This window comes from Geotrypetes seraphini, chromosome 7, assembly GCF_902459505.1.
Source record: "Geotrypetes seraphini chromosome 7, aGeoSer1.1, whole genome shotgun sequence".
Taxonomy (NCBI): Eukaryota; Metazoa; Chordata; class Amphibia; order Gymnophiona; family Dermophiidae; genus Geotrypetes; species Geotrypetes seraphini.
The window spans coordinates 3,451,792-3,523,880 of NC_047090.1; the positions used below are offsets into that span (position 1 = coordinate 3,451,792).

The window sequence follows — 72,089 nt, forward strand, 5'->3', positions numbered from 1 at the left end:
AAGTGACTCAGAATTATCTATAATAATAAAATGCTAGCCGCACATGCGCACTTTCTCCGCGTGTTCCCTGAGATCTGATCTGTCGCGCTAGGCGAGAGTGCGCATGCGCGGAGTACGTCACCAGCCGACGATCTCCTCCACAAGCCCGCTCCCAGCAAGCCGATGATCGCCTCCACAAGCCGGGACTGGGGCACAAAGAGCGCCTCCTGTCCCCTCTCCCCCCGGGGCGAACCGAAAAACGGAACCGAGAGGAGTCCAACAACTTTCCGAACCGGCTCTTGCGATGACCCTGCCGCCCGGGACCCGAGTCCTTTGCCGCCCCACCCTTCCCTTCCCGCGGACCCGACTACGAACCTGACGATTCCAGCGTGTGCAGCAGTCTTCACACACTGCTTCGGGCCCTTCTACTGCCCTGATTTGCTCTGCCGCGTCTCTGATGATGTCATCAAGGACATGCCAGAGTAAATCAGGGCAGTAGAAGGACCCGAAGCAGCGTGTGAAGGCTGCTGCACACGCTGGAATTGCCAGATTCGTAGTCGGGACCGCTGGAAGGGAAAAGGGGGTTAGAGGAAACGCTAATGCTGCTGCACAGGGAAGTGGTGTGGGGGGGAGGGAAATGGTGGGGAAGGGAATGCTGCTTTGGACAGACAGACAAATAGAGGGAGGAAGGGAGACAGAAAGAAAAGAAGAAAGACACAGGGGCAGGGAGATACACAGAAAGACAGACAGACAAAGGGGGCCAGGGACAGAGATAGACAGAAAGAAAGACAGCGGGAGGAAGAGAGAGACGGAAATAAAGACATACAGACAGACATATATTCTAGCACCCGTTAATGTAACGGGCTAAAATACTATACTGTATATAGGGTTATTCAACTTAGGGAGACAAGAGACACATGTCCTTATCAGCTAAGTATTTAGAGAATTTCACCCTGACCTAAGCTATGAATAATAATAACAACTTTATTTTTGTATACCGCAATACCATAACAATTCTAAGTAGTTCACGATAAAGTGACTCAGAATTATATACACTTCTCTCTCCATATTCACGGGTTCGGCACTCGCGGTTTCACTTATTTGTGATTTTTTTGCAGGCTGGCTCCGTCCCCCCAAATTACATCATGATTAAAGTTCCTTTCCTTTTACTGTACTGTAAAAAAGTTTAACGTTTACCAACATTCACTCTGCTTCCATGCTTTCTCCCACAAAATCGAAGCTTCAAATCTTTCACCCCTGAAAATCGCTGCTTCCCAGCATCCATAGAGAGAAATGCTGCATGGTTAGCGTTCGCTAGAAAGCATAGCGCACCTTAGTAAAAGGAGCCCTAAGGTTCCTTATCTACAGCTCTGTCAAATTGTTTTATTAGGCCCAATTTGATGTGCATTTGTGGCATCAGCATCTTCTAGGGGTCCACCAATGGTTCCCATTTGACGCTGTTTGTCCCTACAGAGAACTTGGTCTGCTGTGGCCAGTCCTGCCTTTGGTAGTGACCTTTGTGTCCCTGCTGTCCCAAAGGCATAGATAGCAGAAAACCTTGGTAAAACCACCTTGGAGACCCATTAGGAATGCCGATGACCTCCTAACCATACTTATCATAATTCAAGGTGCCTAGAAAGGTCTTGATGCTGTTGTAATCCTCTTTGAGCCAGTGGAAGAGACGGGTACTTGCTCCCCTTATGGAGCAGCACAGCTTTGATGCTCCTGGATAAGCTGTCAATGAAGAAATGCCAATTTTTAGGGTTGCCTCAAACAGTCTGGTCACATTGTGGCAGAAACAGAGCCCATCTTGATGGGTGAAGAAGGCGGAAAAAGCTTGGCGATGCCTCCTATGATCTGTGGCTTGTACACTTTCATCCAATAAGTTCTACTGCTTGAACTTAGATGTCTAAAGCTTGGCTTTGGACTTGGTTTTAATATCATGTTTTAATATCATGTTTTAATATCATGTTTATTTACAAACTGTAACTCGCTTAGAAATAATTTAATTAAGCGATTAATCAAATATAAATAAAACTTGAAACTTGAAACTTGGTGAGACCAAGATCTCTGATCAAGTCATTGAGGTCTTTTTGGTTTGGATAGTATGGGTTTCTCTTATCAGCTGCATCACTGGTATTGTAAACTGGATCTACAATATATCCCTCACTCTCTGACTTGCTGCTCTCTACCCTACTGTGCCTTAGTAAAAGGGCCGCTAAGTTTACTCAGCTTGGAATCATTCTGGAATGTTCTGCAAAAAACATAAATTTCATAATATCAATATCCTGGTCACAAAAGCAAAGTATCTTCCTCATGTCAATAGTAGAGAGCTGCACGGGAACGGGGACGATGGGAATCCCGCGGGACCCGCGGGCATCCCGCGGGTTCCCCCTTCAGGTCACGGGGATCCCATGGGGATGCCCCCTATGGTCACGGGAATCCCATGGGGACGCCCCCTAGGTTCGCGGGGATCCATTTGGGACGCCTCTGAGGTTCGCGGGGTTCCTGTGGGGCTGGATGTACTAAGTCGCGCGGTTTTTCTCCCTACCTGCTCTGCTTGCAGCATAGAGCCGAACGGAAGTCTTCCTGACGTCAGCGCTGATGTCGGGAAGACTTCCGTTCGGCTCTGTACTGCAGGCAGGGTAGGTAAGGAGGAGTAGCCTCACGGCTCGAGTGGCTACCAAGGGAGGGGGGCGGTCCACCCCGCCCTGGGTGCTGCACAGCCGGCCAGGTCCCCTTACTTTTATGGCACTTCCCTGACCGACCGACAACAGCCCTGGTCCGACAAACCTCCCTGCCCTTAACCGCGAATCTAAATTACCTTCTTACAGCAGCTGTAAGAAGGAAATTTAGATTCGCGGTTAAGGACAGGGAGGTTTGTCAGGCCGGAGCTGTTGTCAGTCGGTCGGTCGGTTGGGGAAGCGCCACAAAAGTAAGGGGACCTGGCCGGCTGTGCTGCACCCGGGGCGAGAGAGAAGGAGGGGGGAGAAGGACGCTGAAAGCACTGGGGAAGACAAAGGGGTGGAGAAGAACGCTGAAAGGTCATGGGGAAGATGGGGGGGAAGGACACTGAAAGCATTTGTGGAAGACAGAAGGGGAGAAGGACGCTGACAGGACATGGGGAAGATGGGGGGGGGAGAAGGACGCTGAAAGGACATGGGGAAGACGGGGGGTGGAGAAGGACGCTGAAAGGACATGGGGAAGACGGGGGGGTGGAGAAGGACGCTGAAAGGCCATGGGGAAGACAGAGAGGGAGAAGGACGCTGAAAGGACATGGAGAAGACAGAGGGGGGAGAAGGACGCTGACAGGACATGGGGAAGATGGGGGGGGAGAAGGATGCTGAAAGGAAATGGGGAAGAGAGAGTGGGGAGAAGACGCTGGCAGGGAAGAAGATAGAGATGCCAGACTATGGGGGGAGCGGAGGGAAGAAGATGGGTGCCAGACCAATTTGGAAGGGGGGAGAAAGGGAGAGGCACAGTAACAGAGCAAATGGAAGACGCAGAAGGAAGAGAGACAGTGGATGGAAGGAACTGAATGAGAGCATGAGGAAAGCAGAAACCAGGCAACAAAGATAGGAAAAGAATTCTATTTCTTTTTTTTTTTTTTGCTTCAGGATAAAGTAGTATATTAGTTGTGTTGATAAAAATTTATAAACATTAGAGGCTCTGGTAGAAACCCATTTACAAAGTATGTATTCTTCCCAATTAATATTTCCCAATTAATAAAGTCTTTTTGCTTATTTGTAAATGGGTTTCTACCAGATCCTTTAATTCAGTAGCATAATTAAATGGCAAATGAAGTAACAAGAGAAGAAAAAACAACAAGTAAAAGAAAATGTGTGAAGAAAAGATTTCAATATGCTTTTACAGAGATTTGTTTGCCACAACGTTTCCATGTGGGAATAATGAATATGTAAAATTCTCTGGGGAAATGTTTAATTTAGGGCTCCTTTTACGAAGCCGCGTTAGCGGTTTAACGTGTGTAATAGCGTCAGCCGTGCTAGCCGTTACCGCCTCCTTTTGAGCAGGTGGTAGTTTTTCGGCTAGCACGGTGGTTAGCATCCGATAAAGCCGCTAACGCGGCATCATTAAAGCAGCCCTTAATATCCCAATGTTACAAGAATACCATCTACTGGATTTCAATTGTCCCCTGAGGCAGGCTTTTTAAGCTGAAACACGGACCGTGTCAGGTCTGTTACACAGATTGGTGTTGACATTTAAATTTCCCACACAGAAAATAAACTGTTTTATTTGTTGGAATAAATTTTAATTGTTTTATTTCTGGTTGATATGTACAGTTCTGTCCCAAGTTTTATTCTTTATTATTTGAAGAAAAGATTGCCCGGTGAAGTTGGAATCACTTTGAATGCTTCTTAAATTTCAATACTCATCCAAGAAAGGATACTCTGGATGGTCACTCCACCTGAGAAGAGATTTGAAATCAAAAGTAAGTGACATCATGAAAACAGAAAATGAATCAGATCTGATGGTAGATAGTACCAGCTTCCGCTTTCAAACCTCGAATTTCTGTGAAGCTCTGAAACATCAAATGCTTCTTCTGAAGCGATCCCCTTCCAAATGTCTTGCCACTCCCCTTTTACCTTCCTTTTATATTAATTTTACTTTGATATATTTTAAACAACTTCTCCCTTCCCAACTTCTCTTTTGTCTCATGTACGTTAATGTGAATTTGCCTAGTATTTTAATACATGATAAAATATTGTTTTTTATGTACCCATTTTAACAGTTTTCTACAATCTTTTTATATTGTACACCGTTTAGACATTTATTTTGATAGACGGTATATCAAAAATAAACAAACTTGAAACTTAAAACAAAAGTAAATAAAACTTTAATTAGAGAATTATAAGGAGACTTAAGTTTGACCCCCAAACCCAGTTTTTACTAGGGATTGGCAGCCAGAAAATTTTCATGTCATGTTGTTTCTCATGTTGTTTATGGAAATGCTCATTTTGTTTGTTTGTTTTTTCATTTTATTTTCGTTATTGTTTTTCTTGAACGAAAGTCAAGATTGTCAGCTCAGAAGGAGATTTTTTTCGCTTCGGTTTCGAAAATTTTGATGACATAAGAACATAAGAAGTTGCCTCCGCTGAGTCAGACCAGAGGTCCATCCTGCCCAGCGGTCCGCTCCCGCGGCGGCCCATCAGGCCCAATTGCCTGAAAAGTGTCCATGACTAATTTTGTAACTGCCTCTAATCTTCTAATTCTATCCCTTTACCTACCTCTACTCCTATCTGTACCCCTCAATCCCTTTGTCCTCCAGGTACCTGTCCAGACCCTCTTTGAAGCCCTGTAGTGTGCTTCTGCTTATCACATCCTCCGGTAGTGCGTTCCATGTATCCACCACCCTCTGAGTGAAAAAGAACTTCCTGACCATATTACTACGTTGTTTTCTGCATCACTCTCTACATGTGATAGATTGAACATCTCAGACCCCTGAGAAAGGAGAGTTTCTCCGAAACACGGACCATGTGGGGCCACACTCCATGAATATGAGAGTCATTTTCAAAGGATTATAAATTGATATGGTTTATTAATAAAGACTCCTGGCCTTGTACATTTCCATCTGCAGTTTCCTTCTTGTTTTGGGGGTTCATTTTTTTCCTGAAGATTTGTTGGATTTTTCTTTGTACTGCTGCCAAAAATCCAGCTTGCAATGTTTGGAAGTGAACTAATCCACACAACTGCAGGTATTTTCAGAGTCTCATAAGAAAAGATTTTTTAAAATAACTTCAAGAACCCTGGTGTAATTACTTATAGACATATTCATATTTAACTTTTTATTGATGTGACTCACTAAGGGAGTAGTTTGACCCCCCCTCTCATGCAACAAACAATATATACTTTTTGATTAATATCCAAAATGATTGGGTCACGTACATTAACAGCTCCACATAACGGACATTTTTGTTGAGATTTTCAATGTCTTTCATTTCTGCATCAGTAAGTTTAAAATCAAAAATCTGGAGAAGACAAAAAAAAAGAACAAGCAATTATGTTAACTGTGCAGAACGCATAGAGCCGTATTTTCAGAGCACTTACCCTCTCTTCTATTAAACTGCGCTAGCAGTTTTTAGCGCGGAGAGCCGTGCTGAATGGCCCGCGCTGCTCCCGACGCTCATAGGAGCATCGTGAGCAGCCCAGACCATTCAGCTCGGCTCGCCGCGCTAGAAACGGCTAGCACAGTTTCGTAAAAGGAGGCCTTAGGCTTACAAAGTTCTTGTAGCAACCTAGAAAACATTTTAATTCTAAGTGCTTTGAAAATGAGCCCCTTAATCAAACAGCATAAAAGTTTTAAAATTGGAATATGCCCTTAAACTACATACACGATTACAGTTCTAGCAGAAGCCAAATAAATTACAATTCGGTGATAAGATTTTGTGATTTCAGGCATTTCAGTGGGTCACAAGGCTAAATCTGTCATAATAGAGCAAGTTCAGATGATGAACCTGGAAGTTTTCTTTGATTCTGTCTGGATTGAAGCTCTTGGGAATGACTACCACCCCTCGCTGGATATTGAATCGCAGGGCAATCTGTGCAGCTGTCTTCTGATATTTCTTCCCAATGGAATTCAGAAGAGAGTCTTCAAGAAGAGGTGGAGAAGATACATTTACCCTGGGATTAAAATTTCATAGCATGTAGTCAGGAAGATATGGACCTGTTAGTTGCTTACAGCATATATTCTTTTAAAGAACTAATAAATCAGTATCTCTAGACTCTAAAACCATTATAAAAATATTGTAAAAAAACAAAACAAAACCACCTTAAAGTAAATAGCCACTTTACAAATATCCAGTGATATTTAAGGGGATGATTTTATAACAAGGTATTAATAGTCACATACTTATCCTATATAATAAAACCCTAGCCGCGTATGCGCACTCTTATCTGCGTGCTTCCATGATCCGTATGTCTGTGGCCGCAGGAGTGCGCATGCGCACTTAGGGTCCCCCCCCTCTCCCGTAAGACAGTTCATCTTCGTCGTCGGCGCCTTCACCCCCCTCCCAGGCACACCCGAACCCCCGTTCAGCCTCCCATCCGACCCTCCCTTTCCGCGGTTTGGCCGGCTCCCTTAGTCCCTTGCCGCTGCCCCTCTTCCCTTCCCGGGGTTCCGACAAACATCCTGCTTCCAGCAGCGGCCACAGCACTCTAAACACGCTGCTTCGCGGCCTTCTACTGCCCTGATTTGCTCTGCCCGACAAGGCAGAGGAAATTAGGGCAGTAGAAGGCCACGAAGCAGCATGTATAGAGTGCTGCGGCCGCTGCTGGAGTCAGGACGTTTGTCGGGACCACGGGAAGGGAAGGGGGCGGCAAGGGACTAAAGGAGCCAGCCAGACCACAGGGACGGTGCACGGCAGCCTCAACAGCGTGTAGGCAGGTGGCGCGTGAAGGAGTTTGAACAGGTGGTGGCAGTTTCGTGGAGTTTGAGCGGTGGTGGCAGTTTCGCTCAGAGGAACGGCTGGAGGGTATGGTGCCGGTGCTGCAGGTGTCCCATGCAGGTAAAAATTCTCAAAGGAGGGTGAGAAGGAAAGGGGGCTGCTTTGGGGGAGGGGTGTGCTGGGAGGTAGACAGCTTTGCTTGGTGGGGGAAGACAGAAGGGGGGCCACGGAGAGACAGTCAGGGAGGAACTGGAGGGGGAGAGGGAAAGGAGGCTGCTTTCTAGCACCCGTTAATGTAACAGGCTTTACCCTAGTTAGATACATAACTGTTTAGAACAGGCTTGTCCAACCTATAGGCTACGGGCCAAAACCCATGGCATTATAATAATCTCAGTGTGAAAGGGTGGAGCTCCTGTCACTGCCCAAAGGATGGAGTTTGACCAGTAGGAAGAAGGAGCTAATCTACATAACATCCTGCAAAGGCTGCTAGGAGCTGTCCACTCACCCTGAGGGAACAGTGGTGCTGAAAAGGACAGGTCCAGTGTAGTGCTCCTTGATTCACTTTGGTGAATCGATTCAAATCAATTTGTTTGCTGGAAAAATCAGGCTTACCGATTCAGTGAGTCCTGACAATATCTCCAGGCCTCTTAAAATGGCAGCAGCAGTGGTGGTGTCCAGTGGGCAGAGGCAGCACTCTGAACGGGCTGCTTTTGGCTTGCCCTACTGGGGCCTTCCCTTTGCTGCATCTCTGATGATATCACTGATGATACAACAAAGGAAAGCCCTGGCAGACAGGCCACAAACAGCCTGATCACTGCTGCAACTGCTTTGGGAGGCCTGAAAGTTGAGGTCTCATGGTGGGGTGGGTGGTGATTTATCATTTTCAGTGCAATTTCAATTTCTTTCCAGTTTCCTACATTTACACTTATAAGAAGCCAATGCTGAAGTACACTATGAAAAGGAGAACATTCTCATTTTTAGCCACTTGAGTGGAACCATATGCTTTAGCAGCTGGAACACTTGCGCATTCCAGTCGGTGACCATGTGATTCATGTCAGTTTTTTTCAACTCTTTAAAAATCATATAGGTGAGTTTTAAAATTTTGTTTAGCAATTTTAGCTCTCACCCATTTATCTTCAACAGACTTGGATCCTTTCTTTATATCTTCGTTCAAATAAAGGGTGAATTCTAATTTAGAATGATCAGACCATATTATTGGAGAGGGGAGAGAATGGCGCAGTGGTTAAAGCTACAGCCTCAGCACCCTGTACAGGTTCAAATCCCTCACTGTTCCTTGTGACCCTCGACATATCACTTAATCCCCAGGTACACTAGGTAGAGTTTGAGGCCACCAGGACAGATAGGGAAATATGATAAAGTACCTGAATGTATAACCACTTAGGATATAAGTGGTATATAAATAAATAAATGCTCAGTAAATTATATTTTTTATTGGTCTTTTCATTCACAGTGGTCTGTGAAGACAAAGCAGAGGTAAGAGACTCTCTCCAAATATATGGTCTTAAGAATAAACTCCCCACCACCACCACCACCACCCTGACTAGTCCTTCAGCTTCAGAGCCCATCTCAAACCTCAGCCCTCATTCCACCTTAATTGAGAAAGGAAAATCTTTGGGATTCTGATTAGGAAGGAGCCCTAGGACTGAAAAGATGGAACCAAGTTCTAAGCCAAGATGCTTCCCCATTTAAAGCAAGTCAAATTCTTCAAAAGCTAGAGCAAATCATCTCAGGGAAAAATGAAATGATTTGGAAGTTCTGACGCATTGCTCATAACAAAACATTTCAAAGTCTGACTATGATTTAAGGGTGACTAGCAAAAGAAATGTTATATAACACTTACCATGTTTCATCTCGACATGTTCCCAATGGACTATATCCAACTATGACTATATCATGCTGTTTGCAAAATTCTAGAAGTTTGGGCTGAGTGAAGTATGGATGGCATTCAATCTGTTAATATTTTGAAAAGTTATTTAACATAATGTTGTATATGCACTAATACAAAAGCCAACACGTTCTATCCTTATAATTTCTCTATAATTGTTTTATGCCTGCACTGATTCACATCTTCGATTATTCATGCAAAGGCAATTTTCAAAAATCTGGGTAACTTTAAAAATTGCCCACACTCAGGGCTCCTTTTACGAAGCCATGTTAGCGGCTTTATCGCACAAACCTTTTTAGCGCGCGCTAACACCCCCCCCCCCCCCCGCTAGCTAAAAAACTACCGCCTGCTCAAGAGGAGGCGGTAGTGGCTAGCGCGGCTGGCAAATTAGCACGCGCTATTACGGTACAGGGATTCAAGCAGGGATTGGATGGATTCCTGAGGGATAGAGGGATCGTGGGATACTGAGGGAGGAGCTGGGATGTAACACGGGTGTAGGAAGTTAACCAGGAAATGAGTAAACCAACCTGGTCGTGCATGTGTAGACCGGAGGGCTAGGACTTCGATAGGAAGGCAGGACTTAAATGGGAAACCAAGGTGGCAGGGGAGCCCCTTCTGATGATTCAGACAGGTCTTGACCTGTTTTTGGGCCGCCGCGGGAGCGGACTGCTGGGCAGGATGGACCTGTGGTCTGACCCGACAGAGGCACTGCTTATGTTCTTATGTTCTTAAACCGCGAATGCGGCTTTGTAAAAGGAGCCCTCAGTGTAGATAATTTTATAAATCATTTTCAGAATGACAAGCATATTTTACACACAGAAAAGAGCTCTTATAAAATTATGCAAATTAGTGCACATAAGTATGCTCGCTGACAAGATGAAGGGTATTTATATGTATGTTGTGTATAAGTGTTCTTGAGAGCATGATTTGGGAGGAGCAGCTCTCAAATGGTTGAAATGCTCTTCAAATTCTGTAAATGCATTAATTTCAACCATATCCACTTGATATAGTAACTGCAAACAGTGTTGTAAAAATAGGAGTGTGTGTGTGTGGGGGGGGGGGGGCGCAGACTGCCCTGGGTTTAGGAGCTCACACGACGTCAGCCTCACATTTAAAAGCCCATTGTGGCCCATTGGTGCTGTTCTTGTCTGGAACACTAGGGGGAGCAGCTTTACTCCCTCACTTTGCACACCCACACACAGCACACTGCAGTATCTTTCCTGATTGGCAGGAGACACTGCAGGAATAGCCCGCACATGAAGCTTGGGGATGAGCAGGCATGCAGGAGGAGAGAGAGAAGTAGGAGCATTGACTGGAGATCAATTGGAGAAGGAAGGAACTTAATCAAGAGCTCAGGACCTTGGAGAAGGAAGCAACCCTGAGAAAGTCTATAGAACAGCAACCTCCAGAGCAGGGACTTATGTTGACTGTTAAAGGCAAGTGAAAAAGCTGTTCTTACTGTTGGAGTTTGAAAGGAAGATTTGCTATTGTTTTCTTATTTATGCTGGTAACCAGAGTGCATAGTGTCTGTCCTAAGAAGGTGACTATTTTTCCTGCCAAGTCTAAAGAACTAACACTACCAGGCTCAAATGTTTCAGACCTCCTTTATTATAAAGCAATAAGTGACTAGAAGGAGTCTTTCAACTTTAAACATTTAATAGTTGTTCAGGCTAACAGACCTCAGAAGTACCATACTGTATGTCTATAGGCTTTTAAGATCATACAGACTCAATTGGCACCCATGGCCGTCATAGGCCTCTATAATACTTTTTTTCGTTATTGATTTTTATATATACGAATATAAATACTTTAAATATATATCAAAATATGCTCATTGAATATACTCAATATATCAATATATATAAAAATATACTCAATGAGTATATTTTGATATATATTTAAAGTATTTATATTCGTATCTAGCGCACATCCTCCATCCAATTCTCTGGTCACCCAGTCAAAGAATTCGATTAGATTTGTCTGACAAGACCTACCTCTAGTGAATCCATTTTGCCTCTGGTCCTGTAATCCACAGGATTCCAGAAACTTGACCATTCTCTATTTTAAAAGCATTTCCGTTAATTTGCTTACCACAGAAGTCAGACTTACTGGCCTGTAATTCCCTACTTCTTCCTTACTTCCACTTTTGTGGAGAAGGACCACATCTGCCCTTCGCCAGTCCTCCGGTACCACTCCTGACTCTAGAGACTCATTGAAAAGGTCAGTCAGCGGAGCTACCAGAACTTCCCTAAGTTCCTTCAGCACCCTAGGATGTACACCATCCGGCCTCATTGCTTTGTCTACCTTAATTTTAGCTAGTTCCTCATGAACACAACCCTCTGAAAATCGATCAGGGTCTATTACTTCTCCATCCCTATTCACGTTTGTCTTCTGCATTCCCGCTCCCGGTGCTTCAGCCATGAATACAGAACAGAAATATCTGTTTAGCAATTTGGCATTTTCTTTATCAGCTTCTACATATTCCTCCCCTTCACCTTTGAGTCTCACAATGCCACTTTTGCGCTTCTTCCTATCACTAATATATTTTTTAAAATGTCTTGTGTCCCCGTTTTACTGTGTCAGCTATTTTTTTTTCCATTTGCATCTTTGCTTTCCTGACTACACGACCAGCCTCTCTTAACTTTTCCAGATATTTTAGAACATAAGCAGTGCCTCTGCTGGGTCAGACCAGAGGTCCATCATGCCCAGCAGCCCGCTCATGCGGCGGCCCATCAGGTCCAGGAACTGATATTAATTCTCTATCTATACCCTTCTATCCCCTTTTCCTTCAGGAAAACATCTAATCCTTTCTTGAAACCCAATACCGTACTCTGTCCTACCACACCCTTTGGAAGTGCATTCCAGATGTCCACAACTCTCTGGGTGAAGAAGAACTTCCTAGCATTGGTTCTGAATCTGTTCCTTCTTAATTTATCTGAATGCCCGCTCGTTCTTGTAGTCTTTGAAGGTTTGAAGAATCTGTCCCTCTCCACTTTCTCTATGCCCTTCATGATCTTGTAAGTCTCTATCATGTCCTCTCTAAGCCTCAGCTTTTCCAGGGAAAAGAGCCCCAGTTTCTCCAATCTTTCAGCATAGGTAAGGTTTTCCATACCTTTTATCAATCTCGTCACTCTTTTCTGAACCCTCTCGAGTATCGCCATGTCCTTCTTAAGGTACGGCGACCAGTATTGGACGCAGTACTCCAGGCTCACCATCACCCGATACAACGGCAAGATAACTTCCTTCGTTCTGGTTGTAATACCTTTCTTGATGATACCTAGCATTCTGTTCGCCTTCTTAGAGGCTGCTGCACACTGGGCCGACGGTTTCATTGTCTTGTCTACCAGTACCCCTAAGTCCTTTTCTAGGCTACTTTCACCCATTACCAGCTCTCCCATTGTGTAGTTGTACCTTGGGTTTCTGTTTCCTACGTGCAAGACTTTACATTTCTCTACATTGAACTTCATCTGCCATCTTGTTACCCACTGCCCTAGTTTGTTCAGGTCCCTTTGTAAATCTTCGCAGTCCTCTTTAGTCCTAGCCCCATTAAATAGTTTGGTGTCGTCTGCGAATTTTATTACTTTGCACTTCGTCCCTGTTTCTAGATCATTTATAAATACATTGAATAGCAGCGGTCCAAGCACCAACCCCTGCGGAACACCACTCGTGACCCTCCTCCAGTCCGAGTAGTGGCCCTTCACTCCTACCCTCTGCTTCCTACCCATCAACCAGTTCCTGATCCATCTGTGTACCTCTCCTTCCACCCCATGGTTCTTCAGTTTCCAAAGTAGGCGTTCATGGGGTACCTTGTCAAAGGCTTTTTGGAAGTCTAAGTATACAAAACACCCCCCAAACCTACTATACCCAGCTGTCTACAACCCCAATAGCCCTTATGACTGCAGGTGCCATCTATATGGCAGAACAATAGGGTTTGGGGAAGGGGGTTGGTGGACTCTCATTTTCCATCATGTATGCAGTGGTTAGAGTGGCTTATGGGCCTGGGTCTATGGTTCAGTAGCCCACTCCCTAGACTACTTAAGCTGCCTCTGTGCCACTCTACTAGGCTTTCCTATGCCAGGTACTGATGTTCTGGATGCAGGTATGTACGTTTTTATTCTAATTTTTATGGCAGTATGTGTGTGTGTGTGTGGGGGGGAGGATCAGTGATGACTTGGGGAGTGTGTGTGGGTCTGTACTTTGTGTCTGCAGTAGTTATCTGGTCACTTTGGATACCTTCTAGGCACTTAGCCCTGTTTTTAGATCACCTAAGTCACAACGTATAAGTTCTGCCTAAGCAGCCTCGTAAAACTTTTGATTATCCTTGCAGTACGACTAAGTCTAGGTCAGCCCACAACCCACCCATATCTTGCCCTCACCACTCTATCAAAAACCCTTTCAGCTCTGGGTGTACAGCAGGATTCAGAGGCCTAAAAGGTCTCTGGATACGTCTAAAACCTCATTTTGATTATGGTCACTTGAATGACCTGTCTTTTAGTTCGTCCAAGTGCCGATTTGGGCAGGTTTTTAGAAGTATTTCTGTTTTGGTTATGAGCCCCAATAGGATAGCAAACTGTATCTTCTTTGCTGACACCCAGGCAGGCTTGACTCTTGAGGGTCACATTGCAGCTCATAATGCCAAAAATATAGCAGTATTGGTAGCCCACTTTAGATCAACCTCTGTGGAAGAAATTTGCAGGACTGCATCCTGGATGTCTCTTTCTATATTTGCACTTCATTATTTAGAAAAAGACCTCTGATGCAACAATAGGTTTGGTCAGGTAGGCCTCCAGAATCTCTTTGGGGATTAGAATCCAAATCTGTCCCCCCCCCCTCCCCCCGTCTCATGTTTTTTCTGTTCCCGACTTCCTTCTAACAATATATAAATAACACTTGAAAAGGCTAGTTGCGGTGCTCTTGATGATCCAAGATGGCTGCACACACCTGATGCAGGGAAGGTGTCTTCAGAGCATTCTCTTGTGTTCTTTATTTTCCCCATTTTGAGGGGAAACTTTCTTTTTTCCATGCTGAAGCAACGTGGTAGAAGCGCCGATGGAGCCTTGCGGTGCCCCAAATCCACTTTGCTCGGCAGAATGGATGATTTCCTGAAGAGGCTTCAATGAAAGACGATGTCGGAGGGATGTCCGCAGGAGATACCGCTAATGAGCAGAGCCGCGGCGGATATCCAAGGGCTGGATGTTACACTAATCCCCAACCATAGAGCTCCTCCTCCTCAGCCGCTGAGTCTCACTTCACTGAAGTGGGTGGGAGATACATCGGATGCGGTTGTGAATCCTCTCCCGGAGGCTTTGGCATCAACTCCAATGGAGTTAGATTCTCCTCGTTGTGAGGAGGGTCTAGTGAAGGACTCTGCAATATTTCCAACTTCTGAACAGGAGCAGATCCCTAATAGAGGCCCTCAGTACGAGAAGCTGAATGATGAGCAATTTAAAACTGTGCAATTACAAATATGTCCCCTTGGTTAAACCTTCAGAAGTGACTTTAAATTCATTATGGGATTTGGTGGCGAATTTAGGGAAATCTTTATGCCCTCAAATTCAGTGTCTGGAGGGAAGAATAACTCAACAAGAAAAAGATTTGAATGAACTTAAAGTTGAAATACGTAGGTTCTACAAAGACTCAGATAGATACAATTGATAAAAACTTGAAAAAGATATGTCAAACTCAGGAAACTATCATTAAAGATAATATGAACCTGAAGAGAAAAATGGAAATATTAGAAAATAATTCTCAGAACAATAATTTGTGATTTTTGAATTTCCTGCAGGTATTCGCAGTGACGCCAAGGGAAATGTTGAAAAGGTATTTCTTGAAAGTTTTGTCAGTATCAGAGGACTCAATTCCTCCCTTTTCAAAGGTCTATTATCATCCAATTAAAAGACAACAAGATCAACAGATTTCTAATCAAAATCAAAATGAAGACAAATATTTCAACAATCTTGGAGACCTCTGATAAAGAGGTAGCCAAACCTTCAACACTAGTGGCTTCAGTGGTACTTTTGCCAGACAAGATGTGGATTTTGAAAATGTTCTTCAAGAACAGACATAAGGAACTTTTAGGGCTTAAGATTCAAATATTTCCAGATGTATCTCGTGATACACAAAAATGAAGATGTCAGTTCTTGCTCTTGAAATCTGGAGTCACTCTTATTGGAGGGATTTTTTATTTGCGATATCCATGTAAATGCATAATATAGTATTGTTCCATGAAGTATGTGTTTTTTGAACCTTCTCATTTAACTGCTTTTCTATCCATGAAATGTCTCGAGGAAAAAGGAAGTATGAGCTCTTAAAGAAGATTGAAGGATTCCAGAACCAGGCATCAGATATTTTGTTTATTTTTTTTTCTATACCATGCGTAATAATAACTTTTCAGTTACTGCTCCTTCGCTTTGGAACTCTGCCCCAACCCATCTAAGAGACAAAATAACCCTAAATCATTTCAAATGAAAACTGAAAACCTTTCTGGCCTTCAAGCTATAACCATCCTCTTAAGGATGTTTTCCACCTTTAATTCTTTCAGCTTGTAACTTTTCCTTTTCCTCTCCCTCTTGTATCTTCCCTTCTCCTTTCTGTACTTTAATACATTGCAGTTCTCCCCCCTCTCCCTATCGTTTTCTGTATGTTTTTCTTCCTTGTTGTTTGTCTCTGTATTAATTTGTATAGAATACTGTTCGGTTTTAAAGTTTTAAAGTTTTTTTTGTTATATTGTGAATTATGTTCTACTCTTTTGGGCAGTTTGCAGCGCGGTGAGCCATGCTGAATGGCCTGCACTGCTCCCGATGCTCATAGAGTTCCTATGAGCATTGGGAGCAGCGTGGGCCATTCAGCACAGCTCTCTGCACTAAAAATTGCTTGTGCAGTTTGATAGAAGAGGCCCTTTGTTATTTTAAATTTAATTATTAGATGTACACCGCCTAGAAGCCTGATTTGGCGGTATAACAAACTTGTAATAAACCTGAAACTTGATACATGCAGTTTGGTGCAAACCCTTAAACCAGCAGTACAGCCCTACCAGAATCACAAATCAAACTAGAAGCATTAGTCAATCAGTTACCCTCAGTTTTATTTTCTTCTTAAATGCATTTATGTACAGGACAGGAATAAGAAGTCAATCATTTTTCAAAATTAGCTCCATTACAGTGAAGGGTTTACCTGGTTACTGACAGGTTTATATTTCAGACCTGGTTTGCTCAGAATCATTTCCAGCTGTCTTCGATTGAAGTTGGACACTCCAATAGACTTCGTCAAACCTGCATCTTTACATCTCTCCAGAGCCTGTAGAAATGAAGCATTACCACAGATGTTTTTTATTTATTGATTTGGTTGGCTGATTACAGTGATGGTTGGCTTTGATATACTGTCTTTCTTGCAAACAAAACAAAGTGGTTTACATAAAATTTAAATAGAGAAGAAAAGAATGGCAATGTTTGAAACAGATAAGTCAAGAGCAGCTGTTTGTTTATATAGTTTGGGATAAGCAAATGGGACTTCTGCTTAATCAGGCTAGATTGAAAAAAAATGGCACCCAAAATAAGGCGAACAGAAACAGAAGACAAAACATCCTCCACAGATCACCGTCAACCAGTACCACAGCAAAGAAGATGAAAATGATGATATAAATAGGTCCAGCTGAAGATCCACAGTTGCATTGCGATTGTATAAGGTGGAAGTAGCAGTACTAATTGAGTTTAATGTAACCTGCTACTTCCTCAACAATGTAGTAGTTTTGGTCAAGGGTTCAATTATGGTTTCTTTCAGGAAGTAAAATATTAACATTTAAAATTTCTTTATCCCAAAATGTTAAGTACTGGGATAAAATAAATAAGTAAAAGAAAACTATTCACATACCTCATAAGTGCAATAATTTTAATGTAACATTGCACTAAATTTTGAAAATACTACTCCAATTAAACAGTCTCTAAGAGAGTTTATACTTGTTTTTACTTCTCTTAGAATTTCTCTGTCTGATGGATCCAGGTAAGTCAATTTCTTATTTTTCCTTGTTTTGGGTTTGACTCTCTTGCACTGGGTATCTTCTTCTTCTTTTGCTCTTGCTTGTAGAATCTCCTACTCCCTATCTATAAAAAAACAAAGGAAGAAAAACCCTATATCCCTATTTGGGGGAAAAAAAAAAACCAACCAAAAAACACTGTGACCACTAGCTACCCAAATAAATCAAAGAATAATTGAAATTTCCCTATTTCTAATCCCATCCACTTTCTATTGAACCAAAATCAATACAATTCCTTTACAGGATCTATAAATAGCCAATAAATATCCAATTTAGCTTTAAAGCCTGTTTTACAGATACAACATATAACAGACACCTGTCTCTGCCAACAAACCAACCCAACTCTCCTCAACTGCTCTCCTGGGTCTCATCTGGGGCAGCCTCCTTGGAGCGGCTGGGGCACGGGCAGTGTGTCGTGGGAAGGAATACATGGATAGGAGACCATCGCAGGGGAGGAGACATGGGCATCCTGGGACTGTCAGCCAAGTCTCTTCCCTGAAGAAGCCCTTTCTGGAAACATCAATCGCTCCTTCTAAACTTATTTGCTCCACTTCATCACTGACGCTGAAACCGTGGTTTGAAGACAACGTTTTCTTTTCCTTTTTCTTTCCACTTTATGAATTATTTTTAATCTTACTTATTGTTTTGCCACTTGTTTTGTTCTGTTCTATTTCTATCATTTAAATTTCTCCAGAATTCTATTGTTCAACGGTTCCCCCTTCTGCATCTATTCCTTTCTCTCCTCTCTTCTACCTTCCAAAGTATTTAGATCAATACTTTTCACTTCTCTATTACCCTCCAGGTACTTTAGTTAGATTGTGAGCCTTCGGGACAGTAAGGGAATTTTTTAAGTACCTTCTTATTTATAATCTTAATGTATATTTTCTGTAAACCGCTTAGAACCTTACGGATGTAGCGGTATATAAGAAATAAATTACATTACATTGGCAGTTCCATGTGTACGCCCACCTTTAACTTATGTGCCATTCCATTTATCCTATATAATAAAAGGTTAGCCACACATGCGCTTTTAAAAAAGCGTGATTACTGCCGCCGTGGTGTGTGATCCGTGGCCGTGTTCCATTTTAGAACCCGGCCAATGATCACTCTGGCCACTCCCCTCCTCCCGCCCTCACTCACCCTGGAAGCCAGGCAAGCTCTCTCCCTGCCTACGTCCTCGGCAGGGAACACACCTCGGCCCTCACTCGCCGCTGCCACTGCTGCTGATCCTCCTGTAACGAGCAGCCTGCGATGGTGGCCAGCTTTAGCGAACCTCGCAGGCCGCTCTCCAACTCGGTAGCACGTTCCCTCTGACGCGATCCCATGCGTCAGAGGGAACGTGCTACCGAGGCTGGAGAGCGGCCTGCGAGGTTCGCTAAAGCCGGCCACCATCGCAGGCTGCTCTTTACAGGAGGATCAGCAGCGTGAGAGGAGCCGCCGCCGGCACTTTTAAAACTTGAAACAAAAACCTTCGGCCGCAGCAGGCCAGCCCGCGGGAAGGGAAGGGTGAGGGGCCGCATGGAGCAGGCCAGATCGCATTAAGAGAAGGGAGGGGCCGAACGGAGCAGGACAGCTCACGGTAAGAGAAGGGAATTGCTTCACAGGGACCTGGAGGGGAAGGGAAATACCGCTGCTGCTTCTGCAAAGGAAAGTGGGGGAAGGGGAGAAGGAGGGAGAAGAGACAGAAAGAAATACAGACAGACAAAGGAGGCCAGGGAGAGAGACAGACAGAAATAAAGACAGACAGGGGACCAGAGAGACAGACAGACAAAGGGTGCCAGGGAGAGAGAGAGAAAAATAGCAGGAAGGAGAGAGACAGAAAGGAAGAAAGAGCCAGGAGCAGGGAGAGAGACATAAATAAAGAAAGACAGACAGGCATATTCTAGCACCCGTTAATGTAACGGGCTTAAACACTAGTGGACCATATTATAGAACAGCGCTTAGTTTGAATACTGGCATATATGTGCACATATATTTGTTAAACGCCAGTATTCTGATCATTTAAGCAAGTTCATGTTGGCACCTTCTGTACAGAATTGACCATCAATTTTGATGTGATAATTTGGATAATTAAGTTTCAAGTTTTTGTTGGACTTTGATGAATCACTTATTTAGCTTTACTAAGCGAGATACAAAAATAAAAAATTAATAAAATATAACCATATGTTTTTACACACAATTTTGGGCATACAGACCAACTAATATAAAAAGGGGAGAGGGGATTGAACTACAATTTAGTATTTTTAAAGTTCAGACATATCTGGAAAGAACAATAGGACGGGGAATCTAAAAAGAGAAAGAAGAGGAAAAAGGAAAAAAATAATAATAATAATTAAATTAAATTAAATTTTTTTAAAAAGGTGCAGTTAGAGAAGGAATTTTGTATAAAAACTGAACATATTAGTGTGTGGTAATGCAAAACTTTATTACTCTTTGTGCTATGTTAATTAGATTTTCTATTCCGCCTATACCTATTCAGTTCAAGGTTGGATCACATTACAAGAGGTTGGGTCAGTTACTCAGGAAGTTACAATGGACAGATTGTCGCGGCCATTCAATAGGGTTGCTAGTACAGGTAGATCGGTATAACTATTTATACAGTTAGGTCATAGCTACAAATACAGGTGGGTCATTGTTAGAAATGGGCTCTTACAATTACCATTTCAGTTACTTCAGGGTTGGCTCCCTGTCTTGCTACAGAAATGTTTTTAAAAGTTTTCTGAACCTGAGATAGTGGTCACAAAATTGTAGTGTAAGTGGTAGCTGGTTCCAGCATTTTGCTAATTGATATTGGATGGATAAGGTAATTTGCCTGGTAGACTTTATAGTGTTGCATGCTGGGAATTTTAAGTGGAAACGATTTCTGGTGAAATATCACTGACCCACAGATTTTACAAAGGTCCCTCAAATTTGGGTGTAGATCTCATATCTGTGTGCAAATTAATTAGTTAATGAGCCAGTAACAATCAGTTGTTGACATTAATTGGCACGAATTAGGACTTAGCCGCAGATATGCCTTTGCTCTTTTCTCTAACATTCCACGCCTAAATTATCTCATTTAGAGCTCAAAAGGGGGCATTGCCGGAGCAAGGGCCTGGGCAGATTAGGGCAGTCTCAAAATGTAGGTGCAGTGTTACAGAACAGGGTCATTTACACACCCAGCTGCGATTAGTAGAGGAGTAGCCTAATGTTTAGAGAAGTGGACCGAGACCCTGGGAAGCTGGATTCAAATCCTTCTGTGGTTCCTTGTGACCCTGACCAAGTCACCCATCCCTCCATTGCCCAGGAACAAAAACTTAGATTGTGAACCCACTAGGGAAAGAGAAAGACCTGCGTTTAATAAACATGAAACACTTTTCTTGTGGGGGGTAAATGGACAATACTCGGACTGGAAAAGCGTCACGAGTGGAGTGCCGCAGGGTTCGTTGCTCGGGCCTGTGCTCTTCAACATATTTATAAACGACCTAGAAATTGGCACGACGAGCAAGGTGATTAGATTTGCGGATGATACAAAGTCATTCAGAGTAGTGAGGACACAGAAGGATTACGAAGACCTACAACGAGACATAAACACACTCGAGGAATGGCAAATGAGGTTCAATGTGAATAAATGCAAGATGATGCATGTCGGTAACAAAAATCACATGCACCAAATAAAGGATGTCCGGTGCTATACTCGGAAAGAGCCCCCAGGAAAGATACTTGGGAGTATTTGTAGACAAGTCAATGAAACCGTCCGTGCAATGCATGGTGGTGGCGGTGAAAAGGGCAAATAGAATGGTAGGAATGATTAATAAGGGAATCACAAACAGATCTGAAAAGGTTATCATGCCATTGTACCGGGCCATGGTATGCCCCCACCTGGAATACTGCGTTCAACATTGGTCGCCGTACATGAAAAAGGATATAGTACTACTCGAAAGGGTCCAGAGAAGAGCAACAAAAATGGTTAAGGGGCTGGAGGAGTTGCCATACAGTGAGAGATTAGAGAAACTGGGCCTCTTCTCCCTTGAAAAGAGGAGACTGAGAGGGGACATGATCGAAACATTCAAGATATTGAAGGGAATAGACTTAGTAGATAAAGACAGGTTGTTCACCCTCTCTAAGGTAGGGAGAACGAGAGGGCACTCTCTAAAGTTGAAAGGGGATAGATTCCGTACAAACTGTGGTATTCAGCCTATGCCTGATAGGTGTGTCCCCAGAGCAGAGCACAGCTCAAGAGTAGACACTCCACAAACAGCTCAATTTAAACCTCAAACTGAACATTTTGATGACTTTCCTTCTTTGGACCCTAGGGGGAGCGGGAGAGCAGATTTGCAGGTTTCCCAACCCCCACACAGCTCTAGTTTAGCTCCCAGCAGTCACCTTCAGGCTGGAAGTAGAAACAGCCAGAATACCTTTTTACCTAAGGGTTTGGGGCGTGGCTGCAGGCCATTACACCAAAGAGCAGAACAGCTAGAGAAGCAGGAGGAGAAGCAGCAGCAACTGAGAAGGCAGGGTGACTCAGGGTTGAGAGCTCTGGATGGCAGTGAGCAGCTGGAAGGTATGGAGGTGATTGAGGCTGGTCTGGAATCACCCAACCTAATGCCTCAAGATTTCCAGGACATGGAACTGGAGCCTTATGCTGAACCCCAGAATGGAGTCCTGCCAATGGAGGTTTGCTGGACTGGAGGCAAGTAATTCAGATTGCCTAAATGCATAACTTGGACACTGCTTAACTAAGCTGACTGAATGTTTTTTGGGGGTAACCCTGAAGAAGGTGTGGTGCTTGGAGGCACCTCTAATAAATGTAAAAGACTTGTTTTGAGATTTGGGGGGGGGACTTTCTCTTCCCTCTTGTTTCCAGTTTGTCTAGTTATCGTCTGTGTCTAGTCAGTTTTTAATTGTTTTAAAATTCTTTTTATTCTGTAACTTTTATCTATGTGTAAATCGCCTTGAATACTGACAAGGCGATTAATCAAATAAATATTAAACTTGAAACTTGAAACTTGAAACTTGAAACTAAGAAGCAGAAAAATTTTTTTTAGATTGAATCAGGTTGGGCAGACTGGATGGATCATTTGGGTCTTTACCTGCCGTCATCTGCTATGTTACTATTTTCGATTACTGACTCACAGAGATATTTGGGCTATTTCATAGGTTTCAGATTGCCGGAATATCAGTTTGACCTTTCATCAATCAGTCCTATATCATTTACTCCTGATGCAGGCCTTTTGACCGAAACACTAATCGTGTTGAGTCATCTTGAATTACCATATAAATGTATCTCTGTTGGTCCCTTCCCCCCCCCCCCTTCCACCAGTTACAAATATAGAAACCCTGATACCTATGCGCTTTCTCTTACCTCCCAGGTTGCACATAAATCTGTATTATGGTAAATATATTTTCCGTTCTCATCCATGGGATGAACTTTATCACCAGGCTGAAATAAAGTAACAACATTCAAAATAGTCAGTGGGTGCTGGACACCCCTAATATTAAGAAAACTCCTTCATTGTGTCCTGGGAGGATTCACTTATATTGTGTTTGGAAACAATGAAGTATGTGACTTTGGCTTTCAACCAATAGAATATACCAATTGTGCCTACCTTTCAAGTCCCCCACCACCATTTATGATTTTATTATTATTTTATTCATTAACCACCCCCCCCCCTACAAAATCGCACAAGAGGTTTTTAGTGCCAGTCGGTATGCTCCTATGAGTTTTGGAGCAGCGCTCAGCATTCAGTACGCCCAGGGTTACCAGACGTTTGGATTTCCCCAGACATGTTCTCCTTTTTTAAGGACATGTCCAGGAGTCCAGAGGGCTTTTCAAAATCTGGCACTTTATTCAGGTTTTGAAAAGCTTCCTCGAAATTGCATCAGGCCGAAGGCTACCCGCACATGCGTGTAATGTCATCGCGTCGCATCCCTCCTGCTCGACGAGAGCAGGCAGTGGGGGTGTGGTACTAGGGTGGGATTGGGGGTGGGACTGGAGCATAACTGGGTGTGGGTGGATGGAACAGGGCGGGCCTGGGAGCGGATCTAGGGGTCTGGATTATGTTAAAGTAAAATCTGGAAACCCTAACCGCGCCGGCCAGTGCGAAAAACCTCTTGCACAGTTTTGTAAAAGGGGCAGGAAATGACATCAGAGGGAAATCCAACACCGGCATGAGAAGCAGGCTGGAGAAGCTGCTCATGCTAGTGAAGACTTAAAGAGGGCTAGTGAGAAACTTGGAAATAGGAGATTTAATTAGTGAAGATTATATGTAAATATTTTTACAATAAATAGGAAGAAATAATTTTTCACTCAAAGAATAGTTAAACTCTGGAACTCATTGGCAGAGGATATGGGAACAGCAATTAGAGAAGCTGGTTTTAAGAAAGGTTTGGACTAGTTCCTGGAGGAAAAGTCCATAGTCTGCTATTGAGACAGACATTGGAGAAGTCTCTGCATGCCCTGGGATCGATAGCATGGAATGTTGCTACTATTTGGGTTTCTGTCAGGTACTCGTAACCTGGATTGGCCACTGCTTGAAATAGGAAACTGGGCCACTGGTCTAACCCAGTATGGCTAATCTTATGTTCTTATGTTGAGAAAATGGAGAACTTACCCCATGGAGTCCCTAATGCTCCTTGCTTACACTATGGACTGTTTTGTACCCTGGTCAGTTCCCTCAACTGAATGTTTGACATGGGTTGAGTGTGACTCCTCTTCCACCTGAGTCCTAGGGAATGTCTCCCCATTCCTGTTTGAATGCTATCAGCTAACCTTGATTTGGTATCATCCCTAACAGAGTTGGGTGATTCTCAAGATGGAAAAGGGATGCAGACAGGACCAGACTAATGAATAGGCCCAAGAGGCATGTGCCTAGGGCCCGAAGTTGTCAGAGGGGCCCGCTGAAGAAACAAACAGGACTCCGATTTTTTTTTTCCTTTCGGCAGCGCCGGGCCTCCCCCTGGGAAAGATTGGCAGGGCCCCCTCCCCCCCGGAATGATTGGCAGCTTCGGGCCCCCTTCCTGGGAAAAATCGGCAGCGCCCCTTCCACCCGGCAGTGGCGGAAAGTTCCGGCAACCATTCCTGCAAGCAGTGCTCAGCCAATAGCTTCCCTTCTGACGCAGCTTTCTGTTTCCGTCTGGGCGGTTCGCATCAGAGGACAGCCTTGGAGCCGCAGCACTGTGGCGCATAACATCATCAAGTGTCTTCAAGAAGGTGGAGGACCTGGCGCTGGTCAACGGGGTAGGTGCTGCTAGGCTGGAGATCAAGTTCGAGATCTGCGTGGGCCAGCACTTGCCCGCCTCCATGCGCCGGGAGCCCAACGAGGGGCTGCAGCTGGCATGCAAGCCGCAGCCAACCCCACCTTGCTGAGTCTGCAAAGCGAAGAGCTCGAGCTCCCTGCCTGCGGCCCAGGGCAGCTGCAGGTGAAGCACGTGCCCTTCGAGCCCTTCTCCAGTGTGCATAAGGGCCGATCCTTGCTGCGCGTGGCCACATGAAACCTACAGTGCTGCTCCATGGACAAGGCTGACAACCCAGTGCTCTGCTTGATCCTGCTGGAGAACGGGTAAGGGATCAGCAGTATTAAGCAAATGCTTCACTTTGGCCAGGAGGGGTTATTTGGGGGTGAATGCTGCGCTGCCTACGGGTGGGGGGGGGAGAGAAATGCTGCTGCACCCAATTGAGGAGAGAGAGGAAAAGAGGGAGAAGGAAAAGGGAGAAGAATGAGAGATGCCAAGTTCATGGGAGGGAGATACAAGACCATGGAGGGGGAGGGAGAGATGCCAGGACATGGGGGGAGGGAAGGAGACAGATGCCAGGCCAGGGGAAAGGAATGAAGGAAGGAGAGGGGATGCCAGATAATGGAGGGGAAGGGGGAGTTGGAAGGAGAGGAGAGATGCCAGGGCATGGAGGAGGGAAGGGAAACTAAGGAGACAAATGCCAGACCAGAGGGAGAAGAGGTGGCAGAGAGGAAATGCCAGGGCATGGGGGGAGGGAAGGAGATAGAGATGCCAGACCATAGGGTGGAGTGGTTAGGAAGGAAGGAAAGGAGAAGAAAGAGATACCAGAGCATAGGGGAGGGGTGGAGACAGAAAAATGGAGAGGGAGTGAAGCTGAAATGAATCATGTACAAAGGAGAGAAGGGGCACAGGATAGACAGTTTATGGAAGGGGCATAGAAAGAGGGAAGATACCATATGGAACAGGGAGAGGGCAGACAGAGAAATGGAAGGGGCAGAGAGTGAGGGCAGACAGTGGATGGAAGGGGCTGATGCTGCATGGAAGACAGAGAGGGGACAGATGCTGTCTAGAAAGAAGAGAATAAGGACAAGATGATTAAAGCAAGAGGGATTTGTTCAGAGATGTTTGAGGGTTGCATAGAAGAAAACTGTGCACTGGTATGCTAATCATTGTTTTGAATTAAAAAAAGAAATACAAGTGGAAATAAAGAAGTAAATAAGAAAACAGATAAATGGGGTGGGGCATGGGTGGGGTGGGGCAGGGCCAGGGGGGCCCAGTGTACTTGTGTGCCTAGGGGCCCTTGAAGAATTAATCCTGCCCTGGATGCATAGCTGAAGGTGACTGTGGTAACCAAGAAACTGCAGAGGTTCATTACGCTGGAGCTTCTCTGTAAATTGTAGAGCAAATGTGTTCTGATTTGGAAATAGCTCTTGAAAAGCCTAAAGTCATTATCCGAGAAACATTGTAAGATACTACAATGTCTACAGAATATCTTACTGCAAAGCAAATCGAATTAGTTTTAATCCCAAAGAATAAGTGTGGGCTGTCCTTGAAATTGGATATCTAATTTTAAGGTACTGGTTTCAGGTCAGGTTGGTTGAGAAAAGAGCTGGTGCAAGGATATTAGGCCCCCCTAGGTGATCCTTCAAAGTTGCACAACCCCCTCCCCCAAATAACTTTCAGGTCCCAGTTGCCTCTCCCTCAAAATTTTGACAATTAAACTCAACAATGATCATTCCAATTCCACTCCTCCCAGAACAATCCTACAAAAATGCAGAACTAGACATCATATTTTTAAATATTAAACTTTATTTCATATATAGCGCTCAACAAATTGACGATTCATATGACCCTCCTCAAAGATTTAAGGCTTGCTTTGCTTTATCTTTAACTTACCCCCTCTTCTCCAAAACTGCACTAGCATTTTTTAGCGCAGAGAGAGCACAGAGAGCCGCACTGAATGGCCTGCACTGCTCATTGAGTTCCTATGAGTGTCGGGAGCAGTGCGGCTCCCCACATTAGAAACTGCTATCACAGTTTTGTAGGGAGTTAGTGTGGCCATCAGGACCTGTTGTTTTGCTGTGACTGCAGCTGGTCTTTGCTGCCTTCCCTGGAAGCTGCCAACCTAGGCAATTGCTTTGTTTTCCCAATGATTAAGCCAGCGCTGGTTGTGAAGTTAATAATGGTGGTTCTCTACCTCAGTTGGGTATATGGAGGTCAATATTTGGCTGTGTGGTGAATATATTTTTACTCCTCTCCTTCCTCTATCCTGGAATGTTTATAGATTTTCTTTTGCAAGAGGTGATCAGCAATTCAAATTATCTCTTCCTTCCAAAAATGGGATTAAGGGAGTTAAGTTTTTCAGTCACTCTTTGATTTTTAAGCTATCTCAACTATGGAATGACCTTCCACTTCTTTTAAGGAATTCCGGCTCACGTCAACCTTTTTGCAAATCCTTAAAAACTACTTTATTTGCTAAACACTTTGAAAATTAACTTTACCAAACTTAGTCTTATTCTTTTCTGTTTTTTTATTCGATAACTTAACTACTGTAAACCAAGTCGAGCTTTTCTTGAATGATGACTCGGTATATAAAGTCAACCATTAGATTAGATTAGATTTCTCAAATTACAAGTTATATTTATATTATGAGGTGCTATTCCTCTGTTCCAGAGTAAGCATACAGGCCCTTTCAGGACCATAAGGATCGTAGGCCAATTTTTGTGGTTTTGACGACATTTTTATGGTAAAAAGGGCTTGCAGATGCCAAAAAATTGATTTTTTTTGTGAAATATCATTATTTTTATTTAAAAAATCACACTTCTGGCTTATGGACAGTGTGGCAAGTGAATCTTCTCGTCAATCTAGCAACGACGCTAATGAATGAATGTCGGAACCAGTTTGTTTACATAAAGGCAGTATCATATGGAATCCGTACATATCAAATTTAGAACTGTAGACTATCCCAATCAAAATTTATAGGATTTTAAAGTTATGGGACAAATATGTTCCTTGGTCCTGAAAGGGCTAAACAGAGAATAGATGTTTAATTTTTCAAATACCAAAACAAGGGAATAATCCATGAAGTTTACAACCAGCAGACTGAAAATAATTAAGTTGTGAAACTTGTTAACAGAAGACATAGGTATGGTTCATGCATTTTGATATATATATAGGCAGTCCCCAAATTACAAACGTCTGTCTTACGTCGGACTCATAATTATGAACAGGAGTCCCGCTTGTCCCTTCTGTGTCCCAACATACCCCTCCTTCTCCCTTCCATGTCCCAACAGACCTCCCTTCCTCCCTCCAACTGACTTTCAGAAACTTTGCATTTTGAATTTTGGCCTGAAACTTAAAATTAATTCTATGTTCAAATCTGTTTCTATTGTTTAACAAAGACAAAATGCAAAGTAGGAACAACCAGTAAGAACAATATTCATAAACAACACAGTCCAAAGACCAAAATCCCCACCCTTAAAAAAAAGGGAGGGGGAAGGAAATATTCAGAACAAAATCAAAATCAGCACCGTGGGGTTGTGGGTTCAAACCCCGCACTGCTCCTTGTGACCCTGGGCAAGTCACTTAATTCTCCATAGCCCCAGGTACGTTAGATAGATTGTAAGCCCGGGACAGATAGGGAAAATGCTTGAGTACCTGATTGTAAAACCGCTTAGAAAACCTTGATAGGCGGTATATAAAAATCCTAATAAAACTTTTAAAAAAAAGTGACCAACCAGCCGTGAGCACTCCAAACTTAAAATTAATTCTAAAGTCTCCAAAATAAGATGAGCTGTAGCCCTGTCACCAAAACAAAAGGTTTGGCATACCTTAAAGGCCATTGGCAGTTCAATGATATACAAGTCTATATAGTCCAGCTGGAGAGTTTTCAGGCTTGTCTCTAAAGTTGGACGCACCAGTTCAGGAGGGTGGCAAGTATTCCACAGCTGATATGCAAGAGAAACAATTAATGGCATGTAACCTCTAGGCAGTACAAAAGAAAGAAGAATAAATATTTTGACAGCATGACAAGCTTTGATAAATGAGTGATGGTAGAAATCTATATATTCTTATATTGGATCTGAATTTGCCTTCCATGTCCCATGGTCAATGGAAAAAGTGACATCTTGTGACATCACACCAGGTACTGTATCCCCAGCTTGTAAAATCCCTGAAAGGAAGACCACACTTAGAAGCTAAGTATACATACATATGCTGAAATGGTGTTTAAACAGAAAAGAAATAACATTGAAATTAAAATTAGTCACAAGATCCGGTGAGGAAGTAGTACATAAAGCCTGGGACAATGAATATATGTGAGTCCTAAGTGGCACTTCTGAGGATCTGGGGATACAGTACCTGGTGTGAGGAGTGTATTGGAGGTGTTCTAATTAGCACACTCTACCCAAAGGATTGATTGATAATCCTCACAGAAGATCTTCACTTTAAGAGTGCTGTTTGGTGAAGTGATTATATTTCTAGTAAACATCATTCCTGCTCCTTGATTGGTCCAGAGACAGGCTTGGGTATTTCTACCCTGCCTCTGGGTTTATTCCCTGTTGGTTCATTGTTCTTGTACAGCTGTCTTGTTACTGAGGTCCTACATTTATTTCCTATTTTCTTTGCCTTGCTTCCTGATGAAGCAGGATCCCAACTTCTTGTAAGCATTATGCATCTTGTAATGCTTCTTTGCCCTTACATGTTGCACCATTTGGAGGTACAGTGACATTAAAATGCCTTGATCAATCCTAGTATACAAAACCTTAGGAGACCATGTCTAGTAGCCCACACTCCAGCTAGTGACTCTGAATAAATCAGTCAAAGTAAAGGTACCGGTAGACTGACACAGTCAACCAAAATAAAAAAGCTGATAGGACTCAGCTAAATTTGATTGCCTACAGGATCTTTAGGGGAATTTAAAAACCAGGATTGGCCACAAACTGGGTAACTTGGCATCTCAACAATAGTGTCCTTATGAAATTCTTCCAATAGTTCCTGGCATACCCACAGGAGTGTCTTAGAGAAGAGGTTCAGGTGGTCTTCAAAGGGAGGGGGACAGGAAAGCATCAAGGGGGTGGAAGCCTAAGAGAACATGAGGAGAGCATTGGGGAGTAGAGCTGGAGAACATGGGTGCTGAAGAGAAGAGCATCAGGGAGGGAGCTGGAGAGCATGAGGGGGAGTGAATTTAGAGAAGAGAAGAGTATCAGGGGGATGGAGAACATGGGGCTGTAGAGAAGAATGAACACAGAAATAACAAGGAACCAAATCCCCATGCTACAAACAAAAAACAAGCCAATGAAGAAACCAACACTGTGAGGTGGTCAACGCCAAAAAAGGCAGACTTCCTTCTTTATTCTCTGCCTCTGTCTAAATTAAATTCTTTCTTACTATGCAGTCCTCAGTTTCCCTCCTCACTGTGTCTACCCACAGCATGCCACCCCTTTCCTTCACCCCTCCACTATCTCACTAACTCTATCTTCTTCCCCCATCCAGCATATGTCCTTTTTTCTTTATTCCTCCTTCCTTCCAGTATGTGTTCTCTTTCTCTACTTCCTTTGAATGATTCACAACTTTGGGACACTTCATTTAGAATTCATCATTACCCAGCAGTATATTTGAGGTTTACAAGGATGCCATCCTGAAGACTTCCAGTGCTATAAAACCCACAAGCCAGCATCCAAGAGGTGATAAGAACTCCAGACATGGAGGCTTATGCGAAGGTGAAGAAAGTTCAAGAAGTGCCCCAATGTTACTGTCCTGGCCACCCCCGGGGAAGGGAGGTGATGGAGACATAGACTGAGGGTGGGATAGATAGGTAAGCATTTTGCACCAATAGGGAATAGGGTGGTACATGACCAGAGTTAGGGGATGTGCCTCTTGAAACAAAGAAACTCTGTATAAAACTCCATGCAGCACAGGTAGCATCAGAGAAAGAGACCCAGGTATGCCAGTAGGGACCTGCTAGCCCCATGCACGGCATAATTGGTGTAAGTTCTACTCTCCATTGCATATTCTGAACTGACAATATAATATTCTTTTCTGATATATCTTTGCTGCTGTAATTTTGTAAGTTTTATATACTAACAATAAAACATATTGTCTGTTTTGGAAAATACAATGCCGTCTCATAGTGAGGTAAACTAAGCAGCTTTACTTCATGAGTTAGAGATGGCTCCTAGAAAAAAATGTGCATGAGTCTGAGCATAAACTAATGATGGGGGAAAAAAACCCCTAAACAATGTAATCAAGGAATGAATATAAACTCACTTTTCCACAATAGAAGATATCTTCCCGTTTTACTTTTCCATCAGCGATCTTCTCCCTGATGGCCTCTCCAACCTCATGCTCATTTAAATATAAGAACGCTCCATCAATATGACGGTACCCAATATCAATGGCGAGTTTTACCGATTCTTTGCATGCGCCTTTGGGTGTCTGTAAAATTGTAAAAGAATCAAACAGTAAAATCATTACATTTCTCTTTTTTCATTATATCTTGGTGCTCGCAAAACAAATTATACGATGAATAAAACATTTATACTGTATTATTTCATGTTTAGCTATATTTCTCCAAAAAATTATAGCGCCTATTCTTGAGAGTCAACCCTATGTTTCTGTTTGTCCCTTGGTTCATGAATATTTATTTGTTTAGGCATCACTAACAGATGTGTAAGGACTAAGGAGAAACAAAATGGAAGGACTGTGGCATGGTAAGGAGCCTAGGCCTCGCCACCCAAAGATGAGCCAGGACTGCAACGATGAAAGACAAAAAGAGTAATAAGGACAAGAGGGGTACACTTAGGGCCAGACCAACCCACCATGACAAATACAAAAATACTGTGGGATACATGAGCATGACCAGCAGTAATAGTTTTAAACCTGGAAACCGCATATAATACAATTCAGTTATCACAATTTAATCAAAAACCATAACATATATACAGTATATTCATTCATACATGTATACCTAAAAGATGTTAAAACCAGTCGCTCTCAATATATTATTTTACCCATATACAACCTGTATGTATAAGCACCCACAGCTGACATACCTCTCAAATATTCTCCATAACTATAACAATTATCTTCTTTCAAACCTTATAATATATATATTATTATACAGTGGTGCCTCGCATAACGAACGCCTCGCACAACGAACGCTGCACACAACGAACTTCATGTCTTGATTCACACAACGAACTTCGTTTCACACAACGAACTTCACACAACGAACTTCGTTTCACACAACGAACTTCGTTTCACACAACGAACTTCGTTTCACACAACGAAGTCGCCCGAGCTGCCGATGTATTGCATCCTTCCGCGCAGGCACTGCAGGCAGTCGTTAGTCACTGCGCTTAACTGCCCTCTCTCACTGTATACAGTCGTCCTTTTAAGATAAACTCAATATTTTTTATATATCATGGCTTCTAAAAAAAGCAGGAAGGTGATTTCTGTTGAAATGAAACGGGAAATAATTAGAAGGAGTGAATGTGGGGTAAAACAGTGTGACCTCGTCAAAGAGTTTGGCCTCAGCAAGACCACCATTTTCACCATTTTGACAAATTTATCTTTTTTTATGTCATCTTAGCATATTTTATGCTGCAGAACGAATAATTTTTTTTAACATGTATTGTTATGGGAAAACGCGTTTCACATAACGAACTTTTCGCATAACAAACTTGCTCCTGGAACGAATTAAGTTCGTTGTGTGAGGCACCACTGTATATATTGTTGTTCCCTCAGGCAACAAAGTCCCCAGAGACTGATCGAATCACATTTCTTTTTTTATGAAAAACATCATATCAAGTTTGTTAAATCTTCTAAACCTCCAAATCTCTCTTGTGATGCCTTCCAAAACTACTCTATCCGTCCTGTAGCATCGCGCTGTGTTACTTCTCCCCAATCGTAGTGCAGAAATTAGTAGGTGCCCTTTCCTGACTCCTCACAGGCTCCGAAGGGGTTATATGGACTTTTAAGGAATCCTCCAGGACCCCTCTCCGTGATGCCAGCTAACTACTGCCCCCAAAATACAAGTTGTGCTGGAAGCGGCATTTGTGGCTTCCCTGCCACAGTTAGATGAACTTTTAAGGAGTCCTCCAGGACCATTCTCCATGAAGCTGGCCAGAGATGATGATCAGAGTGCAGAATTTCGAGTAAGTTCTTCCCCCCCCCCCCTTAAACCATCTCTAAATGTTGCCAGCTTGAAATTAGTAAATCCATTGTTCTTATCCCAAGTTTAAGCGGTAAACGCTGACTATAAAATTCTAAAACAGTTATCATTTCTTCCCAAAACAATTCCTTAAGGCTAAACTAAAAAGAAAAACTCAAAACAATATAATATAGTTAAAAGTAAAATGTAACCAGGCTAAACTGCGAAATTTATGACATATCTCCTGTGCCCTGATTAATCTATTTTTTTTTAAATTTTTATTTATAAAATTTTCATTCTTACAATAAATGAATAGCATAATATTTAGTTTATAATAATTATAGTTGTATGTACAATATCATATCATATATATTGAATCCCTTTCCCCTGTTATTTGTTTTTTCATTTTTCCTCATATTAATTTCTATATTTCCCTCCCTAACCCTATATTATTATTATCAATGTGTTAAGATATCTGATCTTTAGAATATTTTGTCAATGGATCCCATATTTTCTTAAAATTTTTTATATTTCCTTGTTGTAATGCCAATATTTTCTCCATTTTGTAAATGTGACACACCGAGTTCCACCAGAATGTATAATTTAGCTTGGTATAATCCTTCCAATTTTGTGTGATTTGCTGCATGGCAACTCCTGTCAATATTAAAAGCAATTTGTTATTGTTTGCTGATATTGGACTTTGTGTTCTCATTGCAGTACCAAATAATATGGTATCATATGAGAGACCAATATGATTTTCTAGTAATATGTTAATTTGGGGCCAAATTAAATTCCAAAAGGCTTTTATGCAAGGACAAAAAAAAATTAAATGATCTAATGTCCCTACTTCTATTTTACAATGCCAGCATCTATTAGATCTAGTATTATCTATTTTTTGCAAGCGCGTCTATTCTTGGAGCTTCTCAGGGTCCTCGTAATGAGTGGTCTTATTGCAGTGAGTAACCCTAATCTCTGCTGGATAAAAAAGCTCATAATTCACTCTCATCTGTTTTAATTGTGGCCTGAGCTTTGCTTTTCACTTCATTGATGCCATTTCATCACTCTCAGGTTTGTGGCTTATCAGACACAACTTGCAGCTAATATAAACAGTTATCTTTTTCATTTACTAAATCAAAATATTTGACATAAACAGAGAGCTTATAGATTGAAGGCATAATAGACATCTTTATCGCCTCAGGCTGCACGCTTGAACAAATTCACTCAAAAGGAAGGTTGTCAGAAACTGGAAACAATAATGGGCCTAGTGAAGCAAAGAAAATCAGATGGGTGTCACTATAATGTAAGTATATAAAGTAGCTAAACACTTTTGGGCTCATTTTTAAAAAAGAAAAACATCCACAAAGTGGCAGAAAGGGGCAGAAGATTTTCTCGTCAAATCCTTCAATTTACAAATTGTCAAAACCTATTTTCTAGATGGATTTCTATGCTGTTCATCTGCAGTTCCTCAAGGGGGGGGGGGGGTGTTAGAAGCATTTTGTGGGCAGTACTAGGGTAGGCTTATGACTTGGACATTTTTCTCAATAACCTCTAAATTCAACTCTCCCAAGCCTAGACTCTAATAAACTCAATGCATTTAAATATCTCTTTCCACAATGAATGAATTTATTTATTTTGGGTTTTTTTATCCTGTTCTCCCCAAAGAACTCAGAATGGGTTACAGATTGACATACATAATATACAGTTAACAGGTTACAATTTGCCATAGTTTCAATGCAAGTTTTTTTCAATACAAGTTTTATCCTTACTTGACACATACTAGGGATCTAATACAAATATACATATTCCCCCTCCGCTTTTACAAAATCACAGCACAGCTCCCAGCAATGGCCATGGCGGCAACAGTTCCGATGAGCTGTCACCGCCGTGGCCGGCATCAAAAACTGCTCCACGGCAGTGGCGTACCAAGGGGGGGGGCGGGAGGGGCGGTCCGCCTCGGGTGCCAGCCCTGAAGGGGTGCTCCCGGCCTTGCCGTTCAGTCCCCCCACACCCCCGAAGGACCGCTCGCCCCATAAATGTTCCGACTCCAACTCTGACTCCGACTCCTCAGTTTTTTGTACTTCTGACTCCGACTCCCCGACTCCGACTCCTCAGTTTTTTGTACTTCTGACTCCGACTCCCCGACTCCGACTCCTCAGTTTTTTGTACTTCCGACTCCGACTCCTCAGTTTTTTGTACTTCTGACTCCGACTCCCCGACTCCGACTCCTCAGTTTTTTGTACTTCCAACTCCGACTCCGACTCCTCAGTTTTTTGTACTTCTGACTCCGACTCCCCGACTCCGACTCCTCAGTTTTTTGTACTTCCGACTCCAACTCCGACTCCGACTCCTCAGTTTTTTTGTACTTCTGACTCCGACTCCCCGACTCCGACTCCTCAGTTTTTTGTACTTCCGACTCCAACTCCGACTCCGACTCCTCAGTTTTTTGTACTTCTGACTCCGACTCCCCGACTCCGACTCCTCAGTTTTTTGTACTTCCGACTCCAACTCCGACTCCGACTCCTCAGTTTTTTGTACTTCTGACTCCGACTCCCCGACTCCGACTCCTCAGTTTTTTGTACTTCCGACTCCAACTCCGACTCCGACTCCTCAGTTTTTTGTACTTCTGACTCCGACTCCCCGACTCCGACTCCTCAGTTTTTTGTACTTCCGACTCCAACTCCGACTCTGACTCCTCAGTTTTTTGTACTTCTGACTCCGACTCCGCGTGAAACAAGATCTTCATCCGCTTAAAAAGATGTTGTGCGTATGGTGGGAGAGCTTGGTTGGATGAATTTTTCGAGTCTACACCAGGTGATTTCTACCAACGAGGTATTGAAAACCTTGTTGAAAGTTGGAAATAAGTTGTAAACAACAACAAGGGAGAATACATTTATAAGTGGTGCACAGCATCAGGCAAGAGGAGTAGAAGCAGCAAGGGAGAAAAGCAGTTTTAGAAGCAAAAACGAGCAGAGGAGGGAGACAGAGGAGAGCAGGAGGCTAGGGGCTGGGCGAGAGTTAGCTCCGCCCACCCCCACCGCGTCAGAGGAGTCAGCACCCGAACCCCCCATAAAAGGGGGCGGAGCCAACGGCGCACAGCCGTTAGGCGCGCGGCGAAGGCTAGCAGCAAAGGCGCTCGCCTTAGCGAGAGCGCCTTTGCGAAGGGCCTCAAGAAGGGCCAAGTCACTACACCCAAGAGCACAGGGAAGGACTGAAAGGTGAGGAAGTGGCAAGCAGCGCAGAAGAGACGAACACACAAGCAGCAGTAAGGTAAGGAAGAGAAAAGACAGCACACACAAGAAAGCAGCAAGGCAAGAAGCAGATACAGAAGGAACAACCACACACAAGCAAAAGTTAGGCAAGGTTGTGCAAAGGCACCAGGCACAGAAAGAACAATCACACAAACAAAAGTAAGGAAAGGTAGAGCGTAGGCAGTCCATACAAAGGCAGAAGGCAGTAAAGCAAGAAGCAGGTGCAGAAGGAAGCAGGCACCGAAGGAACACGTAAACTTATCTGTTTTCTTAAAGTAGTAACCCCGATGGAAGCAGAAGGTAACCAGAAGATGAGCTTTCCAGTGTTCTGCGCGGACTGTCATATGTATGACTACCTCCCCTCGGGGAGACAGTCATACGTATGCAGTCGGTGTCAGGAGCTGAAAAGCTTGAAGAAAGAAGTCAAGCGACTTGAGGACAAGATACAGGAGCTAGAAGGACTTTACACCACGGAGGACCCTACCAGGGTATTTGAAGACTTCAGGAGTGAGAAACACATCGAGAAGGAAGTCAGGGAACTCGAGGAATTCATTGAGGAAGCATACAGGAGGAGGGTGGAAGAGAACGAACTCCAGATGAGAGATGATGCAACACCAACTTGGAAGGGGGAGCAAGAAGCAGATGACCTCAAAGAAGACACCCACAGAAGAATACCACACGAGGGGGAAGAATTGGCTAGTCGATGCCCAGAAGAAGAGAGAGCTAAGCACACCGAGGACATTGACCTGAGACCGATAAGAAAATTGAAGAAGGGAAAGTCAGCGATCCTGGTGGGAGACTCGATATTGAGGCATGTGGACAGCCACATAGCAGGAGGAAGAGAGGATCGACTGGTGACCTGCCTCCCAGGAGCGAGAACCAAGGACATCGTGGACAAAATTGGGAAGGTCCTGGAAGGAGCGGAGACGGAAGAGACCGCAGTAATGATCCACATCGGGACGAATGATGTCAGCAGGAGAGACTACAGAAGAGGCACGCTGATAGAACAGTTCAAGATTCTAGGAAGGAAACTGAAGATGAGGACCCAGAAGATAGCATTCTCAGAGATCCTACCGGTACCGAGGGCAGATGTGAAAAGGCAGGAAGAACTACAATCAATAAATGCATGGATGAGGAGATGGTGTGAGGAAGAAGGGTTCCACTTCGTGAGGAACTGGACAACGTTCTGGGGCAAGAGCAAGCTCTACAGGAGAGATGGACTGCACCTGAGCGTGGCGGGAACAAGACTTCTAGCAAACAACGTCAAGAGAGGAATAGAACAGGCTTTAAACTAAGAGAAAGGGGAAAGCCGACAGTCGACCTAGCGTCGATGATTCGGAAGAAGGTATCCCGTGAAGATACTAAGGGGAAAAAAGGCAGGGAAGAAACAAGAGACAAATTACAGGAGTCAACTAACCCAGAAGAGGAGGTTAGAAAGATTGTAGCAAAAGAGAAGACACCAAAGACTGAAGCACAGGGAAAAGAAATGAAGACGACAAAATGCCAGGATCTAAACTGCATATATACTAATGCAAGGAGTTTAAGAAACAAAATGGGGGAGCTAGAAGCCATGGCCAATGCAGAGGACATAGACATCATTGGAATCTCTGAAACGTGGTGGAATGAGGAAAACAAATGGGATACAGCACTGCCGGGGTACAAGCTCTATCGCCGGGATAGGTCAGGTCAGAAAGGAGGAGGAATAGCCCTATACGTAAAAGAAAGCATACAATCGACAAGAATGGACACAGCGGAGATGATCAACAAACTGGAATCGTTATGGGTTAAAATACCGGGTAGGAAAGGGCATGAAATAAAGATGGGCCTATACTATCGTCCACCCGGGCAAACCGGAGATAGCGATAAAGAAATGGATGCCGAGATGAAGCGAGAATGCAAAAGTGGTTACACAGTTGTTATGGGAGACTTCAACTATCCTGGGATAGACTGGAGTCTTGGAAGCTCAAGATGCGCTAGGGAGACAGAATTCCTGGAGGCTATACAAGATTGCTTCATGGAGCAGCTTGTTAGAGAACCGACGAGAGGAAATGCCACTCTGGATTTAATCCTAAATGGACTAAGGGGACCTGCAAAGGAAGTGGAAGTAGTGGGACCGTTGGGAAACAGTGATCATAATATGATCAAGTTCAAGGTTGAAGTAGGCATACCGAACGGAAAGAGAACCATAGCGACATCTTTCAACTTCAGGAAAGGAAACTATGAAGCAATGAGGGAAATGGTAAGGAAGAAACTTAGGAACACTTCCAAAAAATGGCAAACAGTAGAACATGCCTGGTCTTTTTTCAAAGACACAGTGAGCGAGGCACAAAATCTGCACATCCCCAGATTCAGAAAGGGGTGCAAAAAGGGTCGAACAAAAGACCCAGTATGGATGACTAAAATAGTGAAGGAAGCGATAGGCAATAAGAAAAATTCATTCAGGGAATGGAAAAAGGACAAAACTGAAGGGAACCAGAAGGAGCACAGGAAGTATCAAAAAGAATGTCACCGTGTGGTTCGAAAAGCCAAAAGAGAGTATGAAGAGAGGCTAGCCAGGGAGGCACGAAATTTCAAACCGTTCTTCAGATATGTTAAAGGGAAACAGCCAGCTAGGGAGGAGGTAGGACCGCTGGACGAAGGAGACAGGAAGGGAGCGGTGAAGGAGGAGAAAGAAGTCGCAGAAAGACTCAACATGTTCTTCTCGTCTGTATTTACAAACGAAGACACAACCAACATACCAGAACCTGAACAAATATTCAATGGAAATCAAGCAGAAAAATTAACATCCATGGAAGTGAGCCTTGATGATGTACACAGGCAGATAGAAAAACTTAAAACTGACAAATCCCCGGGTCCGGACGGAATCCATCCCAGGGTTCTGAAGGAATTAAAGGAGGAGATAGCGGAACTACTGCAGCAAATTTGCAACCTATCCTTGAAAACAGGCATGATCCCGGAGGATTGGAAGATAGCCAATGTCACGCCCATCTTTAAAAAGGGATCAAGAGGTGACCCGGGAAACTACAGACCAGTGAGTTTGACTTCGGTTCCGGGGAAACTGACGGAAGCACTGATTAAAGAACACATCGATGAACATCTGGAAAGAAACGAACTTTTGAAAACAACCCAACATGGTTTCTGCAGGGGGAGATCGTGCCTAACGAACTTATTGCACTTCTTCGAAGGAATTAACAAACGGATGGACAGAGGAGACCCCATAGACATCATATACCTTGATTTCCAAAAAGCCTTTGACAAGGTGCCTCACGAACGTCTACTCCGGAAACTGAAGAACCATGGAGTGGACGGAGACGTACATAGATGGATCAGAAACTGGTTGGCGGGTAGGAAACAGAGGGTAGGGGTGAAGGGCCACTACTCGGACTGGATGGGGGTCACGAGTGGTGTTCCGCAGGGCTCAGTGCTCGGGCCGCTGCTATTTAATATATTCATAAATGATCTAGAAACAGGCACGAAGTGTGAGATAATAAAATTTGCGGACGATACAAAACTATTTAGTGGAGCTGGGACTAAAGAGGAATGCGAAGAATTGCAAAGGGACTTGAACAAATTGGGGGAATGGGCGGCGAGATGGCAGATGAAGTTCAACGTTGAGAAATGTAAAGTATTGCATGTTGGAAACAGAAACCCGAGGTACAACTATACGATGGGAGGGATATTATTGAATGAGAGCAACCAAGAAAGGGACTTGGGGGTAATGGTGGACATGACAATGAAGCCGACGGCACAGTGCGCAACAGCCGCTAAGAAAGCAAATAGAATGCTAGGCATAATCAAGAAGGGTATTACAACAAGGACAAAAGAAGTTATCCTGCCATTGTATCGGGCGATGGTGCGCCCGCATCTGGAATACTGCGTCCAATATTGGTCTCCGTACCTTAGGAAGGATATGGCGTTACTCGAGAGGGTTCAGAGGAGAGCGACACGCTTGATAAAAGGGATGGAAAACCTTTCATACGCTGAGAGATTGGAGAAACTGGGTCTCTTTTCCCTGGAGAAGAGGAGACTTAGAGGGGATATGATAGAGACTTATAAGATCATGAAGGGCATAGAGAGAGTAGAGAAGGACAGATTCTTCAAACTTTCGAAAAATAAAAGAACAAGAGGACACTTGGAAAAGTTGAAAGGGGACAGATTTAAAACGAATGCTAGGAAGTTCTTCTTTACCCAACGAGTGGTGGACACCTGGAATGCGCTTCCAGAGGGAGTAATAGGGCAGAGTACAGTACAGGGGTTTAAGAAAGGATTGGACAATTTCCTGCTGGAAAAGGGGATAGAGGGGTATAAATAGAGGATTACTGCACAGGTCCTGGACCTGTTGGGCCGCCGCGTGAGCGGACTGCTGGGCATGATGGACCTCAGGTCTGACCCAGCAGAGGCATTGCTTATGTTCTTATGTTCTTAAGTATTGGTGCTCCGAATTGTGCGTTGCGTGCCATATAGTGAAGCACGTGTTCGTTTTGCGGTTACGTGAGGCACTGCATGTATTGGTCTTTATTCTTACAGTAGAGAAGTCATTAATTATAACTTTTTGTGAATTGGGACATTTAAACTTGCTTTTTTTAAATTCCAATCTAAATTTAGTCGGAGTCGGAGTCGGTGCATTGTTTGGCAACTCCGACTCCGACTCCAGGTACCTGAAATTTCCTCCGACTCCGACTCCACAGCACTGCTTTAAAATCATAAGAGTTTAAGGCGGTTAAAGCACAGCTTACAGGAATGGGGCGGGGACAGGGACAGAGGCAAAACTCGCGGGGGACTGGGAAACTGAGTTCCTGTGGGGACGGAGAAAAATTTGTCCCCGTGTCATTCTCTAGTTCTGATCCTTCTTGAGGTGTCAGTAAGTTCAACTGCACTGTCAGTAGTCAAGACAGCTACTGTATGGTACTGACTCATGCTCTAGCGGTCACAGCTGACCATTCCTCCACCCAACCATTTCATACTTAGCCCACACTCACTCCCTTGTTAGGCAGCTAACATGGTTTTTATTCTTTTTTTACTGCACTCAAGGCAGGATTAATTCGTTGAGGGCCCCTAGGCACACAAGTACACTGGGCCTCCCTGCCCTGCCCCACCCCACCCCACCATGAGCCTAGGCGGAAACAGGAAGCTGCGTCAGAGGGAATTACAGTTCCCATTGCCTTTCTTACCCGCGTTGCTTGCTTGTCTTACTTTCTGACGATGGGGAAGGGCTGCGTTGCCAATTGGGGTGGGGCCCGCGTTGCCAATCGGGGGGCCCGCGTTGCAGATCGATGCTGGAGGGGCCCATTGCCGTTTGGGAAAAACAATGTTGATGCCCTCCTTCATCGGGCCTCCCTGACCATTTCAGGCCCTAGGCAAGTGCCTACTTGGCCTATTGGTTAATTCTGCCCTGACTGCACTGGCAGCTTTTACAAAGTACGAAGACTTTGTGGGTCCATGCTAATCTCGACTGCACGGGGCCCCTAAATTAATTATTCACATATCTCAATTAAATTTCTTCTTGCTATTATATTCTTCTTCATTCTCCGGCAGAGAACACGAATGAGGAAGCCAGATGGTTGGCTTCATTTGGACTAAATTTCCAAAACGTTCTTCTTCACCCACAGAGTGGCAAAAAACTGGAACGCTCTTCCGGAGGCAGTTATAGGGGAAAACACCATCTAGGGATTCAAGACAAGGTTAGACAAATTCCTGCTGAACCGGAATGTACGCAGGTAAGGCTAGACTCAGTTAGGGCACTGGTCTTTGACCTAAGGGCCGCTGCGGGAGCGGACTGCTACGCACGATGGACCTCTGGTCTGACCCAGCAGCGGCAATTCTTATGTTCTTATGTTACTGCTTCATGAGCTAGTCTCGTGGTCCCATTCTCTGCAGAGAACGATAAATGGATGGTGATGAAGTGTTATTTCAAAAAGAAAGAAGGAAATTGTTTCGTGGATTGAGATCTAGGTTGTTGGTACTGGGGGGGGGGGGGGGAAGATACTTTTATTTTAAAAATTCTTATGTAAACCTGACAAGTGAAACTGCTGGTTTTATTTTGTTTTGGGGTTTGTTTGCTTTATTGACTCAACACATTAGATTGAGTTTAGGGGGGATATTAAGGATGTGCCAGTGTTAGTGTTTTGTGTTGATTATTTTTTAAAAAAAATCTCTCCTCTTTTCTCATCACCTAAGTTCTTTTCTGGCAATCTGTGTTTTGCTAAACAGCGCTAGAGATTTTTTAGAGTGGACTGGTGAGGTTTAAATGCTCCAACGCTCATAGAAATTCTATGCGTCGGAGCCTTTTCCTTGCCGACCCATGCAAAAAAAAACCTCTAGCGCAGATTAGTACAAAGAGCCCAAATAAAATTTCAAAATCTCATTAATAATATATTTGTTAATCCAATTTTGAATCTTTAAATCATTTCTTCAATTCATCTCAAATTTCTTATCTATCTTGACTGACTATTCTTCAAAGCACAGGGGAATATTTCTTAGTGAAGCCATGTTCTATATGAGCACTATATAACTGTTTAATAATAGTTCTAGTATCCCTCTGAATTTGATCTCCACTTCCTTATACACCACATCTAGCAAATAACAACATTTAACTTCACTGTACAGTGCTTCCCCACAAATTCACGATTTGCAAGGACTCAGTTATTTGCGATATATTCTGACTGCCTCTTCCGGTCAGAAAATACAGGGAATGAGTCTGCGAATCAGCCTTCTGTACAGCCGATTCCTCCTCCTCTTCCCCTCACCCTCACCCTCACCCGGTCAGCCAATCAACCTTCTGCACAGCCGATTCTTCCTCCTCTGCCCCCCCCCCTCCGCCGAATCATACTGGGTATGATTTACTGCACCCGCCGGCGCACCAGATACCCCCTCCTGCCTTTCTACAAACTCAAAACTGCGTTTTTTTGAAATTTGCAGGTGTTCCTGGAACCGAACCCCCGTGAATATCAGGGGAGTACTGTATTCCATTTTCCCATTCACACATCTCCATCCCTCCCCCGTCCATCCCTCCCCCCACACACACTTTCATATATGTAATTGCAAAGTGAAAGTTATGCCCTTTGCACTTCAAACATTGCACTTCTACTTGGCTCATAAAGACATGTGCTTCCTCTGGCAAGAATGCATACAAAAGTTTCAGTTAACTTGGGCTTTAATTTGAAGTGTGTACGTTCCAGGAAAATACAGACGAAAAAAATGTTACTGGAAGTGAATTAAAAAAAAACCTCAAAATAAACTATCTACAACGGCACTGCTTTAATGGCAAACAGAACAACCCCCTACAGTGTTGATACAGTGCTAAATATATTTGTGTTTCCCTTGAATCGATTTGTCAGGTATTCCATTCCAGTGTCAAAGAGAATTAGCCAGAGTTTGGCATGTGCCAACTCTGTCTTAAAGTGGCAATGCTGTCTGCCTGCTTACATTTTCATTACTTTTGTGTTTCTGTCTTAAGATTGTATTTTTCTATTGGGCTCTTCTTGAAAAAGGCAAACCTGGCTTTTACAAAACTGCAGTAGAGGTTTCTACCGCTGGCCAGCGAGGTGAACGCCCCGAGGTTCAGAGGATTTCTATGAACGTCGGAGCATTTACCTCGCCAGCCCACAGTTGAAACTTCTGCCGCAGCTTTGCAAAAGGAGCCCGGGATTTGTATTTATCTAGTGTGGGGAAACTGTATGAAACACCTCCAGTGAAAGTTAAGGGCCCTTTTAACAAAGATGTGGTAGTTTTGTAAAAATTTCAGTCCCTGTGGGCTTTGGTGCATTTGCCGCAGCAGAAGTGCTAATGTGGCATTGCAAAATGGGCTCTAAATGGGGAATGTGCTGCCAGTTACAGGGACAATCACAGCCCCTGCTTAAAATGAGCTGAACCTTTATTATAACCCATGGTCTTTCTACCAAGTATCCTACTATCAACACTAATCAAACCAAGTTGCAAGTGCATAGCAAAATCCCAATAAGTGGCAGGATTCCATGCTACCAACCCCTGGGATATGCAAAGGCTTTCCCTGGATTTACCATAATAACTATTTATAAACTTTACCTCTAGAAACTTATCCAAGCCTTTTTTTTTTTTTAAACCCAGCCGCGCCAACTGCTTTTACCACAACTTCTGGCAATACGTACCAGAGCTTAACTACGGTATGCATTCAATGGCAAAAATATATTCTCCTATATGTTTTAATGCCTTTTGGGCCAGTGGTCAGATGTGTGCTGACAGGGTAGGGGTTAAAAGATTGTTGAAGACTTGTCTTTTTGTAGCAGCATCCCCCCCTTTTACAAAAACCGCGATAGTGGTTTTTAGTGCAGGCTGGTGCGCTGAATGCTCTATGCTGCTCCTGATGCTCATAGGAACTCTATGAGTGTCGGGAGAAATGCAGAGCATTCAGTGCGCCGGCCTGCGTTAAAAACTGCTATTGCGGTTTTGTAAAATGGGGGAGGGGGCTATGAGGTTTAAGAAGAATTGGGGGCAGAAAGCAATGTGGACACTGTTCTTATGGTATTGTATTGTTTTATTTTATTATGTACTAGCTGATGCCCCGGCGTTGCACGGGTATTTAATTATAGCAATAACACTGTAAATGGATTCAAATAAAGATACTTTATAGTGGTGAATGAAATTATTGTTTTACAGCTTAATAAAAAGTACAATATTCAAATTATAATGTGAAATATTTGACAAAATGAATACAATACAACTAACGCAAAACGTGATTATAAACAACATTTTTAGTTTCACCTCCTGGAGCAAGAACATATAAATTCTTGGGTGAACCCACCCTTGAGCAAGCAACATAGAGTTGTGGGCCGCGAGACCCCCAGAACATATCACCCCAGGTAGTGAGGGATCTGCATACCAAGTTTCGTTCAAATCGGTCAAGCCGTTTTTGCGTGATCGCGGCACATACATACATACATCCGATTTTATATATATAGATGTTGTGATGGAAACCGCCTAGTTGTAGACAGTATATAAATGTTTAAAATAAAGGTAACTTCATGACATGTTCCTAGTCTGTATTTTTGGAAAGAAAAGACAATTAATTCACATTAATCTTTTCCACTCCACTTTTTAAACCTCTTTCATATCCCACCTCAGCCATTTTTTCACCTTGCTAAAATGTCCTAACCTCTTTAGTCTGTCCTCGTGTAAGAGAAATCCATCCCACTGTATCATTTGCTCACACTTTTTTATACCATTTCTAATTCCGCTATATCTTTTTTGAGATGCAGTGTCCTGAACTGCACACATACTCAAGGTGAGGTCGCTCCATGAAATGATACAGAGGTATTACGAGGGGCTGCTGAAATGTTCTCAGCCCAACCAACAAAGTTGGGGCAGGCTCCATCGAGGGCTATACACATAGTCTAGTGATTTTCCACTTTTTTTGCTTCGGTCGGAAAAATACAGAACAAAAAAAAAGGGGGAAATTGTTGGACTACGTGTGTAGCCCTTGATGGAGACTGCCCCAACTTCGATGGTTGGGCTGAGGACTTTTCAGTGGCCCACATGGAATATTCTTTATTTTATTCTCTATTCCAGTGTCTCACAAACTTTCCGGCCGGCGGCACCCTAAATTCAGTGCCCTAGCCCAGGGGTAGGCCATTCCGGCCCTTGAGAGCAGGTCAGGTTTTCAGGATATCCTTAATAAATATGCATGAGATAGATTTGCATCTCAAGGAGGCAGTGCATGCAAATCCATCTCATACGTATTCATGGTGGATATTCTGAAAACTTGACCTGGCTCCGGCTCTCGAGGACTGGAATTGCCTACCCCTGCCCTAGCCGAAAGGCACCTGGAAGTGCGCGGAGGCCCATCTGGCCGCGACCCGCTTCAGTGGAGGGATGCTGGAGGTGCAGGGAAAGGAGGAGAGTCATCTGTGCCAGTTGACTTCCTACAGGACATGCCTCTCCTTCTTGCCAGTGTGTCACGGCACACCTGAAATCGCAGGAGGCGCACAGTTTGCGATACAAGACTCTATTCCTTTCCTAATCATTCTTAACATTCTGCTTCCTTTTTTGGTCACCACCACACAGAGTAAAAGGTTTCAACATGTTTGTCCACAATGACACCTAAATCTTTTTCTTGGGTATCGAGTCTTTTTTTTTTTTTTTTTTTGTAAAATCTTTATTCATTTTCAAACTTACAATAAGTGTGTCAATATGTTAACACAGATTAACAATAAGTATATCGCTTAATAATCATCAATAGTACAAATGATATATTCTTATCTCCCACCCTTCCCACCCCTTCCTATTATATAATCAATACCGCGAGTCTTAATGCGGACGACTGATTATTGTACAAATGTGTCTTTATTGAAAGCCATCTTAAAAAAAAAAAACCACTCTGCATTGTAACACCTTTACAGAAGCTCATGTCAAGCGCTCTGAATTGACTCCTCAGTCATTAGAAGCATTCAGGAATCATAAACCTGAGGTGAAGTAGCTCTGATTTGGGTCATTCTTTTCAATGTGCATCACTGTGCACTTGTCCACATTAAATTTCACCTGCCATTCAGATGCCCAGTCTTCTAGTCTCAAAAGGTATTCCTACAATTTCCCAAAGTCCACAATTTAACAACTTTGAATAGTTTTGTGCCATCTGCAAATCTGACTACCTTGCTTGTCATTCTCATTTGTTAAAAAGCACCACGGTCCTGGTCTTTCTAACAGTTCCCGATCCATTGCACTGTCCCGGATTGGACCCTCTCTGACCCTCCTTCCAAGTGGAAATAAAAAATATTCACAGGCAGTTTTACTCTAGTTCACCACGTCACTATTCTATTTTAGCATGATCCAGAAATATCAAAGTCTTCTTAGGCTAAAAAAAAAAAAAGCAAGGCAGTGCTCAGCTCCCCGTGGACAAGGCACTGACAGTGTGCATTTAAGGTTCACTTACCTTCTGTGGTTTGGAGTAGGTACCAAGTCCCAGCAGTGGGATAGAGTTCCCATCGTTCAATGGGATGTGATGCTTCTCGGCACTGGGACTGTTCATCTTGACTCGAATAAGAGAAACACAGCAGAAGTGTGCACAGTTCACTGTCCTCAGACTATAAGAAAGAGAGACAGACAGACAGAGGGCAGAGAGGCGAACTAGGGTTGGGCAGCCACCTAGTGTGATAAATGAAGATAGGGTGGGGGAAGGGGGATTTGAAGCTGACTTTTCCCGGAGCTAAGAGAGGAGGGGAGAGGGCAGACCATGAAGCTGCCTTTTCCTCCAGCTAAGTGTGTGTGGTGGGTGGGGGTGGGGGGGGGGGGGGAGGAGAGCAGACAGACTGTAAAGCTGATGTTTCCTGGAGCAAAGGCAGAAGAGGGGGGTTAATCCTTTGTCTGGAAACCATAACAAGAAGGTCCTGAGTAAGACAGAGAATGGGAATGTGACAGGAGAGGAAGATTTGCTTATACTTTTTAGAAATACTCTTGTTATTTGCCCTAAAAATCGTTCCTTTTTATAAACAAAAATAAAGGTTAATAAATAAGCAAAAATGTATTACTTTTACAACACTTTTCTATTCTATTCTGTATAATATTTATGGCCTGCTGTAATCTCCAATCAGATTCTAGACGGACAACAATATTTCAAAAAGATACATCTAGGCGGATGACAATATTAAAAAATAATGCATCACAGTTCTCAGCAAATTTACAAAAAATGAATTAAAATAATTAATAGATTTCTTGAGTAGTTTTCAGGAGCTAACAATCCCATTCTCAAAGATAGTTGAATCATGTTATATGTGACTTTATATCTCACCAAATCCTCACAAGGCAGAGTTCAAAGTGAGTTGCAAACATTATTATCACTATATATACATAATTATACAGTGTAAATCAAAATCAGGTCTAGCTTCTAGTAGAGTCTTCCAAAACAGTGGGTTACACAATCAGCAATTATTGTTACATCATAGTAGGCAAACAGTATAAGACGTGGTCAGCATTTTTGTTACATCACAATAAACATACAGTGTAAGATCCAGTTAAGTACTAGCAACTCTAATGAATGTCCGTATCAAATTGCCCATTGTAACTTCCTGGGTAACTGACCTTGTAATGCAATCTGACCTTGAACTGAATAGGTTAAGGATGGAATAGAAAACCTGATTAACATAACATTACTGAAGCTAAACCTTTAGCACAGATTTCTGAAAAAGCCATGTTTTCAGGATTTTTCAAAACAGAGCATAGATAGCAGTGTATCGTGACACACTAGGGAGGAGGACAGGCACAGTCGGACTGCCTTCAGGTCGTGCCTCTCGCGGCGAGAGGCACGTCCTGTAGGCAATCAGCCAGAGCAAGCGCCTTCTCTTTCTCTCCACACCTCTTCCCTGCTGACACTCCCCACTGGTGGCTCAGGACCCATCTGGAGGGCTTCTGAGTCAGACCATAGGTCCATCACGCCCAGCAGTCCGCTCCCGCGGTGGCCCCCCAGGTCAATGACCTGTAAATGATCTATTACTCTACTACTCTATTACTTTACAGCCTTCTGTACTGTTGAGTAACCCTCTAATTGTACCCATGGATCCTCTTTTCCTTCATGAACTCGTTCAATCCCCTTTTGAACCCCAAAATTGTACTCTGCTCTACCATCTCCTCTGGAAGCGTATTCCAGGTGTTCACCACCCTCTGCGTGAAGAAGAACTTCCTAGCATTTGTTCTGAACCTATCTCCCTTCAATTTTTTTGAGTGCCCTCTAGTTTTTGCTGCCCCTGCCAGTCTGAAGAATCTGTCCCTCTCTACCTTCTCTATACCCTTCATGATCTTATGAGTTTCTATCATATCCCCTCTAAGTCTCCGCTTTTCCAGGGAGAAGAGCCCCAGCTTCTCCAGCCTCTCAGCATACGAGAGGTTTTCCATGCCCTTTATCATTTTTGTTGCTCTTCTCTGGACCCTCTCGAGTATCGCCATATCCTTCTTAAGTACGGCGACCAGTACTGAACGCAGTACTCCAGATGCGGTCGCACCATCGTCCTATACAGCGGGAGGATAACTTCCTTGGTTCTGATAGTGATACCTTTTTTGATAATGCCCAACATTCTGTTTGCCTTTTTTGAGGCCGCTGCGCACTGTGCCGCCGGCTTCATTGTTCTATCTACCAAAACCCCCAAGTCCTTTTCTAGGTTGCCTTCCCCCAGTACCATCCCCCCCATTGTGTAGTTGTACATCGGGTTCCCTTTCCCTATGTGCATAACTTTACATTTTTCTACATTGAAGCTCATCTGCCATTTATTTGTCCACTCACTCAGTCTGTTCAGGTCCATTTGAAGTTCTTTACATTCCTCTACAGATCTAACCTTACTGGAGAGTTTCGTGTCATCTGCAAATTTAACAACTTTGCACTTTGTCCCTGTTTCCAGGTCATTAATAAATATATTGAATAGCAGTGGTCCCAGCACCGACCCCTATGGGACCCCACTCGTGACCCCTTTCCAGTCAGAATAGTGTCCCTTTACTCCTACCCTCTGCTTCCTGTTCGCCAGCCAGTTACCGATCCATCTGTGTATGTCTCCTTCCACCCCATGGTTCCACAGTTTCCTTAGTAGGCGCTTGTGAGGTACTTTGTCAAAGGCTTTCTGGAAGTCCAGGTATACTATGTCTATGGGGTCACCTTTGTCCAAATGTCCGCTTATCCCTTCGAAGAAGTGCAGCAGGTTCGTTTGGCAAGATCTTCCAGTACAGAAACCATGCTGGCTTGTTCTCATCAGCTTATTTCTTTCTATATGCTCATTGATACTGTCCTTGATTATCGCTTCGGCCATCTTCCCCGGAACTGAGGTTAAGCTATAATTCCCCGGGTCGCCTCTGGATCCCTTCTTGAAGATAGGTGTAACATTTGCTATCCTCCAGTCCTCCGGTATTACCCCCGTTTTTAAGGATAGGTTGCAAATCTGCTGCAGTAACTCCGCTATTTCATCTCTAAGTTCTTTTAGTATTCTTGGGTGGATTCCGTCCGGGCCCGGAGATTTGTCAGTTTTTAGCTTGTCTATCTGTTTGAGTACATCTTCGAGGCTTACCTCCATGCACGATAATTTATCCTCTTCCAGATGCCTCGATCTGTGGCCACTACGTGTAGTATGCCGCAGCTCGACAAAGTTTGTGGGTCACTGATATAAAGTGATAGTTCTAATCTCTATACGAAGTGTGTTCCAAGCTTTTATGGTTCGATAGTTGAATGATTTACAGAGAGCCAATTTACATTTTACACCTTTAAAAGATGGGAAGGGTAGAATGAGACGATTAGAGTTGGGGCATTCAGCAGTTCTGCCTAATACTTCAGTGAATCTGGAGAAATTGTCAGGAGCATCGCCATATAAGATCTTGAATACCAAGCAGCATAATTTAAATTCAGCCTGTTTTTCTACTGGGAGTCAATGTAATTTCATAAACAGTGGTGTAATGTTATCAAATCTTGATTTGTAAAATATGAGTCTCGCTGCTGTGTTCTATATCACCGAGATTCCTGTAAGCAATGCATTACAGTAGTCCTGTAGGGATAGAATCGTCAACTAGACCGGTATCCATCCTGTAGTGTTGATGGAAAAAGTAGGATCTTACCTTTCTTAACTGATGTAGTGTAAGAAAAGAGTTTTTGGCTAAACTGTTAACATAAGTTTCAAAGCTCAGTATTATATTTTGGCCACTTCCTAGTAGAGAATGACATGGTGACAAAATTCATCACCGTTCCCGTCCCCGCGGATAACCGCGGGAAATAATCCCATGTCATTTTCTAGTGTCTGTTTCAACCTCGGTCCTTCTACACCAGCATTCTTCAAAGCAAAGCTTGAGGGTCAGTGGTTGTGGCCATTCATACTCTGATTCTTATGTGAGCCAAGGATAATGAAGCCATTGTGACATCACTGATGTGATTGGCTCTTAGGCACTGGTGGAATGAGGCATTATGACATCACAATATCTGCTCTGGATACCAGAGACTGTCATTCTCAACCTCAGTCCTTCTACCCCAGCATTCTTCAAAGCAAAGCTTGCGGGTCAGTGGTTGTGCCCAATTATACTTTGATTCTTCCCTCTCTCCTTAAAGAATGACATGAAGATGGTTTCCCGCGGTTATCCGCGGGGACGGGAACGGTGATGAATTTTGTCACTGTGTCTTTCTCTACTTCCTAGCTTTCTCTTGAGCAGTGTCTCTCAAACATTTTAAGCTCTGGCACACTAAACAGAACAAATGTTTTTCACGGCACATTATAATTGAAATTATAAAATTGCAAAACCAACAAAAAATTAAATTTAAGAGTTATTTATTTAAAGTTCTTTAAGCTACGTATAGGTAATTGTAACAATGGTGAAACTAAAGTAGATAGAATTGCTAAAGAATGGGATGGATGTGGTTGTTTTTGAATGCAAATTAGCTCAAAATATGGCTCGATAGTCGATGAGCAAATATACATTTCATCATCCACCATCTGCAGTCATTCTCTTTCTTCAATTTAATTTCTGTCAGAGCTGAAAATCCAAGTTCGAAAAGATAAGAAGATCTAAATTATAATAAAGCTTTGATTACTTTGTTGCTCAAGTTAGGATAACTACTGCATAAAAAATAAAAATAAAATTACTTGCTGTTAGTTTTCAAGGACCAATCATGTCAAAGAATAGTGCCTGTCTAGGTGGTTGTATACTTATACACGTGGAGAGGCATAATCGAAAGGAACGTCTAAGTCCATATTAGTCTAAGTCGCTAATCGTCCAAAGTAAAAAAAAACAGTGACGTATTTCGAAAAATACGTCCAAAAAATATTTATTTTCGAAAATCATCTATCTATACGTCCAGCCCGCCTGATCATCCAGATCGCTAAATCATCCATCTTTATACCACATTTTCGTCCAACTTTTCATCCAAGTCCAAAACACCTAGAAACAGACCTTTTGGATGTGAGAGGGGTCTGCAAAGTGAATGGACAGGACACCCACACAGGGCACCTAAACAGTGGGCTACCTTACAGGGCACTGCTGTGAACTTCACAAAAAGGGTGCCACGTAATCATCTAACTACAGCTCCCTTATAGGTAATGGTGAGCCCCCCAAACCACCTCCAGAATCTCCTATACCTACCTATCTACCACCCCAATAGCAGGAGCCACTTATAGGGCAGTACAAAAGGGTTTGGGTTTTTTTTAGGGGAGTGCACATGTTTCATCTTCAATGCAATCATTACAATGGCTTATGGGCATAGGTCCTCCTCTCCATGGGTCCCTCCCCCCCTCCCCCCCAAGACCACTTAAGACGCCTCTGTGCAGCGTGACTAGGCTTTCCTATGCCAGGCTGCCAGGTGCTGATGTTCTGGAGGCAGAATTTAAAAGTTGTGATTACGATTTTTATGGGAGTGGGGGTGGGGTCTGTGATCACTGAGGTAGTGTGTGGGGGTCTGTATTATGTGTTTGCAGTGCTTATCTGGTCACTTTAGGTTGTTTTTTGTGGCATAGACCATGTTTTAAATGGTTTAAGTCATAACATCCAAGTTTCGTCTATGCTGTGTTGTAAAACGTTCGGTTATACATGCAGTACGACTAAGTCTAAGCCGGCCCACGTCCCGCCCAATTCCCGCCCTCGACACTTCTCCTGAAACGCCCCATTTAGCTCTGGTCATTCAGCGGCACTGTGAAGGCCTAGGTCGTTTTTAAATACATCCAAAACCTGATTTTATTATCGGCACTTGGAAATATTTTGACAATATTCGTCCAAGTGTCGACTTAGGACGTTTTTTGGACACTTTTCACTTTCGAATATGAGCCCCATAGAATCTCATAACATTGACAGACTCTTACCTATGCGACGTACATATAATTTATTCTAGTGTATACTTCTGAAGGGAATTTTTTAAAATAAAGTATAATTCTGGAATCTCTTCAGGGCACTCTTTGGGGCACACCCAGGGCAGGATTAATTCATCGAGGGCCCCTAGACACACAAGTACACTGGGCCCCCCTGCTCCGCCCTGCTCCACCCCACCATGCACCCAGGCAGAAACAGGAAACTGTGTCAGAGGGAAGCTTTGGTCAAGCAGCACCACTTGCACAATTACAGTTCCCGTTGCCTTTCTTACCCGTGTTGCTTGCCTGTCTTACTTTCTTTCGATGGGGGGGGGCTGCATTGCCGATTGGGGTGGGGCCCACATTGCCGATTAGGGGGGGCCGGCATTGCCGAGTGATGCTGGAGGGGCCCATCGCCGTTTGGAAAAAACAATGTTAATGCTCTCCTTCATCGGGCCCCCCCTGACAATTTCAGGCCCTAGGCACGTGCCTACTTGGCCTATTGGTTAATCCACACCACTGTACCTTGGCATACAGTTTGAGAGGCACTGCTCTAGAGCAACAGGAACTTCCTCCATTTGTTCATCCACCCTGTTCCACTTCAAACACAGATCTCTCCATCATCTTTTGCTCTTCTGCTGTTCTTTTTTCACTCTTCATTCTCTACTTTTCTTCTTTCTCCTTCCTTTTTTCATGCCTTTCCTTCATTAGTTATTTTATTACGGTCTCAGATAGGTTGATTGGTCCAATCTGATGCGGTCCAACACCCCCAGCTTTCTCTCTTTGACATTTCTTCTTTTTGCTGCAGTCATGTGTATGTGTATTCCACTCAGGGCCGGATTAAAGGGTAGACTCAAAATGATCAGGGGGCCCGCTGACGGAGGGCAAATAGACCACTCAAAAACAAAATTTTTCAAACGGCGACAGACCCTCTCCCTGCATCGGTCGGCCCCGCTCCCCCCCCCCAACGGAAAGTAAGATCAGCAAGCAACGCGGGTAAGATCGGCAAAGGCAACCGTAATTTTGCAAGTGGTGCTCAGACCAAAGCTTCTCTTCTGATGCAGCTTCCTGTTTCCACCTGAGCGGTTCGTGTCAGAGGGAAGCTTTGGCCAAACAGCACCACTCTGCTTTTTTTTTTCTCTAACGCTTTACTTTTTGCTGTCTAATAGACCATGTCTGGCTTACATTAATAAGCCTGACATTGTTTTTTTTATCTCACTCTGAGGGCTCCTTTTACAAAGGGGGAGAGAGACAGAAAGAAAGAAAGACAGACAGACGGGGCAGGGAGAGAGACAGACATAAAGAAAGAAAGGGGGCAGGGAGAGAGAAAGAAAGACAGACAAACAGAAAGAATGAAAGAAAGAGAAAGAAAGAAAAAAAGAAATGCCTAAGTCTGCACATCTATTCTAGCACCCGTTAATGTAATGGGCTAAAAAACTAGTCTTCAGTAATTCAATAGAAGAAAGATAATGGGTGACAGGAAAGTTCTAAGTTACAGGCTCTTGAAGCATGTTAAAGATTTTCCATTTGAAGGTGGATTAATAAACTGTCTTCAGCAGCAGAAACTACTGTAGATTCACAAGTCATAAGTTGAGCCTCCACCTTTTCCATATCCTTAACTACTTGAGATATCTTTGAGTTTTGATCTTTAATTTTGACAACTGTTTCCTCGGTGAATTTACTAAACAAAGTAAAATTTTGGTCCATGCGAGCAATTGCCTCATAGATGTCCCTTAAGGAAATTTCACAGTTTTTTTGCCAGTGGAATCAAAAATTTATAATTAAAAGAAACTAATGAAGGCGCCTTCACATCCGATCCTCCTTCAGCTCCCAAGGAAGAAGAATTAAGAGCTGCGTCCCTCACCGAAGCTAATGTCTCTATTTGGCTCACTCCCACCACACTAGGATTGCACATTGGATCCAAACATATGACAAGACTCACATTTAGAGGTGAAATCAACAACTTTGCTGACTGAAGATGAAGATCCATAGGTCCCCTAATAACTGTAACCTCCAAAGTCTTCTTTTTCCTGCCTTTACATTTCCCCATTGGGGTGGAGCAGAATGTCATGTTCCTCCCTCCTCAGTTGCTCTGAATGGGCTCCAAATGAGCAGGACTTGCCCTTTTGGACCTGCCCCTTCAGGCACTCGTCTGCAGCTATATGTTCATGGCCACGTTCTGCAGATGGGGCAGCCTTTTGATGGATCACAGGGGCTTCACACCAGTGATACTGAGAACTCAAGGTGCCCAATTCACTGCCTGCATGTAAAGATCCTGTAGGTTTCCTTCTGACGCTTGGAAACTCTGTAGTCTCAGCAGGCTTTTGATGGATCAAAGGGGCATCACACCAGTGACACCGACAACCTCTATGTCCTAAAAAAGTTCTAAAAAAATACAAAAATATAAAATTATTTTGTGCAGTTAGCACATGCCAGTTGCCAATGATCGAGACTCTGACCGAAGAATGGCTCTAGTAAATTTTGCTGGATGACTCGGTCTCTGAGGCACGGCATAACATACAGCTTGTATGCTTATTATAGCGGTGTGTGCTCACTACAGTGTATGTTCGGAAGTAAGTTTGTATCTTCATGAGCTTAAGCAGTCCAAAGTGTCTCCTTAGGGCTGTGATAGATGCCTGAAATGTAGGCCAACAAACTTTAGGCCTACATTTCATATAGACATGGCCGCTGAGCTGATCATGGCAAGGAAAGCTCCATGCTGCGATCAGCTGGATGGTGGTTCCAGGGAACCCCCACCCCCCATGAAATCAGCCAGCAGGAGGGTTGCCACTCCATCTTACCCCCCCCCCCCCTGCAAAGTTGGCCAGCAAGAGGGATACCCACTCCCTCTTGCCAGAACCCCTGAACCCCCTCCACGCAAAGTCAGCCAGCAAGAGGGATGCCTTCCACTGGAACCTCTGAACCCCAAACCAAGAAATCCCCTGGCAGGAAGGATGCCCAACCCCCAACCTGGTGACACCCCCCCAGACTCCCCCCCACATGTAGTACCCCTGCCACCCCCAGCCCCCAACATACCCCTGTACCTCCTATGGGAGAGGGCCTTAGGTATCTGAGTCAGTCAGGGCCTTAGGCCCCTCCCCAGTGCATCCCAGAATGCAACAGGAAGGGGAAGACCCTCCATTTTGGAGTGACAGGCCTGCCGGCCAGAGGGTATATACATCCCTCTAGCTGGACTTTCACTTTGGAAGGTATGGGTGTGTGGGAGGTTGGGGGACTAGAGGGGTGTTGCTGGTGAGGGGGTTAGGCAGTTCCAGGGGGGGGGGGTGGCAGGAGAGAGTGTTCAAACCCTCAAGGCGGGATGTTGGCAGTTCTGGAGGAGGGAGTGGGCATCCCTCCTGCCGGGAGATTTATCAGGGAGAGGGCATTGGCAGTTCTGGCAGGAGGGAGTAGACATCCCTCCTGCCAGTTGACATTGGGGGGGGATTGGGGATTCCAGAAGGAGGGAGTGGACATCCCTCCTGTCGGCCGACTTCACAGGGAGGTCGTGGCCTTGGCCACGGCTGCTCAGCTGATCATAGCAGGGGGATTCCCTTGCTGCAATCAGCTGATGGCAAGGGATCAGGTGCGATGCTCTAACCAGTGCCTGTGACATGGGTGCCGGTTTGAGAATTGGGGTGATTAGGCAGGGTTAGGTGGCTGTCCGTTAGGGCAGTTGTGATTCTGTATAGGATCCCGGTGTGCAATTCTCAGCCGCTTCTTAAGTGGCTGCTAAGACCAGCATCCTATACAGAATCTCCCCCTTAGGTGCTGATTCTATAAAGGGCATCTAACTTAATTGGCAAAATACCCTTAATAGGCTCAATTAATGCTAAAAAAAAAAATAATAATAAATTAATTGGCCGATAGGTGCCTATCGCATGGTGCTTAGCAGTGCCTAATGCCTAAGTGAGCATTTCTATGGGCAGAGTGTGACTTAGGTAACACTAAGTGCGATTCTCCAAAAAATCAGGCCCTTGAAAACCCTGGGCTACATTTCAGGTGCCTGTAAATGGCGCCTGTGTGATTGACACATGGCCGTTGCCATTTTTTAAGGTGTCGGCCGATTTGGCTGCCTTTTATAGAATCAGCCCATTACTCCAGCAAGTTTTTCTTGTGAAATGAAAGATCTCAGTGTGTTCCATGTTATCCAGAATGGTTCATATGAATTTATTCAGGCACTCAAGCATTTTTCCCTGTCTATCCTGGTGGGCTCACAATCTATCTAATGTACCTGGGGCAATGGGGGGATTAAGTGACTTGCCCAAGGTCAGAAGGGTTGAACCCATGACTTCAGGGTGCTGAGGCTGTAGCTTTAACCACTGAGCTACTCTAGAAATGAAAATGTGGTAAAAGTGAGCCAAGTCTAGGGCAATCAAGCCATTGTGACATCACTGATGAGGTTGGCTCTTAGGCATTGGTGGAAAGAGGCATTGTGATGTCACAATACCAGCTCTGGTTATCAGAGGATGAAACTTTTCACGCTATGTTCTCCCAGGGGAGCTCAGAACGGTTTACATGAATTTATTCAGGTACTCAGGCATTTTCCCCTATCTGTTCTGGTGGGCTCACAAGCTATCTAATGTATCTGGGGCAATTGGGGGATTAAGTGACTTGCCCAGGGTCGCAGGGAGCAGCGTGGGTTTGAGGGTGCTGAGGCTCTAGATTTAACCATTTCGCCACACTCTCCCCCTTTATGCTGGCCAAAGCTATCCACATTGCAGCACTGAAAATGGATGACTTTTCCTCAGCTCTACCCACAAACTGCCCCGGATACTTTCCAGATACCTCCTCACTGTATAACATTAGCACTTAGATATATTTGCCATTTGCACAATCAGATTATAGAATGCTAGCCCTTATGGACGAAATTCTATATAATAATAATAATAATAATAACTTTATTTTTGTATACCGCAAATACCACAAGCAGTTCAGAGCGGTTTACAGAGGAAGAGACTGTACATAGACAGCGATGTCACAGAAAATATTTTCAAATTACCGTATTTGCCGGCGTATAAGACGACTTTTCTGTACCTTAAAATCCTCCCCAAAGTCGGGGGTCGTCTTATACGCCGGGTACTGTTTACATGCCCTTACTTTACATGCCCTAACATCTCCTTCCTTACCTCCTTACAGTGCTTACGGTACTAGTAAACCTGCCGGGACATCAGCGGGGCCATGGCGGGACATCAGTGTGACAAGGGTGCCAGCTCCTTCATCCTGCGCAGCGGGAAGCAGCGGCGCTCTGGCCCCACCCCTTTTCTCTTTACTACGTCTCTCGCACATGCGGCCGTGTGTGGAGTCTAGCCCTTAAGGAAGTTGCAGGGGCGAACAGGAGGCTTTTGAAGGCTTTTAAAGGGAAACTGTCATGCCAGCAAACTTGCTAGGGACTTGCCTGGCACTTGCTCTCTCCCTCTATGTGTTATCTTCCTTCTATCATTGACAGTTTCAGTTTGGTTAACAGTTTAGAAAACAAATAGCATGGCAGCTCCCATGGGTTTATTGTTCTATTCAGCTTTAGTGAATTAATTAAAATTGTTGAAATAAATTCTGATGTTCTTTTAAGTTTTATTTGTTGTGCAGAAGGTGTGCGGAAGAAGGGGTAGTCTTATATGGCGAGTATATAACAAACTCTATATTTTAACTGTAAAAGTTGGGGGGTCGTCTTATACGCCCAGTTGTCTTATACGCCGGCAAATACGGTACATTGGTAAGTTGAAAGAGGTTAGGTATATCCAGAAGAATTTCAGTTATAGAAGTATTTCAGAGGTACAACAAGGCAGGAAGGAGTCAGAGAAATTTATCAAACAGATAGGTTTTAATTGATTTCCTAAAGGATTGGTAGGAGGGTATATTTGAAATGGGGGTGGTTAGGCATTTGTTCCATTTGCCTGCTTGGAAAGATAGTGTTCTATCAAGGAATCTCTTGTAGATACAGCCCTTCAGGGAGGGGAAGGCAAACAGATGGGCATTGTGTGTGTGAGTGATGCTTGGAAATACAAAGTGGTGGGACATGTAGATTGGGGCTAAGCCTGTTATGGGTTTTGAAGCAAAGGCAGGCAAACTTGAAGATGACCCTTGCCCCCAAAAATCAGCACCATAAAAAGCACCATTCTATAAACTGTGCTAATGATAGACACGGTTTATAGAATAACGCTTACGCCTGGGAACCGTGATTAAAATTAGGTGCAAATGCCTGCATCTAAATTTAATCACATAAGCCAGCTGAAGACGATTTAAAAGGTTTGTTGTATCAGATATAACTCATAAATTCAAACCAGTAATATTGCATACATCCTGCCTCCTCTTATCCCACTGTCTTTCAACTCCTCCAGTCCCGACTCCTCCAGAACTGCCCAAAGGCTTAAACTAGCCTTCCCCTCTCCACGCGGCATCCACTATTCAGGCAAACTGGGAAAATCCCTTCTCTTCAAAATCACAGGTCTTTGGAACGACCTCGCCACCCCGCTGCGGAACCTGAGCTCCCTTCAGTTATTCCGCAAACAACTGAAAACCTGGCTTTTCAACAAATTGTAGCTCTATCCTTCCCCCCTTTCTCTCCCCCCCTTCTACACATAAGTTCATGTCATCCTTTTTCTTCTTCTCTACCCACTATTTTAAGTTCTTGTAAACCGTGTCGAGCTCCATTCTCATGGAGATGATGCGGTATATAAACTATTAGATTAGATTACATTCTGTTTTCTCATCCTCCTTTGTGACATGGTGTGGGCAGGTAATCCTTTTCAGATTACTCAGGTTGAGATTAACCTTGGTGCTCACCATGCCTAAAATTTAATTGGTTTAAGTAAATAAAAGTAATATTTGTTAGATACTATTAGATAATATTGCACTCTCTTTATGAGTTATAGAATTACCCCACCCTGAAGCAGTATTTTGCATACGAAACATGCATGTCGGCGTTGATGTCTTCATCTTCTTAGCATAAGCTAAAGGCTTTGCCAGGACTCTACAGACAAGTTTAATAAGAATTTATAATATAAGTTATTTAAATATCTAACAACTTAAAGACTATTAGTTCACAATAAGATTCCATTATGAGCGGATGAAGAAGAGCGTAGCGGCGTTCAGCTCCATAAGTTTGGTATCTTGTGTTTCTTGGACCGACGCTTCTGATGGCTCTATACAATTGAAGTATTTTCAGTGGAATTGTGAGGATTAGATTGCAATATTTTTTCCTCTGAAAATGGGATGTATACAATATTACTGGTTTGGATTTATGAGTTGTTATATCTGCACCTAAATTTAGGCATGGAGTCCCTAATTTTGTAATTCTGTCTGTAATTTAAAGGAACATCCCAATCTGCCCGTGACCCATCTATTTCTGTGCTCCCTTTTTTGACTCATGCGTAAAATTTAAGTGCAGGTCCTGTGCCTAAATTTATACACCAATAATTGCTTGTTAAAATGCTAATTAACAGCACTAATTAGCTTGTTATTCAATTAAGTTGCATGTGCAATTTGGGTACATGACAAAAATGCACAGATTATTGTTAACACTTTATATAGAATTAGGGATATGTATTTGAATGTTACTTGGGTGCTAATCAATATTCTATAATCTTAGCACCCAACTCTTCATAAAGGCAGTTAAATCCCAATAAATAATAAATCATTAATAATAATTTGCATAGTCTGCAAATGCAAGGGCGCTTTCTCAAGGGTGAGGCATGTGAGGGAATAGTGAAGTTTCTGAAATACAATGGATTCAGTGGCGTACTAGCATATGTGACACCCGGGGCCCATCATTTTTTGACATGGTGTATTTAGATTTTAGCAAAGCCTTTGACACTCCACCACACAGGCGTCTAATAAATAAACTAAGTACCCTTGGTATGGTTCCCGAAGTGACAGACTGGGTTAGGAACTGGTTGAGTGGAAGGCAACAGAGGGTAATGATAAATGGGGCTCACTCTGAGAAAAGGGATATTACCAGTGACGTGCTGTAAGATTCGATTCTTGGGCCTGTTCTTTTTTTAATAATCTTGTAAGTGATATTGCTGAACAGCTCTCTGGTAAGGTTTGCCTCTTTGCAGATGATACCAAAATCTGTAACAGGGTAGACATCCTTGATGGTATAAATAACACGAGGAAGGACTTAGTGAAGCTTGAAGAATGGTCCACAATTTGGCAGCTAAGATTTGAAGCTAAGAAATGAAGGGTCATGCATTTGTCTACATAACCCCAAGGGAATGATACAGTTTAGGGAGTGAAGAACTTTTATTCACAAAAGACGAGCAGGACTTAGATTGTACATTAGGCAGTATATCAAGTCAAAATAAACTTGAAACTTGATCTTAAGATGTCCAAACAGGTAGAAAAGGCAATGGCGAAAGCTAGAAGGATGCTTAGATGCATAGGGAGAGAAATGGCCAGTAGGAAAATGGGGGTAATGATGCCCCTGTATAAGCCTCTGGTGAAACTCATTTAGAATATTGTGTACAATTCTGGAGGCCACACCTACAAAAGATTTAAAAAGAATTAAGACAGTCCCAAGGGAGGCTACTAAAATGGTCAGTGGTCTTTGTCAACTAGTGCAAAATGCAGCGGTCAAACTAATTTTCGAGCTGAAGAAGTTCGATCATGTGACACCTTCCTACCGACTTCTGCATTGGCTGCCGATGGAGGCAGGTGTGAAGTTTAAGTTTGGTTGTTTTTGCTTTAAGGTACTATTTGGTCTAGCCCCTAAATATATAACTGACCTTTTCTCTTTCTCAGCCAACAGACATGAGAAGTTCACATTTGAACTTTGTTTCCCTTCCAGTTAGAGGATGCAAACTCAAAAGAACTCATCAACACCTTCTCTCACATCAGGCAGCATTATGGGGTAAAGATCTAGAACAATTGCTTACACCTACTACTTATGGGGAATTTAGGAAACGCCTAAAAACATATCTGTTCATGAAGTATCTAGGCAACTGACCCATACAATTCATTCCCCACAATAACTAATCCCTAGAGCTGTTAATCACTAGCTTTTAACTCTGTTAAGTTCACTCAATTTGTGCCATCTTTAATCATTGTAAATCGCATAGAACTTCATGGTCCTGTGGTATATAAACTGTTATTATTATTATTTTGTCATAAGGTGTACAGAGACAGACATAAAGATCTCGATATGTACTGTATACTATGGAGGAAAAGCAGGGTAGGCATTTACCTACATGACATAAATGCAGATGAGGTGAAAGGAGATAGACTCAGAAATAACCGCAGAAAATACTTTTTCATGTAAAGGGTGGTGAATATATGGAAAAGCCTCCCAGAGGAGGTTGTGGAAATGAAAAATGAATTCAAGAAAGCTTGGGAAAAGTGCATTGGATCTCTAAGGGAGAGGAAGAGAAAGTAGAAGGTATGGAAAGAGACTAGACAATCCTTTGGTCTTTATCTGCCTTCATTTTTCTCTGTTTCTTCATTACCTTGGACTAGTAGGTTGTTTGCTTCAGAATGCAAGGATCTATTACAAGTACTGTGGCCTTGAATTATGAAATACTTTGAAGAATAAATCAATAGCACTCTTTATTAGGAAGACAATGTAGCTAGAATAGCAAAGGGCAAGCTCTTTCCACTTTTATCTACTGAAATCCTGGCAGCCATATTTTAAAGTATTTGTAGATGTTTTCATCAATTGGACTAACATCCTTTGTACAACATGTTAATCTACAAAACCTATAAATAAAGTCTGGATCACAATTTTAGTGCTTTTTCTTCTAAATAGGGTTGTAATTGATGAATACAGCTTAATCATGACTTTTTGTGTACTAAAACCTCTTTGCCCCTGACCTATCACATGCTTACCAAACACCAGCAGCAAACAATGTACTTGTGTAACTCATGAAATGTCCAATTTATGTAACCTTGAGACTTCAGTCAGATCACTATGATCAAGTCCACTCATTCCTAGACAGGATATCATAGAAAACACTCCCAGTACACCAATCTCTTACCTTTGTGAGACTGAAATTTAATAGCGCATTCTGCTTATTTCTTTCTTGTGATAAGGGAACTACTAATTGAATGTCATCTAAATACAGTATAAAAAAATTCAAACTCAAGCTGAGCCACAGGTTGTAAATTGATATTAAAAGTTTCAAGTTGAATGAGAGCTTGATGTACTGCCTAACATTGAAATGTCTAGGCCAGGGGTCCCCAAAGTCCCTCCTTGAGTGCCGAATCCAGTCGGGTTTTCAGGATTTCCCCAATGAATATGCATTGAAAGCAGTGCATGCACATAGATCTCATGCATATTCATTGGGGAAATCCTGAAATCCCGACTGGATTCAGCCCTCAAGAAGGGACTTTGAGGACCCCTGGTCTAGGCAGTTTACAATAAATTAAAATAGAAGGGGGGAGGATAGAGGAGCAGAAGAAAGAATGGGGGGGGACAAAGATCGATGAAAGAAGAAATAAAGTAATTGATAGTGGGGAAAAGGGGGGAGGGGAAAGGAAAGGGGGGAGCTGTCAACACAGATTGCTAGTAGACGTCCTACTGAGAGATAAAGACAAACAAATCCCCACCCCCCTTTTATAAAACCGCAGAAGCAATTTTTAGTGCAGGCCAGCGCATTGAATGCTCTGCGCTGCACCCGACGCTCAAAGGAATTCTGTGAGTGTTGGGAGCAGAGCATTCAGCATGTCAGCCTGCGCTAAAAACCACTTTCACGCTTTTGTAAAAAGGGGAGGGGAGTGTGGTAAGAGGGAAAAAGGGATAATTAAATGCATCACTGAAGAGAATGGTTTTTAGTACAGCTCAAAGTGATGAGCCCTGAAGGACACCTCATTCCCATCAGAATTTCTGTGACCATTTAACACCAACTTCTATGACCTGTTAACTGAATTTTGAAATAGATAAGAGAAAAACCAGTTCGACAAGAGACCTGCAAGGAGCAAGTTCCAGAAATTTAAATAGGAAGTGATAAGAGAATGGATGAGCGATTTGGAGGTATGGTTAACGTGACCATTTATTTTTTTCATCAAAACAGGACATCTATTAATTGTCAGTCCCACCCCCAATCCCGCCCCCCAATCCTAGCCCCATTTTCTTCTATTCATTTTTTATGTACACATAATATCTTATTAATTCATAATGGTAACCATAAAATTAAAAAAAAACCACAAAGCACACTATACGCAGAGAAAATGTTAATTATCATTTATATTTAGGGGGCTTTCAAGGATGTCAAGGCAGATGATAGGTTATCTTTCCATGAACACATTACTACATGTTTTTTCAAATTGCGTATGATCCGCTCAATTGCCAAATTTTTAGAGCCAAAATCACTAAACATATTGATTCATTCATTAATTATTTCAAAACTTGATTACTGTAACTCTTTATTAATAAACGTCACCCAAAAAGAGAAAAAACGTCTTCAAATAGTTCAAAATACGGCTATCAAATTAATACACAACCGCAAAAAATTTGACCATGTTACACCGCTCTTGATTGAGTCATATTGGCTTCCTATTGCCCATCGCATTACTTTTAAAATCTTATTTTTAGTTTTTAAAACATTGACTACAAATGAAACCCAATTTATTAATAGATTACTTATTCCACATAGTACGTCACGCTCTTTAAGATCCACCAATCAAAAACTCTTAACAGTTCCATCACTAAAAGTCATCGGAACTCGTCGCCCTGACATTTTTTCTGTAATGGCCTCACAATTATGGAACAGTTTGCCCCAGTAAAATTCGCAGACGATACCAAAATGTGCGGCAGAGTTAGGACCAGGGAGGAGTGTGAGGACCTACAAAGGGACCTGGACAAGCTGGAAGACTGGGCAAACAAATGGCAAATGCGCTTCAACGTGGACAAATGCAAGGTCATGCATATAGGGAAAAAGAACCCGTTGTTCAGCTACAAATTAGGGGGGTATTGTTGGGAGACAGCAGACTCGAGAGAGACTTGGGTGTGCTGGTGGATGCATCACTGAAGCCATCTGCACAGTGCGCAGCAGCCTCGAAAAAAGCCAACAGGATGCTGGGCATCATAAAGAAGGGCATAACAACCAGAACACGGGAAGTCATCATGCCATTGTATCGAGCGATGGTGCGTCCACATCTGGAATACTGCGTTCAGTATTGGTCGCCGCACCTCAAGAAGGACATGGCGGTACTTGAGAGAGTCCAAAGGAGAGCAACAAAAATGGTAAAAGGGCTGGAACACTGCTCATACGCTGAGAGGCTGGATAGGCTGGGGCTCTTCTCTCTGGAGAAAAGGAGGCTCAGGGGAGATATGATAGAGACCTTCAAGATCATGAGGGGCATAGAGAGGGTGGATAGGGACAGATTCTTCAGACTGAAGGGGACAACAGGTATGAGGGGGCATTCTGAGAAACTGAAGGGAGATAGGTTCAAAACAAATGCAAGGAAGTTTTTTTTCACCCAAAGGGTCGAGGACACTTGGAATGCGCTACCGGAGGAAGTGATCAGGCAGAGTACGGTACAGGGATTCAAGCAGGGATTGGATGGATTCCTGAGGGATAGAGGGATCGTGGGGTACTGAGTAAACCAACCTGGTCGTGCATGTGCAAGACCGGAGGGCTAGGACTTCGATAGGAGGGCAGAACTTAAATGGGAAACCAAGGTGGCAGGGGAGCCCCTTCTGATGACTCAGACAGGCCTTGACCTGTTTTTGGCCACCGCGGGAGCGGACTGCTGGGCAGGATGGACCTGTGGTCTGACCCGGCAGAGGCACTGCTTATGTTCTTATGTTCTTATGTATCTTAGAGTAGAAAATGATCTGAAACAGTTTAAAAGCAGCTTAAAGAGTTTCCTTTTTAAAGATGCGTTTAATTTGTGAGCTTAATTAAGGATTATTATCAAATTTTTCCTTTTTTATCTTTTTATTTCCCCGTTAACTCCCCTACCTGTTGTATTTTTACCATTTATGTTTTCTTTACTATATACGATTGTAGTTCTACCCTTTCTTTCCCCATGTGTCTGTTAGTTTGTATGACTTTATTTATTATTTTGTATGATAATGAGTTAAATTTATGTATCCTTTTATAATTAATCTGATGTATCTATTTTTTATCTGTAAATCGCTTAGCAAATTAAATTAAGCGATTCAATAAGTCAAAAATAAACTTGAAACTTGATGACTTTAAAATATGCAATATCACCTCAGTAACTATAGAAAATAGACAAATATAGTGCAAAATATTGTCACAAACACTCCTCAGAGCGGAGCTCAGCTGTGACTAAACTTATGCTCTGGCGTGTCCCTATAACCTGGGACTTTTGGTTGGCCTTAGGAAACTGCCTAGGCCTGGAGGAACAAAAGATACGTACTGGCTTCGAGTCAGCACACCTCAGACAGAGTTCTTCAAGAAAGAATAATGGATTTTGTGGTCCAAAAAGGTGTAACACAAAGGCAAATATCTGCAGCATTTCACAAATTCAGCTTCAAAACAAAATAAAGGTACTAAAGAAAACCAAATACAGTCTGTCTTGATTGAGCTCTGGTTTCAGCAATGAATTTATACTGATATTCCCAAAAACAGAAACCAAATCTCCTCTCAGCAGTATTTGTCTCTGAGGTATGAAAGATAGCTTTCCAGCAGACATATAAAGTCCAGCTAATTCATATAGCAGCAAAAGTTATGTACTTAGTTAGGCAGCAAGCCACGGCACAGCTTTGCCCAGAGATTACTTTCACTGCAGCTACCTTTTGGAAGGCAGCACAGCTGTGGGAAATCAGGTGATTACACTACCAGGAAAACGGTAGCCACAGTAAGGTTTCAAAACAAAAAAACAATTCATTCAGCTCCCAACTTTACTTTAGGAAAGACAGTTATCAGCATTCAGGTAAGTATACTTCTCACAGCACAAATAATGATTAGCTCAAAGACGGGCAGTAACATAGCAACATAATAGATAACGGCAGATAAAGACCCAAATGGTCCATCCAGTCTGCCCAACCTGATTCAATTTAAATTTTTTTTTTTTCTTAGCTATTTCTGGGCAAGAATCTAAAGCTCTACCTTCCAACTGCCGAAATCTCCGTTAAAACCTACTCCAGCCCATCTACACCCTCCCAGCCATTGAAGCCCTCCCCAGCCCATCCTCCACCAAACAGCCATATACAGACACAGACCGTGCAAGTCTGCCCAGTACTGGCCTTGGTTCAAATTTTAATATTATTTTCTGATTCTAGATCCTCTGTGTTCATCCCATGCTTCTTTGAACTCAGTCACAGTTTTACTCTCCACCACCTCTTTCGGGAGCGCATTTCAGGCATCCACCACCGTCTCCGTAAAGTAGAATTTCCTAACATTACCTTTGAATCTACCACCCCTCAACCTCAAATTATGTCCTCTGGTTTTACCATTTTCCTTTCTCTGGAAAAGATTTTGCTCTACGTTAATACCCTTCAAGTATTTGAACATCTGAATCATATCTCCCCTCTCTCTCCTTTCCTCTAGGGTATACATATTCAGGGCTTCCAGTCTTTCCTCATACGTCTTCTGGCGCAAGCCTCCTATCATTTTCGTCGCTCTCCTCTGGACCGCTTCAAGTCTTCTTATGTCCTAAGGCATTTCTTGCTCAGAAAGAGAGAAAGGAAAAACACCAGCTGCTTCCCAGCTATTCACTGCCTTTCAGTTAGTGTCCATGAGTTCTATCTGGCTCTCTAGCATAGGGCCAGCGTCTTGCACTTCCATTCCTTCCACACATTCAGGGATCTGGAAGTCTGAGGTGGGGAGGTTTTCTTCCACCTCCTGCATTGGCCAATCTGGAACCTCCCAGGCTCTCCACCCTGTCCTCCCTCCCTGCCCTGTCCATCGTACCTCCTCTGCCACTGGAATCCCTGGTGGTCCGGAGGTGTAGCGGGCAGGAGTGAGCTTTCCACGTTCCTGCCCCACTGCTAACCCAGTCGGTCACTGCTGTGCCACGAGTTCCGGCTTCAGCCGCTGAGCGGTACGGAGCAGAAGCACGCTTTGGCGCTGCTGCTCGACGCTAAGCGGCTTCCTGAATGGCTCAACATAGCATTCCAACAATTCAAAGCCCTTGCAAAGAACGCAGAGGAACAGTGCTTCGAATTATTGGAATGTTATGTTGACACATTATGCCCTGAAGAAGTAGCATATGTTGCTACGAAATGATCCTTGGCTGGCTGCACATAGCATGGTAGTTTTTTGATTATTTTGAACACAGAGGGCGTTTTCAGTAATATACAATTTTCTTTTTTTTATTTATAATTATACAATCTTATTTTACAAGAATTAATTCTTGTTGCATAAAATACAGGGAGGAAAAGAAAATTTAAGCACAATAATACTTTTACAATAATCATCATAATGATAAACCCCTTCTTAGACCACAATAACAGGGGGTGACCATAACATAAATTAGAGAGAAATTTAGAGGAATACTGCAAAGAAGAAAGGCATAATGTATCAAGCGCCCATTACTATTATTATCCCTTAATCCTTGATGATCTGCTTAACATCTAGAAATTCCTTCAGATGGTTAGGAGAGAAAAAAACATATTTAACACCCAAGTACCTAACCATGCATTTGCAGGGATACACCAATAAAAATGTTGCTCCAATATTTATAGTCTGTTGTCGCATTGAAAGAAATTCTTTCCTCCGTTCTTGTGTAGTCTTAGCTACGTCAGGATATATCCATATTTTCTGTCCCCCAAATAATTTTTGGGATTTTTTTGAAAAACAATTTCATAATCATATTCACATCCTGTTCAAAGACAAATGATTCTAGTAATGCTGCTCTGTCCATTTCAGATGTTATCGTTTGTTCCAGTAAAGCCGTCACATTTGCAAAATCTATCACATTTGTCTCTCCTTCTCTTACTTTCCCAATCTCGATTCCATTTACCTTTCCATTTCCATTAGGCATCTTTTTATTTGGTAAGTAATAAATTTTATTAATTGGAGGAATACAGTTTGAAGAAATTTCCAAATTCTCAATAAAGTATCTTTTCAGCAAGTCAATATATAATTTTCTCACAGTGAAAGTTTTTTTATGCCTATGATGTATGGATGGTAGAGTGGCTTTTCCTCACCAGAGAGATTGAGGCTTAATTGTATTGCTGCCCAGGTGATACTTCTTTTGTCAGTGGGGAGTTTGTATATAGAATGTGTTTAATTACCCTGTTCCCCCTCCCCATTCCTCTTTTTTGGGTTTGTTGATTGTAACCCGCATAGATTTTTGGATATGCAGGATAATAAATGTTTTAAATCAATCAGTATCACAGTTCTTGTCATTATAAAAAGCATGCTAACACAAGCAGTGGTCACTTTTGCCCACTGCCCACATTATTGTTGCTTTTCAGAGTACACACAGGTTGGTCTGAAACAGACACCAGAACTCTAGGTAGAGAAGCACATTGCTGGTTTCAGAATAACATGTTTTGAAGACGGCGGTTTCTAAGGTACATGTTTATTGTAATAAACCTTGACCCTTCACTTCTATTCAAATCAAACAAAGTTCTGGATTCATAACTGATGACTAATCCATTTCCTACACTGCAAAATTCTGCTTTGGCACTCTTTCATAGAATGTCCTTTTCACTGGGCGTTTGCTGCTTAGACAATAAGCCAAAGCAGAGCAGGGCTGGCAATAGGAGGAGGGGTAAAACAGGGCAGTTGCCCTGTGAAACACAGCTTCAGGGGACCCCCCACCCCCCATGAACCAGGATGTCCATCCCTTCTCCCCACCCCATTCCCCCTCACCATTTAAAATGCAAAGCAGTCACCAGCACAACAGTGATTGTCTAGCACTGCTCACAGCTTCCTCAGTGCTGTTCCCTTGCCACGGTCCGCCCCCTCTGATACAACTTCCTGTTTCCACTTGGGCAGACCATGGCAGGAGAACGAGAAAGCTGAGAGCAGCGCTAGGAATCTCTGCCAGGCCAGGGACCCCTTTGCATTTTAAAAGGTGAGGGGGGGGATTTGGAACGGGGTGGGGAGAAGGGAAGAGCATCATGACCCATGGAGGGACCCCTGGAGCATCTGATTTTTAAATGAAGGGAGGGATGCTGGATGGGACAGCATGTGGTAGGTCTAGGGCGGAGGAGGGAAGAAGGAGGATGGGAGGGCATTTGGTGGGTCAGGAAATTGGGTAAGGGGGCAGGGAGGAAAGGAATTGGGGACCCCTTCTTAATTTCTGCCCTGGGCCCCAGCATCTCTAACAATGGCCCAGAGCAGGAATAGATGAAAATTAAAGTTTGTGAACCTGAATATGAAATATTTAGCAGCCATGTGCTCTGTTTGTGGAAACTGGACAAAAACAAACAAAATTTGACCACATCATCCCCTTACTTGCCAAGCAACACTGCCTCCCAATACATCTTCAGATTCAATTTAAATTACTAGTACCTGCCCATAAAGCTTTATAGAATGGTACAGTTTGCTATCTTTCCTTTCATATTCCTCATACACCTCTGAGAACATTGAGTCCTTCATGATGATCACCTATTCCCTCTGTTAAGGTTGTCCAGTATGAGACTGAAAGGTCACTTTGGGCAGCCACAAAACTTAGAGACTTGAAGAAAGCACAGATGTTTATTAGCATGCATATGCGACTTCTGAGCTCCAAGCTGGCTTCAGAAGTCCTTAAACCAGGAAGTTACAGAAATATTTATACATTCTTCTGGCTATACAACTGAATTCTAGAAAAAACTTTTCACGTGTTACTTTTCTTAACAATCATTGGTGTAAAGCTCATACTAGCAGGTCAGTAGCAGGTCACTTATCTATGCCCTGCAGTCTTTCTGTTACATGTCCAAGAGGGCAGAATACAATATCATGTATGCTGAGAAAGCCATAAGAAGCTAGAATGCCCAAGCTAGGTGCAGGCAGGCTCGAACATGAGATAAGTTAGGTCTGCAGCTAAACATAATTCAGCATTTTATTAAGGAGAAAACTTAGTTCAACACTTAGGAAAACCAGTCCCAGACTCCTTCAAGACCACAAAACAATCTGCTTTTTTCTTTTTGGCACTATCCCATTGGACTTCACTTCCCAGGGATCTGTGCACTGAGCCTTCGCATCCCGAGTTTAGAATGGCACCGAAAACATACTTTTCAATATGGCTTATCCAGATTTTTCATAGCCTTCCACAGCATGCTGAGATCCTGAAGCATGTCTGCCTCTCCCCTTTCTAGGCTTGGGCAGGCAAGCAGGAGGCAGGAAAAGAGAAGGAGAAAAAAGCAGAGCAGAGAACAGGAGAAGGGAAGAAGGAGCAACAGAAGGCAGGAGAGAGGTAGCTCCGCCCACCCCCTGACATCATCCACTGGAGCTCCTCCTTAAAAGGAGAGTGGGCCAATGGAGCTCAGTTAAACAGGCTTGGGCAGGCAAGCATGAGGCAGGAAAAGAGAAGATAGAAAAGTAGAAGGAGAGAAGAGCAGAACAGGGAACAGGAGAGGGGAAGAAGGAGCAACAGAAGGCAGGAGAGAGCAAGGGGCATCAATGAGAGGTAGCTCTGCCCATCCCCTGACATCAAACAACTGGAGCTCCTCCTTAAAAGGGAAAGGGCCAATGGCGTTCAGCCGTTTGGTGCGCGAAGGTGAGCATGGAAAATCATCAGCAACAGTAGAACTGCGAGATATGCCAACAGAGAGTGTGGACCATCTGACGGATAACTACCAGGAAGAAATGGGTGACAGCAGCGAGATCTGGAAACAGCGTAGAGGATCCACAAGATTAGTCTGGTGCAAGCCAATGCCAGGATGAGAGAAAATGGATGGGAATTAAGGACATGGACCTACGGCTGGAGAGATGGACATACACCAGGGACATGGACCTGCGGCTGGAGAATCAAGAGAAGATAGAGAGGATAGCAATTGTTGTGGGGGACTCCATCAACAGACAAGTCAACAGCCACATAGCAGGAGGAAGTCTGGATCAGCTGGTGACCTGCCTATCGGGAGCCAAGGTAGAAGACATAATGAGCCGCATCGACAGAGTGGAAGAAGAAGATACGGCGGTAGTGATCCATGTGGAGACAAACAACATGAGCAACAGGAACTACAACAGGACCTGTAAGTGATCCTTTATATCTTTCAATCTCTTTTATCCTTCCTTATCTATATCCTTCTAACTGTAACCATAAATTTGTTCAAAGTTCTTAGACTAGCAGAGACAGCAGGAATGATTGAGTGATAACGATCCTCACCGCAAAACTTTCAATACACCCTGCCTGGGATTTGAAGCTAAGTCCTAGATTTTTCTAAGAACTTTGAGCAAATTTATGGTTTAATGACAGTTAAGAGAAGGTCAGGAGGGGGAGCATGAGCCACTGAGGTTAATTCCCTTTCTAGTGTGATTGTTAAGGTTTTACCACACACGGGGATCTGAGGCTCTGCCCCCTTTATAATAACTGAAAGTGATTAAGATGTT

The 72,089-nt window shown here is 43.3% G+C and overlaps 1 protein-coding gene across 1 annotated transcript; it reads right to left on the minus strand.

Annotated features, from left to right (window-relative positions):
• Nucleotides 1-4,271: 4,271 nt before the first annotated feature.
• On the minus strand, nt 4,272-47,021 carry AKR1D1 (aldo-keto reductase family 1 member D1). The gene is made up of 9 exons (XM_033951764.1): nt 46,839-47,021; nt 30,803-30,970; nt 28,366-28,482; nt 22,665-22,742; nt 16,462-16,584; nt 9,244-9,353; nt 6,453-6,618; nt 5,884-5,966; nt 4,272-4,405 (listed from the first exon to the last, which is right to left on the minus strand). Exons 1-9 carry the CDS (start codon nt 46,932-46,934, stop codon nt 4,363-4,365), a joined length of 984 nt encoding a protein of 327 aa, XP_033807655.1. The 5' UTR covers nt 46,935-47,021; the 3' UTR covers nt 4,272-4,362.
• Nucleotides 47,022-72,089: the final 25,068 nt, after the last annotated feature.

Excerpts from the sequence above, each read along its gene's own strand:
- AKR1D1 (XM_033951764.1), bottom strand. The coding sequence starts at position 46,934 with ATGAACAGTCCCAGTGCCGAGAAGCATCACATCCCATTGAACGATGGG. Across the intron at positions 22,743-28,365 it reads AACTGCCAATGGCCTTTAAG|CCTGGTGATAAAGTTCATCC; the intron begins GTATGCCAAACC and ends ACTTTATTTCAG. Across the intron at positions 16,585-22,664 it reads ATTTATGTGCAACCTGGGAG|GCTCTGGAGAGATGTAAAGA; the intron begins GTAAGAGAAAGC and ends TCATTTCTACAG.